We start from the raw sequence: 72,089 nt of genomic DNA, 5'->3' as shown, positions 1-72,089 counted from the left end.
GAGAGATTTGGCATATAATTTGTAATCAATGTTGACCAAAGAAATTGGTCTGTAATTCTTGCAATATTGGGTATCTTTCCCTTCCTTGGGTATAACACAAATGTGAGCGTCTGAAAATGTACCAGAGGAAGAACCACTTATTATGAAAGAGTCAATAAGGGAATGTAGCCTGGGTAATAGCAATGTAGAAAAGTGCAAATAAAATTCAACTGTGAATCCGTCTGGGCCAGGGGCTTTGTCCTTCTTGAGAGACTGAAGTGCGGTAAGTAATTCACAGCTAGAAATTGGTGATTCAAGGGCAGACAAATCAACAGGGAAATTGGAAGGTGGTTAAATGCTGGAAAAAAAAGTAGCAAGAGAATGAGCAGTGGGGTGCGTTTCAGAAGAGTAGAGTGTGGAATAGAACTGAGAGAATTGCTCTAAAATATCAACATCTGTATGCTTTAAAACAGAATTAACATCGTAAACAGACTCAATATTCAGTTTGTTTTGCTTGACTTTTAAGTAGTTGGCTAAAACCTTCCCCGCTTTATTCTTACCCCCATAAAATTTTGAACTGGATTTCAACAAATACAATGAAGCATCTTCGGTGGATTGTTTGTTGAATTGCATCTTGGCTTCAATGAGAGCAGTCAAACTTTCCTGCGAATGGGAAGTATAGAAAGAATGCTCTGATTTTTTAATCGTAAAAAGGAGGTCACTAGTGCGTTTACGAGCATTCTTACGTTTACTAGCCACAAAGCTGATGATGAAGCCCCTGGCAGCTGCCTTATAGGCGTCCCAGATAACATGTTTGGGTATGGTGGGTGAGTCATTAATGGTGAAAAATTCTGTGGTGAACTCAACAAAGGAGGCGGAAAATTTGGGATCAAGAAGTAAAGCATTGTTAAAGCGCCATCTTTTTGGCCCAGTGGACTTAGGTAGGATGTCTATGTTAATCAAAACGGGGGCATGATCAGAAAATAAGATGGGGCCGATGTCAGCATGGATGAGGGATTGGGACATATGATGGGAGAGAAAAATATAATCAATACGTGATTGCGAATGATGAGTCGGGGAATAGAAGGTGTACTCTTTAGAAGTGGGGTTACAGATACGCCAAGCTTCAATGAGTTTGTGTTGGGATATCGCTTGAGCAAAGAGCTTGTGAGACTTATTAGGGACAAAAGATGCTTTGGAGTGTCTGTCTAAAAATGGATCAAAGGGTAAGTTGCAATCACCTGCCAAGATAAAATTATCATCAATGTATTCAGTAATACGGGAGGCCATTGTGCGCCAAAAGACAGGGTCGCCACCAGTAGGAGCGTAAATATTAAGAAGGGAAATGGAGACACCCTTCAAGGAAAGTTTGACATACAACCATCTACCTTCAGGTCTGATTCAGAAACCAAGAGCAAATGAGCGAGAGACTTGCGAACTAGTACAGCCACACAGTTCCTCTTACCATCACCAGGAGACGAAAACACAGCACCTACCCATCCTCTTTTGAGCTTAGCAGCTTCAATATCAGACAGATGGGTTTCTTGTAAAAAGGCAATGTCTACATTTAATTTGGCTAAGTGAGAGAGAATTTTTTGTCTCTTGATAGGAGAATGCAGACCTTTAACATTCCAGGAAACAATTCGAACTGACATTAAGGGTTAATAGAAGAGTGAACCAGATGGAGAATAGGACAACAAGAAAGAGCCTCACACCAAGAAAGGACACAAGAAAAAGAGAGAATGAAGTAAGAATAAAGGTGATGGAGCATGAGCAGAAGAAAAAATGAAAGAAGAACCAGAGAAGCCATGTAAATAGAAAAAAGCCAAGAAAATATTAAGAATGATAAGAGGAAACAGCAGAGCTCAAAGATAATGGTAAGTAAGGGCCAAGGGGGAATAAGATATGTAAAGAGAGATAAGCACAAGCAAGAGAGCCAATATACGATGAGGAGAAGAAAGAATAAAGAAAGAGAAGAGGAGAAGAGCAGTGGAGAAGGTAATGACACCAATAAACCTGAGAGCATTGAGGGAAAAGGGAAAATAAGAAAATACAGAACAAAGAGAAACATGGTAAAAAAGGAATGAAGGGTACTTACGGGGGGTAGCATGGGAAAAATCCAATCAGGAACTAGGACAAGCGAAAACGTACGTAGAGACGAGGGGAGGGAGGTAGGGCCAACTGGGAGAAGCAGGGCATTCGGGGTGAGTGAGACGTCCAACCAGAGAAAACAAGACGGAACGCAAAACAATGATCTGTGGAGGGAGAAAAATAACAAGGTTAGGCAACCATAAACAACAGAGGCAAAAAACAAACATATGACCAACTGAGGAACCAGAACAGCAATAACGGAAGCTAAAATAGAAAAGATAAGCTTAACGAGAGACCATGCAATCTGAGGAACCTGTGAAAATGTAAAGCATCAAAGCATAACAAACTGGGGAATCAGAGTGCAACTACAGAAAAAAGTCATGGTGGGAGAGAAGAGGAAGGACCAGACAGCTCCATATCAGCTTGACCGCAGGAGTTCAGGAAGCTTCGAAGTCGCGCGGGATCCTCATATGTTGTAGTCTTGTTATTGTGAGTGACCTTAAATAGGCAGGGATGAAAAAGACCATATCTGGCACCAATGGAGCGAAGGTCAGGTCTCATGTCCAGGAAGGCCTTGCGACGATTTGCAGTGGTCCTGGCATAATCCTGTGCAAAGAACAAAGTGGAGCCGGACCATGTAAGACGAGGAGAGGCTCTGGCGGCTGAGAGAACTTTCAACAAGTCCGTGTATTCTAGAAAGTACATTATTACACCTCTAGGCTTCGTTGGCACGGAAAGAGAGGAGGGCGCTCGACCAAGCCTATGGGCACGCTGGATATTAAGTGAGGTATCATCAGGCAGGTGCAAAAGCTTAGGAAGAAAGGACTTGAAGAAATTGATGGGATCATTCCCCTCACAACCCTCCACCAGGCCGTAAAGACGAAGATTATTGCGTCTGTTGCGATTTTCAAGGTCCTCCACCTGCTTCTGGAGAGAAGAAATCTACGTATGCATAAGAGAAACCTTGGTTGCAGATTCCTGAAGAGAGGAGACATCACGTTCCACCGACGACACTCTCTCATCCATCAAAGCCCAATTGTCAGTGAGGATCTGTAGTTTAGCATTGGTCTCTTCCATGTAAGGGCGCAGGGCCCGGATCTCTTCAAGGAGTAATTCCATAGAAATGACCGAAGAGGACTTAGGAGGTGAAGGTGGGTCTTTTTTTAACCTCTTAGAATTCGCTTTTACCGAAGATTGTGAGGAGGCTTCCATATTCGACGTCATGTCAGTGGAAGGGAGAGATTGAGAAGCTTCTAAATGTGCCAATGCCGTGAATAACTTGGAATTTTTGATATAATTACGTCTCTGAGCTTTACTGGAGCAATCCGCCATCAGCACGCCTGTGGAGCATAAGGTGATTAATATCTCAGCGTCCGAGTAAAAAAGCTCCAGAGATCAGATTAACTTAGAGGTGTGCCAGATAAAAAACTGGAGACGCAAGTATCAGAAACTAAAGTCATAAAATGGCCGCCGTGTATGAGGAGAGCCAAAAATTCCAATCAAAACCATGAAGAAAAAAAAATCACCATTTCAGAGGAAAAATAAAGAAAAGTCACCTTAGAGTGTTGGTCCGCCACATTTGTGCCTCAGGGGGTGCTGGGGTCATTTGAGTACGAACGAGGCATCCAGGAATCCCATGCGCGTTAAGACGCGCTGCTGAAGCGTTCGCGGGCAAAAATAAACAAAATGGCGGTCGCGGCCGATGACAAGCCGCGACCGGAGGTAAAATGGGCTGTAAAACCCAAAATAGCTGTGCCTCAGGAACGGAAAAGAAGTGAAAGTGAGCCTGGCATTTCCCGATACGAAGGGCTTCCCTCCGTTGCTGGAAACAGGTACGCGAACCGCCGGTATCCTCCGGTTCGGACGGAGCTGCTACCCGGACGCCGCCATCTCCCACGGGCGCCTAGCCACGCCCCCCCTTGATTTATCATTTCTGTAGTGTAAACAATGCTAAATACAAGATTTAAGGTAGACGTATTACAGACAAGTGCAAGCAACACCATAAATAACACTGCATGTAGAATAAAAACAAACCCTATCAGCAAGTACCTAATGACAATCTATATACAAACTGTAGTTGGTAAAGCAAAAGAAAAGTGCAAATACTTTCAAAGTGCACAATAAAGCAATCACCAGTCCAGCAATATACAAAAATCAAGCATGTTTTGTAAAACAATCCAACTTTCTTCTTGCATCAAGGTGAAAATATGTTCAAAGTGCATGGTAAAAACAAGTCTAGCAATATGCAAAAATGAAGCCAGGTTAGTTAAACAATTCCCTGTTTGGTGTGTGCATAAAGGCACACATATTTCAAAGTGACTGATAACTACAGCACCATCCAATAATCAAACCAGTTTAACCCCTTGCATGCCCGCCCCTTTCCCCGCCCAGTGCCGCGCTTTGTATTAGCGGGCGGAGTTCATGACGAGCTGGACTCGTCATGGGCACAGCGCCACCGCAGCCCATGACGAGTCCAGCTCGTCATGGGCACTGAAGGGGTTAAACTAACAATTCCCTTTTTGAAGGCTCAAATATTTCAAAGTGACTAGCAAAACAGTAACAAGTACAGCAGATAGCAGCATACATAAATTAAACCTATTTAGTCAGACTAATTCCCCTTTGGTTTGTGCATGAGGGCATAAATATTTCAAAGTGCCTGGTAAAGTAATAGCAATTTAGCAATATAAATATCAAACCCGTCCAGTCAAACAATGCCCCTTTTATTTTTGCATAAAGGTGCAAATATTTCAACGTGAGTGATAAAAACAATAAGTTTAGGAGCATAAACATTAAACCAGTTTCGACAAAGTATGCCCCTTTAGTTTGTGCATAAAGGCGCAAATATTTAAGTGGCCCGCAAAACAATAACAAGCTCAGCAGCAAAATAAACAAAGCTGTTTTCTCAAATAATGCCCTTTTGTCTGTGCAAAAGAAAGTGTCAAGGGGGTGTATATTCGTAAGGTTAAACTGAATACATTTCTTCTTGCCTCTATAGACGTATGTTCAGAATATTGAGGTAGCCTATATATAAGCAAACAATATTTAAAGTATGATATACTGACAGAATACCATATTACTTACTGCTTCCTCATGGAACTCAAAGCAGATATATTTAGAAAATCAGACTTGAAGTAGGAACAGTACTTGCAGGAGCCTGATGAAATGTATTGCAGAGTTTGAAGGCTGGTACAGCAGAAAACAATACTTAAAGAGTGAACACAAGGCCGAAGACTGCTTACACCAGGAAGAGTGACTGGCAAATTAGACTGGTGGCTGAAGGCTACTACTGCTTGGTTCACTGAATTGGAGAGATGTACTTGACTGAAAGAATGTTTGCCTCTTTGCCTTTCTTCGTGCAAACTCTTCTGTTAAAGCTTTCACATTTATTTTTTTTGCTCGATCACTCTCAATGCTTAAGGTTGCAAGCCCCGACAGCCTTTCCTGCGTCATTGTGCTTCGGAGATAGTTTTTGATTAATTTTAACTTTGAAAAGGACCTTTCTGCACTGGCTACAGTAACTGGAATTGTTAGAAAAAGTTTCAGTGCTGTTGCAACATCCAAAACACTGGGCAGAATTGCATGGTTTCTCAAAAATAAAAGGTCAGCCAGATCCTTTATTTTGCCACCTGAGATAAGTAGGACAGCAGCATGGCACAGATTTGGTAGGGCAGCACGGCACAGATTTAGTAGGGCAGCACGGCACAGATTTGGTAGGACAGCAGCATGGCACATAATTGGTAGTTCTCAGTTTGTTAAGCCCTCTGAATGTCAGCTTCACCAGCTGAGTGTGTTGATGGAGTCTATTGTATCCGCATTTATCAGCATTAGAAGATGAAAACATTCTGAGACCTGCCAGCCAAGAAAAATCTAACTACCTCCACCACATTAAGGGTGGATACAATGTCTCAGGCTATCCTTGCTGACTCCTGGGTGGGCCCCATCCTGCTGACCCCTGGCATTGTGGCAACAGGACCTGCTATCTGCCTTCATCAGCCTTAGGATGCCAGCCAGGAAAAAACTAACTACCTTCACCACATTAAGGGTGGCTACAATGTCTGAGGCTATCCTTGCGGACTCCTGGGTGGGCCCCATCCTGCTGACCCCTGGCAATGTGGCGACAGGACCTGCTATCTGCCTTTATCAGCCTTAGGAGATGAAACCATGCTGAGCCCTGCCAGCCAGGAAAAAACAAACTACCTCCACCACATTAAGGGTGGCTAAAGTGTCTGAGGCTATCCTTGCTGACTACTGGGGGGTGGGGGTTCCTGCTGACCACCATATATTGTGGCGATAGGACCCTCAATCTGCCTTCATCAGCATTAGAAAATGCAAGTACACTCACGGAGCCCTAAGATCACCCCTTACCACACTAAGGCTACAAAATGGGCAACTGAAAATGGGCGACATTAACTCCCTCCGACCTTTGTTCATTCTTTCCAACCTTTCTTTTATTATTTCCGTTTTTATTCTCTTCTTTCCTACTTCCTTTCCTTCCCTTCTCACTCTCCACTCTTTCCATTTCTTCCCCCCTCTTCCTTCTCCCTCAACCCTTTCTGTAGCTCCATTCATCTTTTCTTTCTCTGTTCCATTCTTCTTCCTTTACCCCATCACTGTCCCCATCTCCTTGCAAGCTTCCTTCCTTCTCTCCTTTCTTCATTTCTGCCTTACCACATCTTTCTTCTAGCTTTTCTCCCATACTTACCTTCCACCCTCTTTTCTTCTCTCACCACTCCCTTTTCCTTTCTTCCTCCCTCCCTTCTACTCTCTTTCCTGTTGTCTCCCCACCTCTCCATCCTTCCATTCCGCTCTCTCTCCTTTCCCCTCTTTCTGTCTTTAAGCCCCCCCGGCCCCTCTTTTTTCGCTCCCACTCGTTACGTAGCTGTACGTCTGGCCAAGCTTCATCTGAAATGCAGCAGACACCAACTAAGAGTTTTTCATAAATCATTTAGCAATGTTTTGTTATGGTCTCAAATGTAATTAACAGCTCAATTAATATTTTAATATTAACTCGCTTTATAAACCCTAACAACTTTGTTAACTCATTTATTGATGCCACTTTTCAGACTGGCAATGGGGCTCACGTCAATTTAAGACAGTAAGTAAAGACAGGTGTAAGACACATCCCTGACACAAATCAACTGCAATTTAAAGAAATAGGACTCTAAACTGCTTGTTGCACAGCCAGGCAAAAAGGCAGCGCTACTTAATGAATGCATGATGTGAATGAGTTACAATAACATCCACACAAGTCTCCAAGGAGCATCATTTAATGATTAGAGTCTAATACCTCAGGTTTTAATTTAAATGATGTATTTTTCATCCACAAAGAATGAACGAGTTTTTCTGTGGATGGCACACTGTAGACTGAATTATCCCTAGACACGGGAACACTGAACCGGAATGGCTGGGGTGCGCAACCCAAACTTCAGACTTTCACACCTAGCGAAGTTTCTCGGTTTAAGCCCCGTGTGACATTATACCAATGCGAAATATGTTTTCCCGCACTTTAATATAGCCAATCCAATACTGTAAAATTATGCGGCATTTACAAATGTACCTTTTATAAAACAAAAAAAGTCACAACAGTCACGTAAATAAGAAACCACACATCTCTGCACCTTCGTGAACTTTAGCAAAGTTTGCGATACCATGTGAAAGAAAGTCTGTGGCAGGAACTGTACTTCAAGCACTCGGAAAGGGGAGTGGGTCAGGACACGGGGAATAAATTATAATTAACCTCCTAATGAGAGGAGCATTGCGCCACATTTGGTGCTTATCCCAATTACCACAAAGCAGGCCTGCTTCCTGCCTTCCTGGAAGGGTGCCCCCTCGCTGCCCCCACTGCCAGGGTGCAGCAGGCGCCGAGTGACCTCTCCGAAGAATGCCCACTTGGGCTATGAACAGCACGGTAAAAAGGCTCTTGGCAAACTTTTCCTTGAAGGGCTGCTTGCTGTTGGGACTGCATTATAAGCCAGCGGTTCCTGGGCCCTGACCCGGACGAGAAAGGTCATAACTTGTCTGGGCTAGGGTCTAAATCGGACTACATTAACTGTACATGCATTCTAAAAATCTAGCAGCAGGCCCAGCCCTTATGGTCCCGTCCTGCAACAGGGTAGACTGGACCTAATACAGCAGCTTCGTAATCCTTGGAACCATGTTACCTTACACTTAATTTATTTATTTAACATAGTTTTGCATCTTGACCAATTGCAGGATTTCGCGCACTTTTCGGTGCAAATCTGACATGAGATGAGGGGTCAGGGGTGAGTGTGTGTAAGTAAGACGTCTTTCCCAGGGGGTGTCCATAGACAAGCCTGTTAGCCAATGTAAAACGAAGCATTGGGCGGGCAGCTCTTCACCGACTAGTCTCTATGATTTAACATCTCATTAGCTCAGCCAAAGAGAATTCCCAGATCTGTGAGGGCGGCGCTATCAGCCATCTTGGCGCGTCACTTTCCCAGTAATTTTCAGCAGGTGATGAAAGGTGGAGAAGGTTAACTGCTTGCCCAATGCCAAGGACAACACAATGTGGTCAACTGTGTGAACGTTGGGATTTGAACCCTGGTTCTCCGTTCATGCTGCCTTCTTTTTCTATGTTAATGATGCCTTGCTGTTGTTTCACCCCTTCTAAGAGCCCCTGCAGCTCCACTCTGTCTATTGCTTAAAGATTCAGCCCCCCCCCCGAAATCAGCTCCACAGCCTCCACTCTGCCTATTGCTTAAAGATTCAGGCCCTCCCCCCCCCCCGAAACTTTAGCGCCCTCCCCCCCCCCCCCCCCCCGCCCGAAATTTGGCTCTAGTTGCTGACTCAAAGGCATCTGTCTACTCACTGGCAGCGCAGCGGCAGGCAGCTCATCGCGCGCAGCATTGCTTACAGTAAAATGCTGAGGTCATGTTTCCTTTGCATGGGTTCTGATGAGCAACAAGTGGTGTTAGGGCCCTGGCCTTCAGTAGAGTAGAAATAGCCTTAGGGTTTGACTTAGCATGTTTAACATTGTTATTATATACCTCTCTGTACGACAGGCCCGACTCCAGGAATTTTTATTTGGGTGCGCCAAGGGTGCATTCGGTTGGGTACTGCTGGCCCGATTAATCGCTTATATATCTAGCCAGGCCTGCTTCTGGGCCCTCCTTTATCTCTCCTTAGTCTTACAAGGTACAGTAAAACACACTCTTTTCCAAGTCTCTTTCTAAATGTTATCACTCTCAAAAAGTGTTTTTTTCCATGTAATGTCCCTTTGATGGGAAGAGGAGGTTTCTAAGGTGGGAGTATGGGGCAAGTGACACTACTCAGGTTCCCTCTGTGCGAGCCTTCAGGCAGAAACCCTCTTCATCTCCACCTGACCCCTGATTCTGCAGCGCGCTCCCTTACAGGCTTGATTATCCACTTTTCTACCACCCCTCTCCATTGCACCTTATCTCACAGCTGACCTTGGGCCCCAGCCCAATATCAGCCACCATCCAGTTCCACTTTCATTATTCCCAGTAGAAAACAATAGTAAAATCACCTTCAAACTTAAAAAATTGAATACAGCAGTGAATGTAATTAGCACGCACTTTAAAGTATGCTCCAAAGTTGTCCTAATCACCTGACTGTTCATTAAATAAACGAAAACAGAAAGGCCATGACAGGGCCGGCTTTAGTGCTCTTTTTTGGCACACCACCAATGACCTCTTTCTCTGTAGATAACTTAACTACCACCCTCCAACATTGCCCTTCATCTCTGTAGCCCCTCCCGCTCATGGCCTCCTCCTCGGCTTCCCTCACTGCCATTCTCCACCAGTGCCCCTCATCTCTCTGTAGTCCCCCCACGCCCCCCCCCAGATTCCCTCACTGCCACCTTCCACCAGCACCCCTCATCTCTCCATAGCTCCCCCCACCCACCCCATGACCTCCCTCTCGGATTCCCTCACTGCAACCCTCCTCTAGTGCCCTCATCTCTCTGTAGTTTCCCCATGCCCCATGACATCCTCCTCTGCTTCCCTCACTGTCACCCTCCACCAGTGCCCCTCATCTCTCCGTTGCCCCTCTCTCATATCCATTTAATTTGTTGTATAGCGCTACTCATATCAGTGTAGGGTGTCACAGTGCTTTACATAACAGCACACGTTATACAGAGACAATAAATCAGTCTACGCGGAATGTTTTATAAGCCAATGAGTATTACAGGGTGGAGGAATCGCATGTCATCCATACTGGTGGGCAATATATTTTACGAGGGTTTGGTCTGGAGAAGCACAAACACAAACTAAAGAGTACTCCAGTGGTTGGCGGTTGGCTTTACTGATAAAAATGTATAACTGCCCAAACAAACTCCTTTTAGTAACATTTGAATGATGAAAGACTGGAGAAGTTCTAACTATATCACAACACAAAAAAGCGAAGTTTGTATGCAGCTCTTTGATGACAGTTCATTGGTCACTGTCCTATGTTAGGATTGTAACTTCTGAACTGCAAGTAACACGAGGATCCCGAACTCTGTGACAAAGGCAGTAAGCCACTGAGCTATTCTCATAAAATTCAGTTTATCAGCATTTAAAAACTACCAACAGACACATGGTTGTTCTGCAGCAGGATCGTAAATCACAAGTTATCTGAATTTGTTTTATTGTTGTTGTGCATCGTTGGCAGATTCACTGCGAGGGGCAAGGCTCATGTTTGGGTGGGCGGCGGAGCCAGGCTCATTTTGGGTGAGCCTGGCCCACCCGGCCCACCCTCTAGAACCGGGCCTGCTGTACGACCTTCAATTAAGCATGATTGACAGATTGAGCATAGGAGGAAAGCGCAACCTGGCGCAAATGTATAACTAACAGAAAGCGAAACAGAATAAATCGGCAGTGGAGTGGCAGGCCCCATGCCCGGCCGGCGGCCGGATACCATTAACCACCACCCCAGTGACCCCACCACCCACCTCTCTGAGGCAGAGGCGCTCCACTTGACTCAATCCGACCTCAGCTGAGGCTGAGCGGCACCAGGGCAGTGGAAGCGTTACGGACGGGACCACTATATCCTGACCTGCCTCCTCGGACACGACATATTCAATTTCTCACCTCCTTAGGCCTGGCTGGCCTGCAGCTTCGGGGGAGGCGAGCGGGCAGCAGAAGACAGGGCGACTTGGCGAGAGACTAGCCACCAGGCAGGGGCTAGTAGTACTGTACTCTATTTCTTTCTATAAATTAATTCCTCCCGGCACGTCGGCGGCCGCACCCAAAGTCACGCGCACTTACACTTACAATGCGCATTACAATGGCACGATTTAGTCACAAGCCCCGCCCCCACCCTGAAGATCGCGGTACCGCGCAGACGGATTAACAACAACTTCTGCACGCCGCCACGCCCATGCATGCACCATTTTAATTAATATAAAGAGCCGGCCCCGCCCGGGCGTACGTACTGCTCACCAACTATTGTTTTAAATTAATATTAAAAGGCTTCTTCGGCAGGCTGGCGCTGGCAGCCGGCAGGGCGTGCGCACGCACATGGCACCATAATGATGAGGCTCTTAGTGGCCGTCACATTGGCATGTGCAACCAACGTTTAATTTATGGGGACTTGGGGGGGAGGCAGTCAGGCAGACCGTGCGTGCGGGCGGCGCGGGCGTGCGCGCAGTTTTGAGCACCATTTAATTTATTATTTTATTTCCGAACAACACTATTGAGGCTTGCCTTGCTCTGCCTCTGCCAGCCCAGAGTGAGGGGTCGGGGGCCCCTGGAGCGTGGGGGGCGGGGCCCCGAGGAGGCAGACCGTGCGTGCGGCATGCGCTCAGTTTTGCCCGTCTCCGAGAGTGAGGGGGGCCCCTGAATAGAGCGTGGTGGGGGCCCCGAGGAGGCAGACCGTGTGTGCGGCGTGTGCGCAGTTTTGAGCACCAAGCACCATAACCATTTATTTCCGATTCCCGACGACCCAGTGTGAGGGGGCCCCTGGAGCGTGGGGGCCCCCCCGCACCACGGGGGCTGTGGGGGCCTGTGTTATGCCCCTGCCACTTCCCTGAACGTGGGTGTTCAAAACTGAGAAATGGGCGACAAGGGATGTCTACAATCTTGGGACAACTGCTTCAGACAACTAGTAGTCCTTTGGTGTCTGGTACTCAAGATGTGATGCTGCAGAATAAGGGCTTTGGGATGTAAGAAGCACCAAGGAGAACAGTAACAACAATGTGAGATATATTAATGGCTACTTTTACCATGGACAAGGTAAAGGTAGACATCAATGACCCACGTGCCTCTTTTTGTAGTATACAACATAATGTAGCAGACAGAATCCAGGAAATTCCCCACCACATCTACAACCTCAATCAATCATAGCATTTATAAAGCGCACTACATACCCGTGAGAGTCTCAAGGCGCTAAGGGGGGGCGGGGGGGGGGAGGGTGCTACTGTTAGAAAAGCCAGGTCTTGAGGAGTCTCCTGAAGGTTAGGAGGTCTTCGGCCTGCCGCAGGCGGATGGGAAGGGTGTTCCATGTCTTGGCGGCGAGGTGGGAGAATGATCTGCTGCCGGCGGTCACTCTTTGGATGCGGGGGACGGTGGCGAGGGCGCTGTCGGCGGAGCGGAGCTGGCGGGTGGGGGTGTAGAGGCTAAGTCGGCTGTTGAGGTACACTGGTCCGCTGTTGTGGAGTGCCTTGTGTGCGTGGGTGAGGAGTTTGAAGGTTATCCTCTTGTTGATGGGGAGCCAGTGCAGGTCTCTCAGGTGGGGTGTGATGTGGCTGCGGCGAGGGATGTCGAGGATCAGGCATGCGGAGGCGTTCTGGATGCGTTGGAGCCATTTCAGGAGTTTGGCCGGGGCTCCTGCGTAGAGTGCGTTGCCGTAGTCCAGTCTACTGCTGACGAGGGCCTGGGTGACCGTCCTTCTGGTTTCAGTGGGGATCCACTTGAAGATCCCGCGGAGCATGCGGAGGGTGTTGAAGCAGGAGGAGGAGACGGCGTTGACCTACTTCGTCATGGTGAGGGTGGAGTTGAGGATGACCCCTAGGTTGCGTGCGTGGTCGGTGGGTGTAGGGGGTGCTCCTAGTGTGGTCAGCCACCAGGAGTCGTCCCAGGCCAAGGGGGTGGATCCGAGGATGAGGACCTCTGTCTTGTCTGAGTTCAGCTTCAGTCGACTGTTTCTCATCCAGTCGGCGACGGCCTTCATCTCTTCGTGAAGGTTGGGTTTGGCGGTGTGGGGGTCTTTGGTGAGGGAGAGGATCAGCTGGGTGTCATCGGCGTAGGAGATGATGTTGAGATTGTGCCACCGTGCGACGTGGGCGAACGGTGCCATGTAGACGTTGAACAACGTTGGGCTTAGGGATGAGCCTTGGGGTACGCCGCAGATGATCTCGGTGGCTTTGGAGTGGAAGGAGGGGAGGCGGACGCTCTGTGTTCTGCCGGAGAGGAAGGAGGTGGTGCAGTCCAGGGCCTTTTCCTGGATTCCAGTGTCGTGGAGGTGTGTTCGTAGTGTGTGGTGGCAAACCGTGTCGAAGGCAGCTGACAGGTCTAGGAGGATGAGGGCCGCGGTTTCTCCGTTGTCAAGCAGGGTCCTGATGTCGTTGGTGGCGGCGATGAGGGCAGTTTCAGTGCTGTGGTTGCTGCGGAATCCGGACTGGGACGGGTCCAGGATGTTGTTCTCCTCGAGGAAGCTGGTCAGTTGTTGTTGACCTGGGAACATTCCCCAATCAGCACAGCTCTGACCCACATCATCGATACCTCAATCACAACCGCCTCTTTCCTGGATGAATGGAAACTTGCAGATATTAACGTCCTCCTCAAGAAGCCCACAGCCGACCTGAATCAACTGAGCAACTTCCGACCAATCTCCCTGCTCCTCTATCCAGCTTAAGTGATTGAGAAGGCTATCAACAAGCAACACACAAACCACCTCGAACTTGACCATATTCTAGAAAAAACTCAATTAGGATTCAGGAAGAACCACAGCACCGAAACAGCACTCATCGCGGACACCAACGACATTCAAATCAACCTGGACCAAGGAGAAACAGCGGTCCTCATCCTACTCGACTTGTCCGCAGCCTTTGACACTGCCTCCCACAACATTCCCGTCATCAGAAAACTCCATGCAATTGGTATACAAGGATCCGCTTTCAAATGGATCTGTTCTTTCTTCACTGGAAGAACTCAAAGGGTCAGGTTGCCACCCTTCACATCAGAGACCATTAAACAGATATGCACAGTCCCACAGGGATTGTCTCTCAGCCCCAGCCTTTCCAACATGTAAATTACATAGTTCGCCAATGTCATCCGATCACAAGACATCACCTTCAGCTCTTACGCCAATGATACGACTAAGCATGGGCAAAGCACTATGCTACGCTCGCGTAGTTTGCGAAGTTCGCGCTACTTCGCACTACGCGAACTGCACGTAGCACAGTGCGAACACGCGTAGCATAGTGTTGCGTAGTGCTGCGGTCATTTTTTGCTTGCTCGCGGTCCTCAACGTCAAGTTGGAGACAGCGAGCAAGCAAAATGACATCCCGGCGAGACTTTTTCCTTGTTCGCGATCAGCAACTTCAAGTTGGCGATCGCGAGCATGGAAAATACACCTCCCGGCGAGATTCCCAACGCGAGGAGGTCAGGTTTCTCATTGCGAGTGGTCGCGTATGCTCGCGACCGCTCACGATGAGAAACTACCAGTTCGCGTTGAGAAAGCTGAAGCTCGAGTAAAAATCTACTCGAGCAGCAGAAAACTACAGCTCGCACTGTGCAAGATGCCATTTTCAATGATTGCACAGTGCCGGTTGCTTGTCCGCACTGTGCAATCATTGAAAACGACATCTGGCACAGTGCGAACAAGGTACTACGCAGTTCGCGAAGTGCTACGCGTAGCTCGCGTAGTGCGAACTTCACTTTGCGTAGCTTCGCGAAGTGCTACTTCGCGAACTACGCCCATCCCTAGATACGACAACCACAGCCAGAACCATCTTCACCAACTGCATGATCATGGTAGCAGACTGAATGCGAACGTACTGCCTGAAGCTCAACTCTGACAAGATGGAAGTTTGGTCTTTGGTAACAAGATCATCCCATGAGACTCCACCTGGTGGCCGTCAGAGCTAGGACCAACATCCACACATACAGACCACGCAAGAAATCTAGAAATCATCCTAGAGGACAAGCTCAACATGATGGCTCAAATAAACGCAGGGTGTGCACCTCTTGCTTTCCCATCCTACGCATGCTGCAAAAGATCTTCAAATGGTTGCCTCAGACCACCAGATGGACCGTCAAGCAAGTACTCATCACCAGCAGGCTGGACTACGGTAACACTCTCTACACCTGAATCTCCAAACAACTCCTACACAGATTCCAGACCATCCAGAACACCGCCGCAAGATTCATACTCAACCTCCCATACCGCGCCCTCATCACACGGCACCTTAGGAAGCTTCACTGGCTTCCCATTCACAAGTGCAGCCAATTCTCACACACACATACAAAGTCCTACACAGCACAGGACTGGAATACCTGAACAGCCGCATAAAGTTTCATGAACCCACCACACACCTACGCTCTGCTTCACTCGCACACACTCCCTGCATCTGCAAAAGTAAAAGTGGAGGTCGCTCATTCTCCAACATCCCACCCACGACATGGAACAACCTTCCTTAACACACCAGAGCCTCCTCCTTACTTCTTGAGTTCTGCAAGAAGCTGAAGACCTGTTTCGTCATATAAGCACATGGCGGACTACACACCTCCTCAAGCACCTGGATACCCTACAGTGTGATTTGAGAGCTATAAAAATTACATAACAGAACAATGTTGAGGGCACTAGACCACCTAGTTAAGTAAGAAGGCGCAAAAAATTCTGTCACTGGAGCACGATTTTGTGGTAGCAGCCAAGTAGACCCTTGTTAATTCGGTCAATGTAGCACCCTGTTATTGCAGGCAGACGTGCCAACCTCTGTTTGTCCAAGTGATCTAGTTGTTGAGTAATGAACTCTCCATGCTAGTCAAGTGCACCTACCTTTGAGGTTAGTTTTCCCCTGTAGCTGGGCGTGTCATTATGGACCAGATGGCGGAGAAGGGACAGGGATGCAAGACGAGGAACCCAGTGATAGAATGGGTTCAAGACATGCTGGGCTCTTGGAATAAGACCAGCTTTCTGGAGCAAGCTACCAGTGTGCTCTTCACTCAGAAGGTAAAGCCTAGAGGGGGCAGTGGGCCTGTGCATGGTTTAAATACAACAGTGTCCAGGATAGCTGCTGTACTCAAGCAAGATTTCAAACTCTTGCAAGACTTTGCTTGAACCCTTTCAAGAGTCAGAACTGATGTGAAATCTGCAGTCCCATAGTGTCCAGGGGCTTTGTGACTTACACAGGTTTTCCTGCCCTTGTGGAAGTCTTGTGAGCGGTGGAGCTCTTTTTTGAGTGCGTACAGCAATGCTGAACTCCAAAAATTCTTACTAGAGAGTACGTTTGAGTTTGTGGAAGGGCCTGATTTTTTGGGTAATTTAGCCCTGTAAATGTTTTTTTAGGTCGAGGACTATCCGGTCTGCCGAAGGCAGAACCGGAAGTCGGAGATTTAATGTTTCCTAGAGTGGCTATTTAGCCCGCCTCTCTTTTTGCTTCTCTTCCATTGGCTGGCTTCCTAAACGGAGGCCAGCCATTGGAGGAGAGAGCCGTCCCTCCAAATAGGCTCCGTCTTTTTCAGATTCGGGGGCGTGTTCCTTGCTGTTCTTTCCACTTTTTAGCTACGCCCTTTTAGACCAGCAGGAACACGCCCTCGAATCCGAAAAAGCTTGGAAGCTTCCCGTGTTTTCTTTTGTTTTGTTTGGCTTGACTTTCTAAAGCCATTTTTGGTCTGTTGCCTCGTCTCATTGTTTGGCTTGACTTTCTACGTTCTACGAGTGCATCATGAAACTATGTCCCAGGTAAGCGTGGATTTTTGGTCTATTGCCTCGTCTCGTCTGACCCTAATCGTCTTGTTTAAGTACTTGTGCCCTGTATATCTGGATGCAATGACAAACAGGAAAATACAAGTCGGGCAGCACACTATGCTCAGCACGGATTTTTAGCTCTCGAGTTTTTAAGCCACGCCCTTAATTACATTGGTCACGCCCCTTTGAGAGACCCCTCCGTTTTTTCATCCCACTTAAAGCCCTGTGTACAACAACAGCACGTGCAAACACAAACACGCTTTGGCGGACGAGCACTGCCCCTATAGGTTTTGTGGAGTGGTATACAAAAGCATGCCTGAAAACAGACCTATTAACATCCTTACTATATATACACTTGCCCGCAGCTTTGTGAATACCGCCGCGCCGCCGTACACACGCATTCATCCCTTCTTCCCCACGCAAGAACCCGTCTCTAATTTCCACCTCCCGCGCTGTGGCGTCCCTCGCTTATGCTTATCATCATATTATTGAAATAATAAGTATTGACAGAGATTCGAAAACAACTTCTCAATTTTCCTGAAAATTTAATTACAGTTCGTTTATTCTGCTGATCGATACAGTTAAAATCGGGAGGATTCCAGACGCCCTGCTCGCTGCCGTCCTTCCTATCAAACGGTGTCTATCAGCCTGATGTGATCATTGCCCCAATCAATTCTTTGAAAGCATTTAGCGGCTCTGATAAAGAACTTTTGTCAAAATAGCCTTACAGAGCAATAAATGAGAGCAGATTAATATTTCGTCGTAAAGCGGGGCGGGGTTTAACACTAAAAGTTGATGCATATTTTATGGAGATCTTTACTCATCCCTTCTGTCCGGAGAGAGGGTGGGCTGCGCCGCCGCGGTGGAGCCCAGCAGCCCCCGGAGAGCCTCGGGAGAGGCCGTAGATTCCCTGCTCCCCCTGGGGCTGTGCATGTGCGGTTTCTGTTTGTGTACGGGATGGTGGTGTTGGGAATCATATAGCGCCACATGTTACTCATGGGTCTGTGATGGTGCCAGGATTTTCAGGGCACCAGGAATAATGTTATTTTGCCTCTGGAGCGCTCTTATGAACAGAAGTGGGCCATTTGTGTTTTTAGATGTCCTCTATTGGCTACTGCCTTACTTCACTCTATGGAAGCGACAACTACGTCTCAGAAGCTTTATGATACTGCTAGAACCACTGTGGGCATGACCACAGGCCAGTGTACAAATATGCTAATAATACAAACCCTTATTCCTCAGGGCTTGAACATGCATTCCTCTCCCCTGTACCGAATTTATTTCATTCCGCCTATGTGCACGAACCAGATGTGTTCCATATTCGCTGTCAAGTGCTGCATAAGTGTCAATGCATAATAGGCACTTAAAACAACTTCCCAGACACACGTTTCAATACATTCATCTAGGACACTTGATTCTGCGTACGGCCAACTACTACCTTTTCTACCTTTCAGCATATTTATTTCTGAAGCTGCTATAAAAGGAGGCAATCTTTTTTTGCATGAAGGGTCTGCAGCAGCCCCCCGCCCCCTTCTTCTCTACTGTTACTAATCCAGATATTGAGTATGGATTTTGACTTATTGTTTTAGGTGTGGCATTGGCCTATAACTTTTGATTTTACTAAAATTACACACACACCTATGAATATACTTATATTACACCACTAAGGTTCAATCCACTACAGCCTGGAACAACGAGTCCGCCCACTTCAGCCATTGGTCATCTTCCCTGTTTTTGACAACATTCTTCTCCTTCTCACAGAAGTACTTTCCTTCAGTGCCAAGGAATGCTAAGCCTAACGGTCACCAATAACATATTTTTGCTTTGCTTTTTTTTGTTTATCTGTATTTGGGAGGGCCTGACTGCTCTGCCAAGAATAAACTTCACAAAAAATAACAAAACCGCATTTACAAAGCCAAAAGGCTGGCAGCCAACAAAAGTCCTATTGGCTTTCACAGTGCTTGCTAGTAGGGTGCATATGTTCTTCCGCTCAATGAAAAAGCCTGTGGACTGAGAACCATGTTGTCCTTCCCTACGGTGATTAGCGAATGACTTCAACATTCCCTTTAGCAAAGACGAGTGAACCAATACTTCTAGCCTATCTTGTTTGTTTCTGAAATTGAGGAATGGATGGACTCCCTTTAAAAGGTGACCGGAAAACAGCACACTGCACTGGCCCTTGCCTTCCAAGCCCAAAAGACACATATGTATGACTTCTGTAAACTTGCCAACGTGCTGGGGTGTTTTATGTAGTGGTTATTATTGGTAGTTGGGTTTACCATGGAAATCCTTCAGTGCATTCCCTCCAGTCTCGTTGTGGTAGATCATTTGGATGTGGTCATCAGTCGGGGTATGTATGTTAATGTGAGTTCATGCAATGGCTGGTGGGATGGTTGAATAGGCAAGGAGAGATCAGATGCTGTCATGCTGCAGGCCTATGGTTTCAAATAAGCAGATTGTGATCTACAGGGTGAGGCGGGGGCAGTTTTCAGGAATACAGCTATATAGAGTAAGCAGACAGACATGACGCTTAGGGTAGGCTACGCTCAGAGAGAATAAGGCATACAGTGAATGGAGGGAAAGAAGAGTCATTTGATAAAAAGGGGAAGCAGTGCTTAATTTGTAAAAAATAAATAAGTACCAGGGCCCTCGTCAAGAGGCAAGTGTAGCTCAATCACTACCTCAATCACTCTCTATCTCACTACCTCACTCTTTCTATCTCACTAACTCACTTTCACTCTCTTTCACTACCTCTCTCTCTATCTCACTACATCACAACATCACTATGCTTATATATCACTACCTCACAACATCCCTCTCCCTCACTACCTCACTCTTTCACTACCTCACTCTCTATCTACCTCACTCTCTATCTCACTACCTCACTCTCTATCTACCTCACTCTCTCACTACCTCACTCTCTATTTCAATACCTCACTCTCTCTCTCTATCTCACTACATCACTCTCTCTGCTAATGCAATAGGTATCACATATGCAAAAAAAGCTAATGCCAATAGAAATGACAATGCCATTTATTTAGGGATACAAAAATGATAAAACAATTATGAGCAATACCAATAGCTCTACCTATAATATTGCCGAGACCATTGCATTGTAAATGCTTGTTTAGAAATGCTTTTATTTATTTTCCAGTATCAGTATCCATACTAGATGAAAGTGTGGAATTCTCCAATAATAGTACCAACACACCTCTTGTGTTTGCCATATATTGGCAAACATCCTGTCTGCAAAAAGTAATACAAAGAGGAAAACAAAAGAGGTTTCTGTTAATGCTTATTCTAAAACAAATCATAATGCGCCATACCCGTCAAAATATACTTAATTCAAACAACAGACATGGGGAGGGAAAACATTATAAATGTATAGAATAATGTCAAATATGTATCAGTAAATAAAACGTTTTAGGTTACTGCACCGCGTTTACTTCAGTTGTGAGTCATCAAAAGGCTGTAATCTGTGAAGGTATTTAGATGGAACATGCAGGAACTGCCAGCTGATGGTTTATAATTCCAGGTATCTTGGTCCTTACTACAAGAAGAAAAGTAAGTGGTATGTAGGGCACTCTGTAGTCTTACAACGGATCCCCATATTGCCTTATGTATCTGAAGTTGATCACTTAATATATAGTGCGCGCCTAGGCCGCCATTAGCATCAAGTCATTAGACCAGTCCATGTGGGTGGGAGGAGTAGTCCATTTCCATTTACAAAATCTGCAGATTTTCGCCACCTTCTTGTGCTAGTTGGTGGTTCCTGGGACCTCCATGGCATCATGGAGTAGTGCCAGTGATGTAGGTGGTTTCAGTATTACTGTTGTCATAGTTTGTAAGGTGGTCCAAACGTTTTCCCAATATGTGGCTGGTTAACCATATCTCCAGCAGTGAGAGGTAGGGCTCAGGTCTACTTTTTTACAGATTATATATATAAGTCCAGTACCAGTCCTGCATTATTTTGAAAAAACAGAACTTGAGGTGCACTTCCCTCAGAAAGCTATCATACTCCCTGGATTCGTCCTTTCATCTTCTACACAATTCTTATTCGGAAGAAATATTCAATCAGAATACCACAGATTTCCAATGTCTCTCTAATATAATCATTCCATCCAAGACTCTGAGATTTGGTCATCTCTAGGAGTGTCTAGATGCCCAGCAACTAGAAAGCTACCTAGGCAATATCATAATTGCGGATAGCTTCAATATTGACCTGGAAGAATATTAAACTCCTCTAGCAATGTTTTGAAGGTGTTTAAGACACTATTGTCCAGTAGGTCTTTCATGGTCAGAATCTCTCTGGCCACCCAGTCCATCAAGTGAATTGAGTCACTGTCAATCATTACTCCTGTATTATTCCAGAATAATGCCTCAGCATGTTAGAAAAAAATTATCTTCAATAGTTTGCGAGTGTGATCCCAGACTTTGACTGTTTCTCTTAGGATGGGAATGCTCACAACATGTGGAAGGCATATCTTGCCATATAGGAAAATAGGTCCAGAAGAACTGCACATTGTGTGTTTTTCTAAGAGCACCCAGTCAAGCGTATCGAAGTTGTGGGTGGTGAGTAAGGAAGGTTGGTGCACTCTCTCATAAGAGGTGATATGCAGACGTTTAAGATCTCTAAAATCAGTGTTTCTATATCATTTGGACATTTTAAGTTTGGGTGGTGAAGTGCCTAATATAAAAGATTTTATTTTTTTAATCAATTTTGTATATTAGTTTTTGTGATATGCAGATGAAATTCCAAAAATGTAATCAAATCTAGGGCCCCCAACCATCTCTTTAGCTTGAATCCTTGACCCATAATGATAATTGTAGTTTTTTTCCATTTAAGAAAGTCTCTAATGGTTTGTTCTTGTAATGTCAAGACATCATCCAGTATCAGATATGGGAAAGTATGACTCAGTAGGATTCCCAAGTATTTCACTCCCCCGGGAAGACATTTGCACTGGTGCCCACCTCTCAAGACCTCGTTGGTGGTGGGCTTCAAAGGCATTGCCTCCGTCTTCGACTAGTTACGTTTATATCCAGAAAAACTTGAAACTAGGTTCAGAAATTTCTGTATGGAGGTTGCGGGATCAGAAATCGTAAACAGAATATCATCTGCATAGTGCAGCAGTTGCAATTCCTTTGGAGAGGAGACAACTCCCTTCACCTCTTGTGCTCATCTAATTGCAATCATAAAAGGTTTCATGGCCAACAAAAATAGCAGAAGCCATAATGAACAGCCCTCATGAGTGCCTCTACGTATCCAGAAAGGAGTGGATATAAAAGTATTACAATGTGTTGACATTTTATGCAATCATTGGACCTCCTGGTGGAAATAGGGCCAAGCACCACCTTTCCTAGTCAACTGAAGACATAGCCCGATTTTCCTTGATCAAATACATTTGATTCTCTCTCTTGTCGTACCTGCCACAGAAGGTAGAGAAGTGCTAAAGTGATAGCGCACGGCTTGGCCAGGAACAAAGCCTGATTGATTCCGGTGTGGCAGAAGAATTAAATTGAGGAGCCATCTTTCCTGTGGCCTTTTCCACTGTTCATAGAATTAATGGCTTTCATAATTTCCACCATTGCCATGTAATTTTGGGGGTTCATCCATCAACATGGTTAGTCTCAAGTTTGCAACGAAGACATTTTCCTATTCTAGTGATGCACCTTTTTTAGACGAGTATAGACCTGAAAAAAAAGGTGGTGAATATTTCCACTGGATGCCAGTCTGTTCGATCCGTTCTCAATCTGGTATTGTAGAGTTGCGTTTCAACTCCTTCAGTTGAAGAGCCAATAGACAACCATCTTTCTTGCCTTGTTCACAATACTTCATCTTTAGATTATGTAACACCAGTTCTGCCTTGGAAGGAAGGAGGATATTAAGGTTGTATTTGGCTTGCATCAGTGTTGTGAAGACTTTCAGGGTCAGGTGTTATGGTACTGTTGTGTGAGAGATTGAATTTTTCTCTCCAAATCGTCCATGCACCCGCTTAGTCTCTTAAACATATCTCCTATCTCAGTTTTGGCTGCTGCCCAAAGTACCCATAAGGAAAATACTACGTTTTCATTCAACTCTAAATACTTTAAAAATGTAACAGTTTTTGTTTTTCTTCTAGTGATCTATATATATATTTCAGGGTATTCTTACTCCATCTCTTCCTTATGGGGCACACAGAATTTAGACAAATTCTCGAGAAAAAACACAGTGCGATACAAAAATATAATGTCAAGAATATTAGGATTACAGAAATATAATCGACAGGAATATCAAAGGTAACAATATCGTTTTAGAGTTGTTTTTATTATCCTTGTGAAAACTATAGGTGTTGAACATGTCATTGTATGTAATATTGTTTGTAAGTGTCCATTTGTATGTGATTGATTGTAGTGTGTTCAATTGTATATGTTTGAGATTTTTTATTTGTGTTTTTAGTAAGATAAATTATTTGTTATGAAATTGTTGAAAATTGCTATTTTAGGTGGATTTATGTATATAAAAAGTGGTTTTAGGTAGTGGGATATTGAGTGTTTAGGGATGGGGTGGGGAGTTTTTGTCGATGGACATTGGAATAAACAGTGCGGCAGTCTGTCATCGTTCCTGTCTACCCACTGGGTTTTTTATTGGAACTATTACAAGGGGTAAAGCGGCACCCACTGGGGAAATTATCAAGCAGAACTACAAGTCCCAGTATGCAGGTAGCACACTCCCATGGGGCGGAACTTGGGGTCATTATCATGTGCTCTACATGACACCGACCGCTGCTCCTTTCCGTAAGCCCGTGACCAAGGACACAAGATGTTCGAAACCCGTTGGGCTTTGATGTGAGATTGGGAAGGTGAAGACTGCCACCCTGAAGTCCGCGATTAAAGGTTTTAAACTCCACATGAGTGGCGTCTTCACTTGAGGGCAACTTTCTGGTTTGAATATTTAGCGGCTTGCTCAGCCACGGAGACGCCCAGCTGTTGCCGATACAGATCCTGCGCTTGTAATCACTAAGCGCTGAAGGAATGTGGAGCCCGTGTCGATGGACATTGGATTAAACAGTGTGGCAGTCTGTCATCGTTGCTGTCTACCCACTGGGGATTTTATTGGAAATATCACAAGGGGCAAAGCGGCACCCACTGGGGAAATTATCATGCAGAACTACAAGTCCCAGTATGCAGGTAGCATACTCCCATGGGGCGGGACTTGGGGTCATTATCAGGTGATCTGCATGATACCGACCACTGCTTCTTTCCGTAAGCCCGTGACCAAGGACACAAGATGTTCAAAACGCATTGGGCTTTGATGTGAGATTGGGAAGGTGAAGATTGCCACCCTGAAGTCCGCGATTAATGGTTTTAAACTCCACATGAGTGGCATCTTCACTTGAGGGTAACTTTCTAGTTTGAATATTTAGCGGCTTGCTCAGCAGCGGAGATGCCCTGCTGTTGCCGATACAGATCCTGCGCTTGGAAACACCAAGCGCTGATGGAATGTGGAGCCCGTGTCGATGGACATTGGAATAAACAGTGCGGCAGTCTGTCATCGTTCCTGTCTACCCACTGGGGATTTTATTGGAAATATTACAAGGGGCAAAGCGGCACCCACTGGGGAAAGAATCATGCAGAACTACAAGTCCCAGTATGCAGGTAGCACACGCCCATGGGGCGGGACTTGGGGTCATTATCAGGTGCTCTGCATGATACCGACCGCTGCTCCTTTCCGTAAGCCCGTGACCAAAGACACAAGATGTTCGAAACGCGTTGGGCTTTGATGTGAGATTGGGAAGGTGAAGATTGCCACCTTGAATTCCTCGATTAAAGGTTTTAAACTCCACATGAGTGGCGTCTTCACTTGAGGGCACCTCGGAGACGCCCAGCTGTTGCCAATACAGATCCTGCGCTTGGAAACACCAAGCGCTGATGGAATGTGGAGCCTGTGTCGATGGACATTGGAATAAACAGTGCGGCAGTCTGTCATCGTTCCTGTCTACCCAATGGGAACTTTCTGGTTTAAAAAAATAAAAAATAAAATATATATATATATATATATACACACATATATACATATATATATGATATTTGGTGTAAGATATTTTAATTACAAATAAAAAATGATTAAAGAAATTTACAAAAGAAAATACAAAAACAATATTTTAATGAAATGAAAATACTAAAATTAATATTTTTTAGAAGGTTCCAAATGTATAAATTTTCTGGAATCTAATCTAATTTAACAACAATCAATCAATCAATCAATGAATCAATCAATCAGGGTACTTGTAAAGCGTGCTACTTACCCGTGAGGGTCTCAAGGCGCTGAGGGGTGGGGGGGGGGTGCTGCTACTGCTCGAAAAAACAGGTCTTGAGGAGTCTTCTGAAGGCGAGTAGGTCTTGGGTCTGTCGTAGGTGGGTTGGGAGGGTGTTCCAGGTTTTGGCGGTGAGGTAAGAGAAGGATCTGCCGCCGGCGGTCGTACGTTGGATGCGGGGGACATCTGCGAGGGTGAGGTTGGCGGAGCGGAGCTGGCGGGTGGGGGTGTAGAAGCTGAGTCTGCTGTTCAGGTAGGCTGGTCCGGCGTTGTGGAGTGCTTTGTGTGCGTGGGTGAGGAGCTTGAAGGTGATCCTCTTGTCGATGGGGAGCCAGTGCAGGTCTCTCAGGGCGGGGATGATGTGGCTGCAGCGGGGGGCGTTGACGATCAGTCGGGCAGAGGCGCTTTGGATGCGTTGTAGCCGCCATTGGTGTTTGGCTGGGATTCCTGCGTAGAGTGCGTTGCCGTAGTCCAGTCTGCTGCTGACGAGGGCCTGTGTCACTGTTTTTCTTGGTTCGGTCGGGATCCATTTGTAGATCCGGCGGAGCATGCGTAGGGTGTTGTAGCAGGAGGAGGAGACGGCGTTGACTTGCTTGGACATGGAGAGGGAGGAGTCGAGGATTAATCCTAGGTTGCGTGCGTGGTCGGTTGGTGTCGGTGCTGTCCCCAGAGTGGTCGGCCACCAGGAGTCGTCCCAGGCTGAGGGAGTGGTTCCGAGGATGAGGACCTCTGTCTTGTCCGAGTTCAGTTTCAGACGGCTCCTCCTCATCCAGTCGGCGATGGCCTTCATGCCCTCGTGAATGTTGGTTTTGGCGGTGTGAGGGTCCTTGGTGAGGGAGAGGATGAGCTGGGTGTCGTCGGCGTAGGAGATGATGTTGAGGTTGTGGTGGCGGGCCACTTGTGCGAGGGGGGCCATGTAGATGTTGAACAGCGTCGGGTTGAGGGATGAGCCCTGGGGGACACCGCAAATGATGTCGGTGGCTTCTGACCGGAAAGGTGGGAGACGGACGCTCTGGGTTCTGCCGGAGAGGAAGGACGTGGTCCAGTCAAGGGCCTTCTCTTGGATTCTGGCTTCTTGGAGGCGTGTCTTTAGGGTGCGGTGACGGACCGTGTCGAATGCGGCTGACAGGTCCAGGAGGATGAGGGCTGATGTTTTGCCGTTGTCCAGTTGGCGTCTGATGTCGTCTGTGGCGGCGATGAGGGCTGTCTCGGTGCTGTGGTTACGTCTGAATCCAGATTGGGATGGGTCCAGGATGTTGTTGTCTTCGAGGTGGCGGGTCAGTTGGATGTTGACGATTTTCTCGATGACCTTTGCCGGGAACGGGAGCAGGGAGATGGGTCGTAAGTTCTTGAGGTCCGTGGGGACCGCCTTGGGCTTTTTGAGGAGGGCGTTGATTTCAGCGTGCTTCCAGCTTTCCGGAAATGTCGCTTTTTCGAAGGAGATGTTATGACCTTCCATAGTTGGGGTGCGATGGCCGCGTCTGCTTTGTTGAATACGTGGTGTGGGCATGGGTCTGACGGAGATCCTGAGTGGATGGAGTTCATGATCTTGCGTGACTCGTCGTCGTTGGTGTTGGCCCAGGAGGTCAGGTGGTTGGCGCTGTTGGTGATCGCGGGGCGGGAGGAGTCGTGCATCGTTGGTGTGGTCGTGGAGTTGAAGCTGTCATGGATGTCAGCGATCTTGCGGTGGAAGAAGATGGCCAGTGAGTCGCACAGTTCTTGTGAGGGCGGGATGTCGTTGGCGCTGCCGTCAGGATTGGAGAGTTCTTTCACGATGCGGAAGAGCTCTTTGCTGTCGTGTGCGTTGTTATCCAGGCGGTCTTTGAAGGAGGATCTCTTGGCACGTCTGATGAGGTGGTGATGTCTGCGGGTGGCGTCCTTGTGGGCTGCGTGGTTTTCTGGCGTTCGTTTGTGGAGCCAATTCTTCTCCGGCTTCCGGCAGGTGCGTTTGGAGGTCAGGAGCTCGTCAGTGAACCAGGTGGCTCCCCTGCTGGCATGGCTGTAGGATGGTCTCTTGAGTGGGGCGAGGGTGTTGACGCAGTCGTCAATCCACTGTCTGAGGTTGCGGGCTGCGGCGTCAGGGCAGGTGGGGTTGATAGGTGGGTTCTGGGCGAGGGTGGTGGTCAGCTGGTCTTCGGTGACTTTGTTCCAGCAGCGGCGCAGCAGCTGTTGGGTGCGATGGTGCGTGGTTGGTTTTTTGAAGGTGAAGTGGATGCAGCGGTGGTCGGTCCCGTGGGGTTCGGAGGTGTGGTCGAAGGCGACGTGGGTGCTTGTGAAGAAGACGGTGTCCAGCGTGTGGCCTGCGGCGTGGGTTGGTGCGGTGACGAGTTTTCTGAGGCCGAGGTTGGCGAGGTTTTCGTTCGGAGTGGCGGAGTTGGCCTCATTGTTGTTCTCGAGATGGAAATTCAGGTCCCTGAGGAGGATGTAGTCCGTGGAGGCGAGTGTGTGGGTGCTGGCGAGGTCGGCGATGGAGTCGCTGAACTGTGCTCGTGGTCCGGGGGATCTGTAGATGAGGGTTCCTCTGAGGGTGGTGTTGGGGTCGGTGTGGATCAGGAAGTGCAGGTGTTCGGCGGTGTTGACGGTGTCGTCTGCGTGGGTAGTGACCTTGAGGGTGTACTTGTAGACGATGGCTATTCCTCCTCCGATGCCATTGGCGCGGTCCCTGCGGGTGATCTTGTAGCCGTCCGGGATGGCTATGGCGATGTCGGGTGCCGAGGAGTCGTTCCACCAGGTCTCGATGAGGAAGGCCACGTCTGGGGCGAAGGTGTCGAGCAGGTCCCAGAGCTCGACGGCATGTTTGCGTGCGGAGCGGGTGTTGAGTAGAATGCAGCGGAGGTAGTTGGGTCTAGTTCTAGGAGGTTTGGTGGGTCTGTCGCAGGTGAAGCTGCAGGTGCGGCAGGAGAAGGGTCCGTGGGTCCGTTTCGGGGCAGCCTGGAAGCAGGTGTTGTGTCTGCCGGCGTTGAGTGCGTGGAGGGAGTCGGCGTCGTATCGGAGTCTGGCGTCGTGGCGAGCGTGGGGTCCAGGGGTTCTGGCGTTGGACGGGCTTGCCTTTGGCGCGCCTACTGCGCATGGCCGCTGCGCGGCCTCCATAAGGGGGGCTGAGGGAGGGAGGGGCAGCTGGGAGCAGGATGGCGAATGGGATGCTCGGGGGGCGGGGCCGCAGGGGAGCAGCGGCGGGAAACCAGGCAACGGGGGGAGGGGGGCGGGAACCAAGGCAGTGAGGGGAAGGGGAGCGGGAAAAAAAACGGCGGGAATCGGCGATCCGGCGATCAGGGAATGGGAATCAGAATCAGGCAGCGGGCGAACCAGAGCGGCACTCAGGGGGGCAGCGCAGTGGCTAGGGAGCGACCTAGCAGGGCAAGGCAACATGTGCCCTCCTGCATGCAGCCGCATGCACAGAGGCCAAAGGGGGCCCTGCGGGTCCCCTTAATTTCCTCACCACCACCCTTTCATGGCGGTCTCACTGCCATGAAAAGGGTCACAGTGAGGAAACTCGTAACATGCTTGGCAGTTTCGCAGCCGCACCGCCAGCATATTACAGCCTCACACTGCTGTGCCACCCCCGCTGGATCAGGGATCCCTAGCGGTTGTGGCGGTCCTTTGGCTGCCCCACCACCATAGTTGTAATACAGCAGGTGGACCACCAGTTTGGCGCTCCAGAGACCGGCAACAGGGGTTCTGCTGTCCCATGGACCGCCAAACTCGTAGTTAGGCCCTTACTATTTACCTGGCAGAGGCCTATGGAGAAAACTGTGTCTCCAGTTCTTCTTGGATCTCTGGGACTGAGAGCCTGCTCCATGGCTAGTGAAGCTGACCTCCAGGACAGAGGGGCCAGGTCCGGCCATTATAGGCTTCTTATGCTCTGGATCTGCTCTACTGGGGCTAGAGAGTACTACAGGCCCTAGAAACAGAAAAAGTTGTGGCCATCTGGAAGAAAGCCAAAAGACCAGCTGCAAATGAAAAATCACCCCTGCGCCTGGAGATGGCAGAATGTTATATGGACAAAAGTTGTTGGTGCTGCTGCAGAGGAATCACAGGAACCAGTTGTAGCTGGGCCGTTTGCCATGGACCTCAACTCAAATTTAGGATGCTTAAAACCCGCAACCTGAACCCTTGGTTGGATGCCTAAAGAACTTTTTCTGAAATGAAAGGTAACATATGGTTAATTACACAAAAACGAAATAGAACTTTTTTCTATAAATTGGGACTTAGAAGAAATTACTCTCTGAAGACTGGGACATAGTGTCAAGTCTGCCTGAAAAGTCTGCCTGAAAAAGCCACGACCTCAGCAGCAAACATTTAATGGTTTGTTAAGTTTGAAGATTTTCACCCCACAATTTGGGCTTACAGTGTGGCTGTGGAAAAGGCATATCTATGGTCCAGAGAGTCTGTGGGTGTCTGTTGGCTAAGGATAGCTTTAGTGGTGCTCAAAGAAAATTGGTTTCTGTTATTGTTCCGATATCAAAACAATGCAGACCAGTTTCAAAGTTACTCTAGCTTCCAGGGGAGCCAGTAAAGTACCTTAAGGACAGGTGAAAATGTGGTAATATATTCTTGTTAGTCATAAGCCTTGTTGCTGCATGGAGAATGGAGATTCTCATAATGAAATGAATATGAATAGAGAATCAAGATTTCATGAAAGACACGGAGGCTAACATTATACATTACTTTCTTTTAATGCCACTCTGCAGTACCTTTAAAGAACACAACTAACAACAATCTAGATTTAGAACACTGCTGTCCATAAATAATCTCCTCTCTGAACTCTCTTCCTTTTTTAATACAACTAAACAACTCCTGTTAATTCATGTATATATATTTCCTCTTCTGCCTTTTGAAAAATAAACTGCTACACTGATCGAGCGGGCTCGTGTGGATTCTTTTCCGACTGGGATCGACATTGTGTGAAATATATATATATATATATATATATATATATATATATTTTTTTTTTTTTAATCAAACAAAGTGCCCAAGAGCTTTAGAGGAGCACTCGACGACTCGCCTCCCATCCGGGACTTTTGATCAACTTGCCTCAAAGTTCTGGTTCATTTCGTTAGCCTGACGCGTTTCGAGGTAAAAAACCTCTTTTTCAAAGGCTGCTTGCTGTAAACCTCGTTTTCAAAGGCTGATGGCTGTCATGAAAAGGCGTGGTGAGTGCTCTGTTTAGTTGGTATGCTTTTATTGGTTTGTTGGCCCCCTCGTGGGCCTCACTGAGTGTTGTTATTGTCATAAAGCATTATGGGACATGTGGTCCCTCGAGCCTGCAGTTAAATCCCTAAGTGGGTCCCAAGCGCCAGATTCAGTATTTTGCAGCTATCTACAAGTCCTTAAGTAGGTTTGATGCGAGTTGCTCCTATTTGGTTCACCGTGCTGGCAGATTGCGGAAAAGTTCCTCATCACAGCCTCTCTTTCATCACGAGATGGTGCTCCTCTCACGGCAGGGCTGCCGTGTGCTAATTTTATCAAACAAAGTGCCCAAGAGCTTTAGAGGAGCACTCGACGGCTCGCCTCCCATCCGGGACTTTTGATCAACTTGCCTCAAAGTTCTGGTTCATTTCGTTAGCCTGACGCGTTTCGAGGTAAAAAAACTCTTTTTCAAAGGCTGCTTGCTGTAAACCTCATTTTCAAAGGCTGATGGCTGTCATGAAAAGGCGCGGTGAGTGCTCTGTTTAGTTGGTATGCTTTTATTGGTTTGTTGGCCCCCTCGCGGGCCTCACTGAGTGTTGTTATTGTCATAAAGCATTATGGGACATGTGGTCCCTCGAGCCTGCAGTTAAATCCCTAAGTGGGTCCCAAGCGCCAGATTCAGTATTTTGCAGCTATTTACAAGTCCTTAAGTAGGTTTGATGCGAGTTGCTCCTATTTGGTTCACCGTGCTGGCAGATTGCGGAAAAGTTCCTCATCACAGCCTCTCTTTCATCACGAGATGGTGCTCCTCTCACGGCAGGGCTGCCGTGTGCTAATTTTATCAAACAAAGTGCCCAAGAGCTTTAGAGGAGCACTCGACGGCTCGCCTCCCATCCGGGACTTTTGATCAACTTGCCTCAAAGTTCTGGTTCATTTCGTTAGCCTGACGCATTTCGAGGTAAAAAAACTCTTTTTCAAAGGCTGCTTGCTGTAAACCTCGTTTTCAAAGGCTGATGGCTGTCATGAAAAGGCGCGGTGAGTGCTCTGTTTAGTTGGTATGCTTTTATTGGTTTGTTGGCCCCCTCGTGGGCCTCACTGAGTGTTGTTATTGTCATAAAGCATTATGGGACATGTGGTCCCTCGAGCCTGCAGTTAAATCCCTAAGTGGGTCCCAAGCGCCAGATTCAGTATTTTGCAGCTATTTACAAGTCCTTAAGTAGGTTTGATGCGAGTTGCTCCTATTTGGTTCACCGTGCTGGCAGATTGCGGAAAAGTTCCTCATCACAGCCTCTCTTTCATCACAAGATGGTGCTCCTCTCACGGCAGGGCTGCCGTGTGCTAATTTTATCAAACAAAGTGCCCATGAGCTTTAGAGGAGCACTCGATGGCTCGCCTCCCATCCGGGACTTTTGATCAACTTGCCTCAAAGTTCTGGTTCATTTCGTTAGCCTGACGCGTTTCGAGGTAAAAAAAACTCTTTTTTAAAGGCTGCTTGCTGTAAACCTCGTTTTCAAAGGCTGATGGCTGTCATGAAAAGGCGCGGTGAGTGCTCTGTTTAGTTGGTATGCTTTTATTGGTTTGTTGGCCCCCTCGTGGGCCTCACTGAGTGTTGTTATTGTCATAAAGCATTATGGGACATGTGGTCCCTCGAGCCTGCAGTTAAATCCCTAAGTGGGTCCCAAGCGCCAGATTCAGTATTTTGCAGCTATTTACAAGTCCTTAAGTAGGTTTGATGCGAGTTGCTCCTATTTGGTTCACCGTGCTGGCAGATTGCGGAAAAGTTCCTCATCACAGCCTCTCTTTCATCACAAGATGGTGCTCCTCTCACGGCAGGGCTGCCGTGTGCTAATTTTATCAAACAAAGTGCCCAAGAGCTTTAGAGGAGCACTCGACGGCTCGCCTCCCATCCGGGACTTTTGATCAACTTGCCTCAAAGTTCTGGTTCATTTCGTTAGCCTGACGCGTTTCGAGGTAAAAAACCTCTTTTTCAAAGGCTGCTTGCTGTAAACCTCGTTTTCAAAGGCTGATGGCTGTCATGAAAAGGCGCAGTGAGTGCTCTGTTTAGTTGGTATGCTTTTATTGGTTTGTTGGCCCCCTCGTGGGCCTCACTGAGTGTTGTTATTGTCATAAAGCATTATGGGACATGTGGTCCCTCGAGCCTGCAGTTAAATCCCTAAGTGGGTCCCAAGCGCCAGATTCAGTATTTTGCAGCTATTTACAAGTCCTTAAGTAGGTTTGATGCGAGTTGCTCCTATTTGGTTCACCGTGCTGGCAGATTGCGGAAAAGTTCCTCATCACAGCCTCTCTTTCATCACGAGATGGTGCTCCTCTCACGGCAGGGCTGCCGTGTGCTAATTTTATCAAACAAAGTGCCCAAGAGCTTTAGAGGAGCACTCGACGGCTCGCCTCCCATCCGGGACTTTTGATCAACTTGCCTCAAAGTTCTGGGTCATTTCGTTAGCCTGACGCATTTCGAGGTAAAAAACCTCTTTTTCAAAGGCTGCTTGCTGTAAACCTCGTTTTCAAAGGCTGATGGCTGTCATGAAAAGGCGCAGTGAGTGCTCTGTTTAGTTGGTATGCTTTTATTGGTTTGTTGGCCCCCTCGTGGGCCTCACTGAGTGTTGTTATTGTCATAAAGCATTATGGGACATGTGGTCCCTCGAGCCTGCAGTTAAATCCCTAAGTGGGTCCCAAGCGCCAGATTCAGTATTTTGCAGCTATTTACAAGTCCTTAAGTAGGTTTGATGCGAGTTGCTCCTATTTGGTTCACCGTGCTGGCAGATTGCGGAAAAGTTCCTCATCACAGCCTCTCTTTCATCACGAGATGGTGCTCCTCTCACGGCAGGGCTGCCGTGTGCTAATTTTATCAAACAAAGTGCCCAAGAGCTTTAGAGGAGCACTCGACGGCTCGCCTCCCATCCGGGACTTTTGATCAACTTGCCTCAAAGTTCTGGTTCATTTCGTTAGCCTGACGCGTTTCGAGGTAAAAAACCTCTTTTTCAAAGGCTGCTTGCTGTAAACCTCGTTTTCAAAGGCTGATGGCTGTCATGAAAAGGCGCGGTGAGTGCTCTGTTTAGTTGGTATGCTTTTATTGGTTTGTTGGCCCCCTCGTGGGCCTCACTGAGTGTTGTTATTGTCATAAAGCATTATGGGACATGTGGTCCCTCGAGCCTGCAGTTAAATCCCTAAGTGGGTCCCAAGCGCCAGATTCAGTATTTTGCAGCTATTTACAAGTCCTTAAGTAGGTTTGATGCGAGTTGCTCCTATTTGGTTCACCGTGCTGGCAGATTGCGGAAAAGTTCCTCATCACAGCCTCTCTTTCATCACGAGATGGTGCTCCTCTCACGGCAGGGCTGCCGTGTGCTAATTTTATCAAACAAAGTGCCCAAGAGCTTTAGAGGAGCACTCGACGGCTCGCCTCCCATCCGGGACTTTTGATCAACTTGCCTCAAAGTTCTGGTTCATTTCGTTAGCCTGACGCGTTTCGAGGTAAAAAACCTCTTTTTCAAAGGCTGCTTGCTGTAAACCTCGTTTTCAAAGGCTGATGGCTGTCATGAAAAGGCGCGGTGAGTGCTCTGTTTAGTTGGTATGCTTTTATTGGTTTGTTGGCCCCCTCGTTGGCCTCACTGAGTGTTGTTATTGTCATAAAGCATTATGGGACATGTGGTCCCTCGAGCCTGCAGTTAAATTCCTAAGTGAGTCCCAAGCGCCAGATTCAGTATTTTGCAGCTATTTACAAGTCCTTAAGTAGGTTTGATGCGAGTTGCTCCTATTTGGTTCACCGTGCTGGCAGATTGCGGAAAAGTTCCTCATCACAGCCTCTCTTTCATCACGAGATGGTGCTCCTCTCACGGCAGGGCTGCCGTGTGCTAATTTTATCAAACAAAGTGCCCAAGAGCTTTAGAGGAGCACTCGACGGCTCGCCTCCCATCCGGGACTTTTGATCAACTTGCCTCAAAGTTCTGGGTCATTTCGTTAGCCTGACGCATTTCGAGGTAAAAAACCTCTTTTTCAAAGGCTGCTTGCTGTAAACCTCGTTTTCAAAGGCTGATGGCTGTCATGAAAAGGCGCAGTGAGTGCTCTGTTTAGTTGGTATGCTTTTATTGGTTTGTTGGCCCCCTCGTGGGCCTCACTGAGTGTTGTTATTGTCATAAAGCATTATGGGACATGTGGTCCCTCGAGCCTGCAGTTAAATCCCTAAGTGGGTCCCAAGCGCCAGATTCAGTATTTTGCAGCTATTTACAAGTCCTTAAGTAGGTTTGATGCGAGTTGCTCCTATTTGGTTCACCGTGCTGGCAGATTGCGGAAAAGTTCCTCATCACAGCCTCTCTTTCATCACGAGATGGTGCTCCTCTCACGGCAGGGCTGCCGTGTGCTAATTTTATCAAACAAAGTGCCCAAGAGCTTTAGAGGAGCACTCGACGGCTCGCCTCCCATCCGGGACTTTTGATCAACTTGCCTCAAAGTTCTGGTTCATTTCGTTAGCCTGACGCGTTTCGAGGTAAAAAACCTCTTTTTCAAAGGCTGCTTGCTGTAAACCTCGTTTTCAAAGGCTGATGGCTGTCATGAAAAGGCGCGGTGAGTGCTCTGTTTAGTTGGTATGCTTTTATTGGTTTGTTGGCCCCCTCGTGGGCCTCACTGAGTGTTGTTATTGTCATAAAGCATTATGGGACATGTGGTCCCTCGAGCCTGCAGTTAAATCCCTAAGTGGGTCCCAAGCGCCAGATTCAGTATTTTGCAGCTATTTACAAGTCCTTAAGTAGGTTTGATGCGAGTTGCTCCTATTTGGTTCACCGTGCTGGCAGATTGCGGAAAAGTTCCTCATCACAGCCTCTCTTTCATCACGAGATGGTGCTCCTCTCACGGCAGGGCTGCCGTGTGCTAATTTTATCAAACAAAGTGCCCAAGAGCTTTAGAGGAGCACTCGACGGCTCGCCTCCCATCCGGGACTTTTGATCAACTTGCCTCAAAGTTCTGGTTCATTTCGTTAGCCTGACGCGTTTCGAGGTAAAAAACCTCTTTTTCAAAGGCTGCTTGCTGTAAACCTCGTTTTCAAAGGCTGATGGCTGTCATGAAAAGGCGCGGTGAGTGCTCTGTTTAGTTGGTATGCTTTTATTGGTTTGTTGGCCCCCTCGTTGGCCTCACTGAGTGTTGTTATTGTCATAAAGCATTATGGGACATGTGGTCCCTCGAGCCTGCAGTTAAATTCCTAAGTGAGTCCCAAGCGCCAGATTCAGTATTTTGCAGCTATTTACAAGTCCTTAAGTAGGTTTGATGCGAGTTGCTCCTATTTGGTTCACCGTGCTGGCAGATTGCGTCACTGAGGACGTCAAATAAAAATAAAACCTGCATGAAGTGAATGCGTGATGCCTGTTTTCTCAAAGCCCATGAAGAAGAGGCGTGTTAGCCTCGAAACGCGTCGGAAACATGAGGAGAACGAATGGCTGGTTTAAGGCAAGCTGCAGCGAGGCATGACAATACCTCTGGTATGGGGCGCTGTTGAGTGACCTTTTCAAAATGCTGGGGCAATTTGTTTGAATATATATATATATATATATATATATATATATATATTACCTACTGGCGGTCGCCAGTAGGTAGTTATAGTTAGGACCCCTTTTCCATAGGAAATCCGCAACATTCTATTTTGAATAACTTTGGCGCCGGTCGATGAATCCTCGCGAATTTCTCAGAATAGGTGGGGCGCTACGCTCCGCTCCTACCCCGAAAGTCTCGGGGGGATTCGTCAAGCGGGGGCTGAGATAAAAGGGGGGTCCCAAAACGCGTTTTTCCCATGCATTTTTCCATAGGACCTTTAGACAGAGCTACAGCCCGAACGGCTGAACAGAATTACTAGAAATTTGGCAGAGAGGTAGTCCCTAGGTCAAGGAAGTGCCTTTTGTAGGTTTGGTGTAAATCTGTTCAGTAGATTCTGAGAAAATAGCCTTTAAATCAATATATATATCTGAGCCCGCTTACGGTACGCTTACCGTACGCTTACCGTACGCGTACGGTGGCGTGCGCGAGCGCGATTCTGATTGGCTCTTAGATCTTAGTAAACATTCGAATCGGCCGAAACCAGGAAGCGGCGTCCGCCATTTTGTCTCTCGCACTGAGTGTTATTTATCAAACATGATGCCCAAAAACATGTTACGGGGCTGTTTTGACAACTCCCTCCCACACAGTCATGTTGAGGGAGTCCCCAAACATCCCCCAAGAGCAAAAACGTTTTTTTTTTTTTTTTTCGGCAATTTCGGCGAGTACGCTTACCGTACGCGTACGGTTAAAAAAAAAAAAAAAAAAAAAAACACTATCCACACTTACCCCACCCCCTGTGCTTTTGGTGGCCGCAGGCCACCAAATGTACACGGCTTATTAGACCTGTGAAAAAAAACTAAATTTTGGCAACATGAAATTATAAAATCGAAATAAAAAAAAACACTATCCACATTGACCCCACCCCCTGTGCTTTTGGTGTCCGAAGGCCACCAAATGTACAGGGCTTATTAAAGTTGCTAAAAACCGTGCACGGAACGAACTGCGTTAAGTGGGCGCGCACGCCTCGAATGGCGTAAAGTAACTTAGCATTTAAAAAACCGTACAAATTCACTGAAAAAACCATAGGTTTCACACACATTATAGTTAGGAATTAGCATTTAAAAAACCTTGCAAATTCACTGAAAAAACCATAGGTTTCACACATGTTATAGTTAGCGGAAATTTTACTGATAAAAAACCAATGAAATTGCCCCGTTATAGTTAGTGCTGGCAACTATAACTCACGCGACCGCAATCTTCTGCTGATGACATGTGTCTTTATAAAAAAAAATATTTGTAATATATGTATAGCTAAAAATGTATGGAAGAAGACATGGGCAAATAAGTGTCTAAATACAGTATTAGCATCAGCAGAAGATTGCGGTCGCGTGAGTTATAGTTGCCAGCACTAACTATAACGGGGCAATTTCATTGGTTTTTTATCAGTAAAATTTCCGCACTTTCTAATTGATGCTCCACGAAGAGATTTAAGCCGAGACAAACAAGGAACTGCAACACAGAGGAGTACATCTGAATCCGAGCTTGAAGTCTCCGAAGGGGAGCAACAAGCAAGTGATGTTGATACTAGTGAAAAAAGCCAACCAGCCACGGTTTTTCAGGAGTACGAACTTATGAGAGATTTGAGACAGAGACCGGCCCAACGAACACATCCACCAGAGACACGAGGAGGAAGAGGAGGAAGACGAGGAGGGGCAAAAAGAGCAGAAATGGAACGTTCTACCCCGATAGTAACACGCAGCAAACGAGGGGGACGATGGAATTGAAGGAACAGACAGTGATCAATCTGTCAGATAGGAATCTGACAGACACTGAATTGGATATTCTGAAACTAGGACTCACTTTTTGCCCCACACCGGCATTTGACTATACGCAAACACGTATAGATATTTATAAATTTATCAGAAAAGTCAAATTGATGAAATTACACCTCCTGCATCCCAAAGCAAGCCTGCCGATAATCACAGCAACGGAGGCTGATGACGATTTGACAGGAGCGGATCTTGCAACCCTTGTGTTACTTCATGAGTTAGAAGATGAACAACAAGATATCACCGTAACTCAAAGAGTGGAAGAAAGTGGCATCCCACAAAAAACATGCAAAAGTAATCTTAAACATAAATCCAAAACGATACCACGAACAGCATATGATGCGATTGATACTTTCCAGGAGATGGTCATTGAAGACTTGAAAAATCTTCAAAAAAGTAAATTTAATGCAACAAGAAGAAATCTAACAAAACAACAATGGGAAACAATTGAAGATCTTAAAAAAGATGAATCCATCATCATAAAGCCCTCAGATAAAGGGGGGAACGTAGTCATCCTCAGGAGAACACAATATGAAGATGAAGCATTATCTCAATTGAAGAAATTGGAGCATTATACTCCGATCAATAAACAGCAGTACACTAGGAGTATTACGGACTTCCATGCTTTGATCACAAAATGGAGGGACGAAGGAACTTTGGATCAGGAAGATTGGAACTTCTTAAAATGTGAACATCCTGAATTGGCAACTTTCTATCATTTGCCGAAAGTGCATAAAAGTAAAACATGGCCTCCGGGACGACCAATCGTTTCATCCAAGAACAGTCTTTTGGAGAATACCTCAGTTTACATAGACAGTTTTATTTCTCCTATAGTGAGGGATCTAACGTCGTATTTACGTGATACTAAGGATTTTCTTCGTATTATACAAGGTATCACATGGGAACCTGGTATGCTATTGATAACTTTAGACATTGTCAGTTTGTATACATCGATCCACCACACCAAGGGCTTGGAGGCTATAAGCTTCTTTCTGAAGAGAAGACCACTGAAATATCGAAAGCATAATGAGATGCTTATGGAACTAACGGAGTTTTGTTTAACAAATAACATTTTTATTTTCTCTGAACAATTGTATCTGCAGAGACAAGGTACGGCGATGGGAACGTGCTTCGCCCCCAGCTACGCGAACTTGTTCGTAGGCTGGTGGGAGGAGCACGTTGCCTGGACCGGTACCAATGCTAAATGGATGGATAACATCGCTCTGTGGACACGGTACATTGATGATCTGTTCATCCTGTGGCGTGGTCCACAGAGCGATGCAGAGGACTTCATCAAAGCTCTTAATGTTAATGATCAAAACTTACAATTTACCAGTTGCATCAGCAGTAAGGAGGTGGTATATCTTGACCTCAGAGTATACATTGAAGGGAGTACTATAGAAACAGCCCTCTATCGTAAACCCACAGCAGGAAACACAATCCTGCATGCAGGAAGTTGTCATCCGAGGAGTGTAGTTAACAATATACCACTTGGGGAGTTTCTGAGAATGAAACGAAACTGTTCCAAGACCTCGGAATTGAACAAAGCAATCAGTCAGGCCAAAGTGAGATTTCAACAAAGAGGGTATTGCAAGGGAGTTCTGGATAAAGCGGAGCTCCATTGCAACTCTATTCAAAGAAGCGTCTTACTAGTGGACAAGATTAAAAGTAAAGATGCAAAAATTAGGATAATTACCAATTTCACTGAAAAATCATCTGAGGTTTTTCAAATTCTCAAAAAAAATTGGAGAATATTAAAATCTGACACTGTAGTGGGTAAAATTCTTACTGACAATCCCCTGGTAACATACAGGAGAGGAAATTCTTTGAAGGATCATTTAGTCCAAAGTCACTATGTGGCTAAGAGGAAGAAACCTATACCTATCAAAGGTTTCTTTCCTTGCATGAAATGCAAAGCCTGCAAAAACAGCCACAAAGTAAAGGACTATGTAATACCAGGAAAAACCGGGAGAACCCCGATTTCAAAGCTTCTAAATTGCAACTCGGATCACACAGTGTATTGTTTGGTGTGTCCATGCGGGAAACAATATGTGGGAAGTACGATCCATCCCACAAAAAAAAGAATCTTAGAACATTTACGGGCAATTACAAATAAAGACCATAATTACCCAGTTGCCCGTCATTTCGAAATGGAACACCAAAGCAACAGTAACCTTCTCAGGTTCTTCTGCCTGGATCAGATTGTCAAATCTGAAAGGGGAGGAGACCAGGTGAAGAAATTACGTATTCTTGAATCCAAGTATATTATAAAGTTGCAAACAAAGGCCCCAAAAGGACTTAATAATGAAGAGGAAATGTGGGTCCACATCAGTTAGATTGAGGGTCTCCGCATCCCATAATGAGCTCATAACAGAAATAACTGTATTGTCCATTTGATGTAATTATGCAGACTCCGTTGTAGTATATGCCCATACAGGGCGGAATTAGAAAGTGCGGCTGAATGAATTGCAATCATTCATTACTTTGGAATGCATTTGGATGAACAATAATTAATTGTAAAGTAAATAAGTGACAGATATAAGCATATTCAAGCTATGAACCCATACATGAATACAATGTATTGACCGTTCAAAGATGTCCGCTATCTTAACATAACAAATGTCTGCAGCATTGGATCTTCTTCTATGTTTATTTAAAAACGTTATTTTCTATTTCCATGAATTGCATGAAAACTTTATTTAAACATTTTGATTGTAACAATCGAATAGACACTGACGAAGGCGGTTACGCTGAAACGCGTTTGTCTATTCTGCAAGCAGCTGAGACGAAAATAAATGTAAAAAGTGCTTACGAAACGCTGATGGCTCTGAGTGCGCTCTATTGAAAAAGGTTCCGGAGGAGTGGGTAACCTGTGTTTTGGAATTAATTTGCGCGTCCTCCAAGCGCTGAGCAGCACCCGTGACGCTGAGGTGCAACGGCTGGTGGACTCGTGTTGGTGATATATATATATATATATAGATATATATATATATATATATATCCCACTCCACTTTTTGAAAGTACAGACCAGCACTCACATTGGTTTCAATCCACGTTAAGATTTATTGTGCACTTGTGTACACAAATTCCAAACAGACGCGTTTCAGCAAAATGCCTTTGTCACTGTCGACGGGCGCCGTGTTACGCGAAATACATATACATGAGTCATTTCATTAAAATCAAAGTAGGACAAGTGTATTTCTGTCAATTCAAGCTCCATTTTTGAAGGTCAAAATATCGCAAGAGATGGTTTAAAACTCTACATTATTTCATCATGCAATTTCTGTTTATACCATCACATATTGTCAAATGTGGTAATCACATTTAACAATTCATTGTATATCGTTATATATCATGTATCACTGTTTAGTCTACGATCTTGCTACCGATATTTAAATACTATCAGTCTCATTATCTTGCCCTGTATGGGCATATGGTCACCCCCGATTCAGTTAAACCCTTATGTGAGTACCACTGTTGTTCCCGCTTCATATATCTAATTCCACATTAGTCCTACTTAACTACACAGAGCTGGGTCCATTTCCAGTGCTGACTATTTACAAATGTGTCATTATTTCTTCTCCACCATTAAGGCCCCCTGGTGACTTTGTTTGGACTCCTATCACTGAATGGTGTTTGGTTTGTGGTCTTATTAACCTCTTCTGTGCCCATGACGAGGTAGTCTCGTCATGGAGCACGGTCGCGCTGTGCCCATGACGAGACTATCTCGTCATGAAACCCGCCCACTAAGGAAACGCCCGGCACAGGAGGGGGAAAGAGCGTGGCACCGAAGGGGTTAATACCATGTCTACAGGCTTTGCAAGTTGCACATTTAAATAAAACTTTTCTTGCCGAGAGCCAGATTCCTGCTTCTATAACTGCTGGGCTATTCTTGACCAGGTTGTTACTCATAGACGCCATCTTTCTGTAAGTAATAGAGGGTGTTTTTGGTAAGAGGTGGCCTATGATGGGGTCATCCAGGACGACTGGCCAGTTATGTTTTACAATACACCTCAACTGTTTCTCTTGTTTAGTGTAAGTCAAAACTAGTCTGGTGGGTTCCATCCCTTGATTGGTATTGATGACATTATCTGGGTTCACAACTTCCCTTTTCCCAGCTAAAAGGTCAGACCTAGCATGCAATCTAGATTTGGCTATGGCTGCATCAATAGTTTTCATTTGATAACCCCTTGCCAAAAATCTCTTCTAGCTTTCATTTTGTTTCACAACTAGATCTGCCTCATCGCTACAAATTCTCCTTATCCTTAACATTTCGCCAAACGGAATACTCTGTATTAAATGTATGGGATGTGAACTGGTGGCATGTAACACAGAGTTCCCTGCCGTTTCTTTTCTGTGTAAGGTTGTTGCGATTTTTTTGTTCACAATGCAAACTTGAAACTCTAAAAAGGTAACCATCTCAGGACTAATAGTAGCTGTAAAATTCAAATTGATATTATTTTCATTGATTTGCGAAACAAACTCCAATGCGCTCTGTTCTGTCCCTTGCCAAATTATAAATAGATCGTCAATTAATCTGAGCCAGGTAATCACATGTTCATGAAATTGGTGGCCAAATTGCTTTTTGAGGACCAGCTCCTCCCAAAATCCCATGTGTAGGCAGGCATAGCTGGGAGAGAAGCTGGCCCCCCTTGCCACCCCTCGAACTTGTTAATAAGTCTGGTTCTGAAACATGAATAAATTGTTCTCCAGACAAAACGAAAGCATATTAATCAACATCTTGCTGTGCAAACCTCAGTGGTCTATTTTTGAGGAAATACTCCACTGCCCGGATACCATCACTGTGCCTAATGCTGGTATATAACGATATGACATCCAGAGTCATTAGGGTGTATCCATTGTGCCATTCAATCTCATGTATCCTGAACATAGGATTGAAGAGGTTTGACAGAGTCCTGCAGAAAATAGTCTATGTATTGAGACATATTTCAAAGGGACCTTCATACAGTGATATGATGGGTCTGCCTGGCAGTGTCTGCATGTTTTTATGAACTGTGGGAATAAAATACATAACTGGCATGATTGGATACTCTTTTAAAAAAAATTGTATTCCTCTAAGCTCAGCAGACCAGCACTTTTCCAGGCTAGAAGTTTGGCACAAATTTCATTGTGGGTATTCTTGACTGCTTGCATTGAGCTCTTTCTATAGCACTCAGGGTCATTTGTGGTCATTAAGTTGGAATTTGAGTGGCCAGAGGACAATGTTGCCACCTTTAACTGAGTTTCTGACCACTGCTTGCTTATCATTTCGGAGTTTCGCAATTAGTTGATGATATTTTCTCTCCTGGTCTGTGTACCTTGGTTTGTGTTTTTTTGAGCTTTGAATTCAGTTTCTTTATTTGGGCTACCACTTGTTCATTATAAATGTCCAAGGAGTTATAGGCTTGATTGGGTTAAACTTAGATTTTGTTTTGAATGGGGTATATGGTCTTGCAAATGTCCCTTTTATTAGTGCATTCAGGGCGCTTATTTGTGTATTGTTCAGTTGTTGTATATTCTCTACTTCATTGCTGATTTCACTGGCATTTTCGTTTTGCAAGTCTTGAAGATCTTGGAGCAGTGAGAGGTCTCCCATTGTTAAATTCATTGTGTTTGGTGATGTAGCACTCCCTACATTGATATATTCTTTTGTTTTTTAAGTAGATGATATTTCTTTAACTTCAATTTCCGTATAAATTTGTACACATCAGTTCTAGTTTGTGTGCAATTAAAGTTACTCTCAGGGCAATATGACAGTCCTAGGGCAAGAAGTTGTGATTTGGCTTTGTTTAAATCAACCTGTGTCAGATTGATTATCGTGTTGGTGCTTGGATTTGCACTTTGATGATGTTGATTTTCCATTAATTGCGTTTCCTCCGCTTTCGGCTTGCTTTTCTCCTTTCCCGTCTTCTCTTATTGTTACGTTCTTTCTTGGTTTGCTGTTCCTCTGGCTTAGGGTTTCTCCTCTGCTTAGCCGTAAAAAATCTAGTTCCTCAACTAAGGATAGTTTTACTTTGTTTTATGCTTTGTCTTACAGCGTTTGTCTCTGGGTCCGATTGGCTGTCCGACGCTGAGCTTAGGTCTGATGCTGATGTGATTGCATCAGGACCTGGATTGTGCCCAATTTGATATGCCTCTTCCGTGCGGCCGGTAGACTTGGATTCTTAGTGTCATATTATTTGTCTGTTTTCGTAATCCGCTTTATCGCGTTATATGATTTTCTTACCTTGATTTTGTCCTCCTCCTTTCATAATCTCGCCAACATCTCCTCATGTAATTTCATTAGTGGTTGTGTAGTCCCTAGTTTTGTTATTTCTTCAGTGAGGGCATCCATTTTATTTTGTAATTCCAATCTGTCGCTTTCAGCATATTTTACCAGTATTTGAACTAGTCTCCTTGACAATTCTAAATTACATTCTGCCCACTCCGCCATCATTTGAGGATTAGGAGTTTCATAGCTCGGGGCTATCATTATTCTCAGTCCTCTCTGGATTCTGCCCACGTCTAGGTATCTCTGGAGGAATTTATGCTCCCACCACTTTGACTGCTCTTGTTTCATCAGCTTCTCTAGCAGCCGTAATATTTCTTTATTAGTGCTAGGATTATCCCTTGTTACACTACTGGCCTGTTCTATTTCCTGTGTAGGAGAATTTTCGAACATCTCCTCTGCTGCTGCCTATAATATGTTTTCATTTTATTTTTATGTTATATGATTCTGGAAAGATAATGTTAGCCTCTGTGTCTTTCATGAAATCTTGATTCTCTATTCATTTCATTATGAGAATCGCCATTTCATATCAAGACCAGAGACTACTAATATGCATGTTGAAAGCTGTGCATTACCACATCTGACACATGCTTTATAGGTCTGAAATAATGCTTTGCAAAAATTCTAGCATTAGACCAATCTGCCGCCTTAAGTATTTCCCCCAAACGCCCCCCAGCTAAATATGACTTGCTTGCCATTGCACCCCTCAGATATTGTGGCTTAAACATATTTACATCAAACCCTCACAGCATCATAATGTTTCTCAGCCACCGTGCTATAGGTGAAGTACTCACTGCCCTATGTGGTTTGACCGAAGAAATCAATAACTGTTTCTCTCCATCATTCATATGTTCTAACATCCTCAACTCATACTCATGCAAACAATCCACAACACACACTTTTGAATTTTGCGCAAATCTTGGATAAAAAACAGACTCTGACATAGTCTTCGTCCTCTTCCATATCTCAAAATGTACTCCTTCTGGACTATAAACCTTGCTATCTATTTCCAATGCCTTAACATCAGGAGACCTTCCGCAAGAAACTAGACATAATAGAGTAACTAATTGCTGTGTTATCCTCTTTAAGTCTAGATACGTATTAACAGGCCACTCCTGAAACAAAAGTAAGATCAAATTTACATCCCACAAAACTGCATATCAAGCTCTAGAAGGTCTCCTTAATCTCATACTCTTCATAACTCTACAAACCATAATATTCCTTCAAACTGATCTACCATCAACCTCAGCATGGCCAGCAGAAATTGCTGACCTATAACAATTCATGGTTCTGTATTACAGACCTCTTTCAAACTGATCCACTAAACTAAAAAATTAATCACTTCCACAATAGAAGCCTCCACAGGATCCAAATTCCTTTCCAAGCACCAACTGTCCCAAATTCTCCAAACCCCTCTGTATCTTTTACTTGTTCCTGGTGCCCATAATTCCTCCAATATCTCTGCAGTCTGTCTCAAAAGGCCTTGCAAACATCCAGATCTCCTGATACCTTCCAAACAAGAAGGTTCAAAACTCCTTCCTGTACCAACAGATGCTCTTGCCCATCTCCATTAAACAAAAGACCTTCTCCTACAGGAATCAACAAAGGTATTGCTCAAGCCAACTCCATCAAAGTCGGGAACATACCTGAAATGTCCAAAACTGTATCACCAAACAATTTGACATCTCTCTTCTATCACCATCAACAATTCTTTCTGTATCATTGCAAACGGGGAAAAAGCAAAAGATCTCCTCCCCAACCAAAGTTGCAGGAACGCATCCACCAAACTTTCTTCTAGATCCGGCATCCAACTGTAATGAATCGGTAACTGGCAAGTTAACCTGCTTGCAAACAATTCCACTTCTAATGGCCCCCAAAGCTTGCTGATCTTCCCAAAACAACGAAGATTCAACTGCCAATCGCTGAAATCTCTCAAGTGATGTGAATGCCTATCGGCAGAAAGATTAATCATTTCATCTTTTTGAAATGTCTGTATACTAAAAATGTGTTCAGATCCCTGCGACTGATAACTGGTCTCCAACCTTTGTCCTTCATTTTTACCAAAGAAATTGTACTTACGAAGAATTTCTCTGACTCCTCTCAACATAAGATTGCTCCATTTTGTAGCTATGCCTCTATCTCCAAATCTATAATTGCTAGTAATTCTTTGACTGCTACTTCTCGTGGCTCTTTCATTTCAATTGGAAAACTCAAAAATTCTATCACAAAGCCTTTGACCATCTGCAATATCCAGGGATCTTGACATATTTTCTCCCATTGTTGTACAAAATCTTTCAGACATCCCCCAACTCTTCCTTGGAAAAAAGGAATAAAAGTTTCTGTACTCACCTTGGATTTCATTAGACTGTCCTTCCCGATCTTCCTCAATTCGCGAAGAACCTTGCGCGGTCTGAAATCCTCTCCCTCTGAATTGCGAGTAGTACTGGCACCTTTGCAAGCCCTTCTACTGGCCCGTCCAAAAATTCCACTTCCAAAAACTTTTCTCATCTTTGACTGAGCCTTATCCAATGCTGTAAAAGTGGCTACATACTCGCCCAGACTTCTAACTAGCCCTTCTCCAAAAAGTAACCCCTTAGCATCTTCAAGGGTTCTCTCTGTGCCATGTCTCCTAACTTAGCGCTTATCTTCATTAGAACTGACTTGTTTCTTTCTCTTAGCAAACCAGCATAAGCATTTCCCCTACAGCTCTCTGGCTCCAACCTATGAGCAGTTCTAGATCAATAGGCGTGTCATTGAAATGTGCCTCTTCATCCATATCCATTATACGGGCAATCGGCCCCATCATTTCCAAGATCTTGTCCGGGCAGATCTTTAATGAACGCTCCAGACCTTTTCTTGGATCCCTACCTAGTTTAAATGGAAAACTTATTATAGTTTGGGGTCTAATTTGGTGTACTGCAAACGTTCTCCTCAATTACCAACCTAGAACATTCTGCTCTCGTAACATGTCTCACCTCCTTGTCCAATGGTTTGTGGATCCACTCCTTAATGAACCTATCCACATGGTCCATTGGCCACCAATCACCACTCCTTGGATGTTTAATATTAGAGGTGAAAACATCTCCTCAACTAAAGGGTCTCTAAGTACTTCACCAAATTTACAATCCTCCAAATTGTCAAACTTTTCATAATCTCCCCCTGCAGATCTAAAACGTATTTATCCCAGTCCTTTTCATTTTCAGATATACTCCCTTTAGCCAAAAGGCTTTCATCTCTTTTTGTTTCCGATGGACACCTTTCCTTTGCGGGCCGCTAGGGACACCCAATTTATGCATGCTGCCAAGGGCACCTATCTTCCTGATGAGATTCAATCCATTCTTTCCTCTTTTAGTTATCACTAGGACCTCCACATGTTTCGTTTTTTGCTATCTTTTTCCCCCTATACCTACTGAGATTTCATCCTCCTCAGACAGTGAAAATATTAGTCACAGACTCCTGCACGTTATTCTTAATTTCCTGTTGAAAAATCCTTCTAACCATCTCCTCACCCAAGTGTGATGCCTTCGCACCCCAACTACTAGCTTGCTCTGCATCAATAATAACCTTCTATAACCTAACTTCCCATTTAACCTCTGTCGCTCCAAATATATATTTAAATATGCCACAAACGAACAAAATAGACCTAATTAACGTCAGTGCACTCTCCAAACCTGAAGTGGCACGAAGCAATAACTGTCCGTTTAAAAAAAAATATTTACTCGACTTTACGCACATCGCAGTAAAGTTTTCCTCTCTTAGTTCAATTCACTATGCCACAATGCAAGATGGTGCCGAAATCCCGCGGGATCTCCCGCATGACCAATCAAGTCAAGTCAGTGACTCTACGCGAGGAGATCTCCGGATACAGCTCAAAACAACGTCTCCTAAGTGTGTGCGGTCCCCAATGAAGCCCAGCAACCGCCCGTGAGCCCAATACGTTTCCACTGGAGCTAAATTACAAACGCAGTAAGGCTCAACGTGATATTAGTTTCAAAATAAACACAGCGCGAAGCTCGTCACTAATACATTTATTTATACATCTCCTTTTAGACTGAGTACTTATACGGCAACTGCAGCAAACACCAATTAACCACACCAATCCAAAAGTTATACACTAACAACCCTCTAATTATATTTACTACTAAAAATACATTTTGACATTTAGAGCTAAAGCGTAGCTTCTATAAATTAGAAGCAAATAACTATTTTCAACTCTCAACACTATAACAAAATTCCAAAATCTAGTCATTAACAAACTATTAAACAATTATAAATGAATAAAGAATAAAGGTACTTATCTCTCCAGAGAAGCATTAAAAAGAGGAAGAGAGTTCTGAGCTGAGAATATTTATGGACAGCAGTGTTCTAAATCTAGATTGTTATTAGTTGTGTTCTTTAAAGGTGCTGCAGAGTGGCATTAAAAGAAAGTAATGCATAATGGTAGCCTCTGGTCTTGATATGAAGTTGTTTTAATGAACAGTGTGGCGTACCCACCAGAATGCAAATCCCATGATAAATTCACAATAACAGAAAGGTTTGCAAAGCACAATATGGCAAAAATTCTTAACCTGAAGAAATGGCTTGATCTTTTTCATAGCAGGAAGCGTGGCTGTTTGGCTTTCAAGATTTGACTTTCTTGTAAAAGGAAGTGGTAATTCAGTAGTTATGAAGCTCTTCAACCATGTTTAGTTTCTACAATAGGTGGTCGTCGGTTAAGGATGAATTCCATTTTCTCTGTGTTAAGCTTGAGGAAACTGGTGGATACCCTTGTTTTGGAGATCGTAAGGTATTTTTCAGTGTCATAAAATCTTTAATTGAGAACATCTTTTTACCTAGATCTGAGTGTCCCCTGTATATTGATATAGGCCCAGACGTGCAACGCTCATAGGGCTGAAAGGGCTTCAGTCCCCCCATCGTGTGTCTCTGCTCTGGGCTCAGATGGGCAGTGTCTGGAGCCTTAATCTCCGGCACACCCGAGTTTTTCACTGGTCTTTAAAGATCATTTGCATATTTACATACCTTTGTAAACTGTTTAACAACGCCTAGTTTTTTTTCTGGTTTCCGTACCCCCTGGGTCCTCACTCTACCTATTCCTTACATTTGGATTTTCATTTTACTGCCCTAGTGTGAGAATGCATTTCATGAAAAGAAACATAAAGTAGGGTTGCAAAAAGAAAAATACCAGCTGTTTGTTGTTTAAAGAGCCTGCAAAGGCCTTGTCTTGACACTAAATAGGGTTATAAATAAAATCATATGTATTCATTTGTAATGTGACTTTTCTGTCTTTGTTCCCTTTAATTATCAGTCATGGATCATTCAGGCAGCCATAGAACACAATTCAAAATGCTTTCTATTTATATTTGCTGTTTCAAGTATGCACAGATAGGGGTTGAAAATAGGCTTTAGGTGACTGCTTATTTTTGTAATGTCTGGGACATCAATATGATGAGCTGGCAACCCTAATCACTGGACTGGAAGTTTGTTGCAGGATGAGCACAATATATATTTCCTCCACCCTCAATCCCTGAACAGGGCCGGACTGGGAACGCAAACCGACCTTGGCAATTGATTTGGAACGGCCCTGAGGGAGGGAGTGGGGCCGGGGAGGAGGGGTAGATGCGTGTGGAAAACACTGCAGCTGCGTTTGGTACAGGGGGCCGATATTGCACCACTGCTGCAAAACCGCCCCCCTGTCCCAAAAATCGCCCCGGTCCAAAAACAGCCGCCACCCTTTCCGCCCACTGAGAAAACGCCTGGTGCCCGCTATAGCCAGTCCGGCCATGTCCCTGAATAATGCCATAATAGCAATAGTTCAACAAATCTGAAACCATACGCCAGCCCTCAATAACATGTTGAATTAGTTCAAGTGTCTGGGAATGTACCCTGCATTAGGACAAGTCACTCTCATTCTCGCCCTTCACTTTCACACTCACCCTGCTCTCACAGTGATCACAATGCACTCACACTGATCACTATGCACTTACACTATTCACCCTGCACTCACAATGACCACACAGCACTTATGCCACCCACCATGAACTCACACTGTGTTATGTTTTAGATAGAGGCCCTAATATGGGCATGACTCTAGATGTCCTAATATAGGCATGATTCTAGATGCCCTTATATAGGCATGATCTTTCACATTAGTTCCCTACACTACACAATAAAGATCTCTGAGGATTGAACCTTATCTAGTTTCAGTTCTGGGTGCAAAAGGAGGGGTTTTCCCTAAACAAAGGCCTCCTATAACATCTCCGATGGGCTCATACATTATGTATGAGCATTCATGAGGGTTTTTGGAAACGAAGCAGAAACTACATCACCTGCATAATATCTATGTGTTAGGTTCATCCCATACGTCTTCCTCAGTACGACAATGACCCATACAAAACATACAAGGGACAAAGAAGCCCTAGATACTTTCTGGTATAAATACACCACTTCTTGCCAAGATAAGGGAGAGGTAACAGAGACTTCCAGGCTGACACACTGACCAGAGACGCTGAGGTTCCTGCATGCAGACGCTCTAGCTGACAGTGGTCTGAACATCCCTTACAGGGTGTCCAACTCGAGGCCAAGAAGTGCTCTTGCATTCTCACACTTCAGGTAATGGGGTTCGACTAAATCCTAGAGGGATTCTTGGCTTTACACCTACTCATATGCTAGGTACACTTAGGTACATCTAGATAGGCATCGTAGGAGTATGCGCACTTTTATCATGCATTTTATATTCATGTATTTATTCATGATTATTGCAAGATGGTAGAACTGTACTATCCTTTTATATTATTAACACTGCTAATCATATATCTCTGCTACTGTCGAATGGTTGTTGCAGCTCATATATTTTACACGAAAATAACAACTGTTCAATAAACCCTTATTGAAATGCCCAGACTGTTTATTCTGTGTATCTCTGAGATAAACTAAATGAGCACGAGTGACTGAGCGAAAAGTAGTACATTGTTTCCATGTTCTTGAGGGATCAGGGTTGTCATGTTCTAAGGTTACCAGAAACTATTCTTTCTCCTATAAGAGGAGATTTTAGTGGCACTGTGTGCAAGCTAATGCAAACAGGCTAACATACGCGGTGGGGGTGCTCAGAGTTAGTCTGCCACCAATCCTACAGTTTATGTTATCCAAACGCGCAGGTCCTGCAGGGGTACTATAGGAACTACACGAAATGGCGCCACCAACGTTGGTTTGGTACTTATTTAACAGTAGAATCTGAGTAGTTCAGTCGTGCTAATTCTCAGAGAATCCTATTCACAAACACCAGAGACGTCTGGAGTGGGTGGGCACAAACTCTGCCGCAGCTGAGTAGGCAAAATATCCTATTTATTGGCTGCTGTTTAATCAAGCTTGAAGAACATAGTATTCCTAAATTTTACATAAAACCTTATCTCAGTTCCCTCGGATAAACTTCTTCGGTTCAAAAATGACTGGGACTGAAAATAACGCAGTAGCGGATCTGCACCTCTCAGGAGAAGAAGAGGTGGATGGAGTTCTCATCCCACCTAAACTCAGACGTGCTATCACCCTGAAACTACTAGAACATGGTTTATCAGCAGGGGGTGGCTTAGTAGCCTTTGTGATTGAGGCACACAGATCAAACAAAACAGAGGTATTCGATTTGTGGGTTACATTCCAGAATCAGATGATAGAACACATACATTTCACTCTTACACAGAGGAAGATGCACCAGGGGGATATGGTCCTTTGCGAGGACATTGAGGTTCCACTCAGGTAGCAGGAAAATGAAAAAAAATTCTGGTTTAAAGGCGCCCTATCCCACTTAAGACACAGAATAAGATTAGGCCCGCTCGGAGAAGACGGGGCAACATGGCCAATATTAACGGCTTACACACCGCATCCTGACATTGAAACAATGCCACAGCCAGAATTACTCATACAACACAAAGCTTTAATTAAAATCTACAGAAAACTGATGAAATTCGTCATGCAGACTTTCACAGTCCAACCAACAACAGTTGCAACAAATGGAACTCAATCACAGGGTACAGCAACTAAAATAACTCCACAAACATTACACGCAGTAATGGGCAAAATGCCCACGAAACGTGAACAAATACCATTTTGGGCAGCTCAGAAAATAACTCAGCTTGTGGCTGTATTCCCAAATACTACCACATTTGAAAAACACTAAATGTTAACAATCTGCTTGCCCATGGGGATAACACTACAGTTAGAGGATTGTACCACTTGGGGTACAGTCTTTGCTGCTTTATATACTAAAACTCATTGTATCCCCTCATTAGCTGTAGTACCCGAAGTATTGAGATAAATACAGAATGAGTACGGAGCAGAGCCTGCTCTGACCTTAAGGATGAAGTTATTAAATAACTATGATCAGGTATCAGCCATAATACTAGCTAATATTAAAGGGGAAGCAGCTTCAGTGGCAATCCGCCAACGCCTAAGGGAGTTCAGTCCTTTAGATCAACCACACAAACTACTCAAAATAATTGAAACTGCATATGCAGAGTTAGGCAGAGACAGTTTGGGTGGGAAAGTTTTAAAACCACAACTGATGGGCAGTCCTGAAAAGGACACTTCTAAGCAGACACCGGCTTCTTCTAAAAAGAAGTGTGATAATAAAAAACTTTACAGAAAAAAGATCTCAAACCCAGGGTAGATCTCCTCCACAGGAGCACTCTGAAAAGAGGTATAATCTCAGGAATAGGGATAATATTAGGAAACCTGACAGGTATCAGGATACTGATACACATTCCTCTCGTTCCTTTCAGGGCTCAACGAAAACATCAGAGAGAGAAGGACGGTCAGAACACAAAAAAGCGCGTACAAATACCAGAGATAAGCAGCATGCTCAAGACTATACTTCTAAAAAAGAAGACAAGCCAAAAGCAAAACCTCAATTTAAGAAAAATTAAGATGCAGGCCTGAAGATCAGACATGCCCAGAATTCTGAAGACGCTGCTTCTGAACAGGATATGGGCTCTGACGATGCTAGACAGTGTGGCAGAAGTAACAGTAGCTCTCCAGAACCTGATGGAATTTCTGGTGACAGCGGACTTGAATGATTACATCACGGTGGAAACACCAGACACAAGGGTAAGCGTCCCACATAAGTTACACGAGATAACACTCCAGAAGAAGGGGGACAAGCCCAGGAAAGTAAAGGGTCTCTTTTCGGAAAATCTGTCATCCGGGTATGACATCCTATTAGCAGAACAAGATTGGCCGCCAGCATTCATTATGGAGTGTCCTAGGAGGGAAGACATTTTTCCAGCATTCTCCTACCTCGTTTCCATACATCTTAAACATGCACATGTACGGGAGCGGGCAGTAGTCCTAGCTCCAGCATTGTATAAAAATCACGCTGTATGGGAAGAGGACTCAACCCACCACGTGATCCCGTTACAAGTTTCACCAAATGCTCAAAGGCAATACCCTATAAAGCAAGAAGCTAAAAAACAGGTCAGTGAGATCCTAGATCAACTTGAATACCAGGGGGTTGTGGTAAATTAATTCAATATTACCTCATCTCAGAATTTCTATACTTAATAATCATAATTTCAGTCAAAGCAAAGAGAGGAGTCCGTGGTGTTCGAGTAAAAAAAGGGTCCAGTAACTCGAGTTAAGGGGAGAGCTCCAGCACCAAGCGGGTACAGGAGTGGTCTGCAGTTTTATTCACACATCAGGATATTTATACAGTTTTCAGTTTATAGGAAAAAGAAGAAAGGAGAAGTGACAAGAAAAAGGGAAGTGACAAGCAGTAATTTCCAACAGATGTGTCAAGGTAGGGGCGTGTCTTGTGTCTCGTGAGAGGGCATGTGATGTGTGGAAATGTGTTCTCTTTCAGTTGAAGGCCCTTACTTATTCGGGGGTTTATCTCTGGCTTAGAGTCAAGAACAGGAACCATCTTGTGTAAAACAGGAACTATCTTGCTGGTTCTGGGAATTGGCAGAACCACAGAAATCTGTGTTCACAGTGTACAGCCTTGTGCTTCCTCTATTAGTTGGTGTGGTTTCAGGGCCTAACCTCGTGCTTCCTCTTTCAGTTGGGGGTGGTCACAGGGCAGCTGGTGTGACAGGCTGAGTCACCAACAATGGACAGGATGTGGCTGAGTCTCTGGCACAACTGGGGGAAGGCACACAGGCAGGCTTCTTGGAATTAGCTCGACCACAAGGAGCAGGGGGTTGTGCAAGATTCAATGGGGATGTGAAGGACAGTTTTCAGACAAGTTGCTGAGAGCATGTGACACACAAAATGGGTGTTTGTCTGAGGCAAATGGCTACCAGGCAGAAACAGGGAAATGATGGGGCACAATTGTCAATTTTATTTCCACATTCCCTCCTTGCCCCAGAGTGTACCTATATTATATCTCAATTTGCATGAGATCATCTATACATTCTTGTAGCATAATTCTTTCCCTTTCTCTCTGCTGGACAAGTGGTTTAGGAATGCAGTTTGCAGCGCATAGACCGCACAGGGCAGGACCACATTGGATGCAAAGGCAGCATCCAGTTATTATCAGGAATATTATACCTGCTGCTGACAGCAGTTGCCATCCCCAGGACGATATTATCTTCCAGAACCAATCAGACCACGTCCAGGTGCCAGGTTCTTGATGTAAACTTACGGCTATCTTGTGTAATTTTGTTATGGCCGTGTATACAGATGGGGAATTATCAGGAATAAATATACAGCAGCTAGAGCCTATAATTTTACAGGCTCCGCCTCTGTCAGCCAGGATGATGTCAAGGACAAGGCGATTTTGGAGAGTAACCAATCGTATGGCGGACTGCTCCTGGGTTAAGCTCCCCAGGGCAGACGCCGTCTGGTTTACAATAGCCTCTAAGGTCCTTGTCAACCTGCGTATAAGCTTGCTGTTCTGTACAGGGCCAACAAAGAAGAAGAACCCTTTGTTAAAATCTGTATACTGTTCCCATGAGGTTTCTGTTTGGTCAACCAAGGAGGTATCGATCGTTCTTTTATGTCTGACATGGGGCACTAGGAGGTCTCGGTGGTAAGTGGATGGGGCCACAAAGACAGGGGGTAACAGGAATGCTATATAACAAGTTCCCCCCCAGTTCAAGGGCAGCTGCACATAGGCCTTTGGCCACAGACGAAATAAGTATGGCGAGATGCTTGAAATGAGGACTTTCCTCTGTCTTCAAAACTTATAGTGGTATGACAGTCACTGAGTCCTAATGGAACAGAGCCATTTTTCTGGATGCACAGGTGTCCTTTTACTGGTGAGACCGAGATGGAAGGGGGACCAGCATTCTTTTTAGGTTTGGTATTTAACATCTTGTAGGACATGGTCATGTTCCCTTGCTTGTATTCTTCACTTTCTAGGACTGTTCCTGTCGCCTGAGGACTTCCATCCTTATTTGGGTAACAGGCAGCATTAAGTACCTTGTTTAAGTTCCCCCAAGGCCACCCATTCTTCCATGAATTATTTCCGTCAGGGCAGGAGGTGGGGGTGGTATCGTCAGCTGTTATTAGGGCGAACCAGGCTTCACAAGTCCCATTATAGGAAAATGGAAAGGGGAAAAGAGGCATCCCTCCCTTTTTCTGATGAGGTGGGAGGCGGCCACATATCCAGCAATTTGTGCTATTGCTGGCCTGATGAGTGTAGTGTAACATCTGTTTAAAGGTATTGTTTTGCAAGGCTAGTCTATGGGCTTGTTCATGAGGGGGTAGGTCATGATATGTGTGTTCCTGAGTGCTGTTGGGTGCATGAAAGGTGTGTGGTGTTGGAGGAAAAACAGTGTGGAGGATCCAACCAAGACACGTCATAATGGTTATGAAGAAAAACAATATCATTAAACATATGATAGAACCACTACGCAATTTCTTAAAGTTCTTGTTTCTGCGTTTCATTCTATCTTTTTCCCACATAGTCAAGGTGTTTAAATCCATCCCCATGCTCCAACCGCTTCACCACTGGACCTGCGCCCAGTGGACTTAATTAGCCAGAGTCCGGATGGCATACCTCAACTTTGATTTATATTCTTGTTGTGGGGTCAGTTCCAAAGGCACAAAAGATTGTTCTGTTACAATGTCACTAGGGTTGGCAGCGTCGCCGGCAACAGTGTCTCTTTGTCCAAAATATTTCCAGCAGTGGCTCGCGTGTAGCCAGCCCTTCCTGCCTTCGACCTTCACCGCCGTCCGCGTGGTTAGGAGCGCGAGCTTCGGAGTCTTCCACCTGGGCTGAAGAGGACTGGTCCTGTCGAAGTTTCTTATCATCACCCAGTCGCCGGGTCGGATGGTGTGTTCTCCAGGGGCGGTTTTGTCAGGGAAGGCTGCAGCGACCTGTGAACGACAAGATTGGAGTGCAGACATCAAGGAAGCCAGGTAATCAGTCAATATTCTGCTGTCTACATCAGTAATTCTTTTAGGCATTGGTATACCCCACATATTTGGTGGTCTGCCAAAGACCACCTCATACGGAGATAGACCAGTTCTGGAATGTGCTACCATACGCATGCAGAAGAGGGCAACCGGTAAGGCTACCATCCAGTCCACGCCTTTGTCTGTACATATCTTGGCCAATTTTGTCTTCAAAGTCTGGTTGTGTCTCTCTACTAGACCTGCTGCTTGAGGATGTCTTACGCAGTGAAATTTCCAAGTGTACCCTAACAGAAGAGACACTTGCTTCATGAGTTCAGAGGAGAAGGGCTGGCCGTTGTCTGAGTAGATGACGCGGGGCAACCCATATCTCGGGAAATATTCTCTTAGTAGTTGCTTAGCAGTTGTCGTTGCAGTGTAATCTGGGACGGGATAGGCTTCTGTCCATCTGGTCAGAGCACATACTACAACTAGCACATACTTGTGACCTCTACATCTCTCCATCTGGATATAGTCCATTTGGAGAACTTCAAATGGATGGTCAGGGGGTTGGAATCCACCCTGCTCCACCTTTGTGCCTTTACCTGGGTTGAACTGATTACAAATCATGCACGGTTTAACTTTTTGTTTGGCTGCAGCTCTCAAATGTTTGTTGTGCCATATGTTCTGTATGCTGTCTAACATTGCTTTTTCTCCCAGATGCGCTGGTCCATGTATGGTGTTTATTATAACCTGTACCATAGCATCCGGCAGAAACCATACTGCTCTTTCAGGTGTCATCCAACCCTGATCTGTAAGGACCCCTCCTTTTTCCTTCCATTCTAGCAGTTCCTGTGGTGTGGTGTGACTTTGGACATCCTGGATGTCAGAAAAGGGGTCTCGTATTGCGTATTGGCGGTGTAGTATATTCAATTCTGTGTTTGCTGCTAATTTGGCTGCACTGTCTGCGGAATCATTTCCTTTTGATATTTCATCGGTTCCTTTTGTGTGCGCTTTACACTTTAATACTGCAACTTTCGCTGGTAACTGACTGGCCTCTAAGAGGGCAGTGATGAGTGTAGCATGCTGTATTTTAGACCCGTGTGATGTGAGGAATCCTCTCTCTTTCCACAATGTGCCGAAGTTGTGTACAACCCCGAAAGCGTACTGTGAATCAGTGTAAATGTTAACTGATTTTTCTTTTGCTAAGTGACATGCTCGTGTTAGTGCTATGAGTTCGGCTGCTTGTGCCGACAGTATCTCTATCTTGTGTGCTTCCAAGGTGTTTGTACCATTTGTGACGGCATAGGCTGCTGCTAGTTCTCCAGTGGGGAGTCTCATGCAAGAACCATCAACAAAAAGTGTCATTTCTGCCTTAGAAAGGGGAGTATCTTGTAAATCTGGTCTGGGTTTGGTCACTAAATCAATTATGTCAATACAATCGTGAAGTTGTTCAGTAGGAGAGGTCAGTGGCAACAGTGTTGCTGGGTTTAAAATGTTGCATCGTCTAATCTCAATATGTGGCTGAAAAAGCGTCATCTCATATCCGGTGAGTCTGGCTATTGTCAGATGCTGTGTTTGCGTTCTGTTTAGCAGAAGTTCTACAGCGTGTGGGACCTGGACTATCAGATGATGTCCCAATACAATAGCATCGCTTTGTCTAATAGCTTGTGCAGTAGCTGCTACTGATTTTAGACATGCAGGTAATGCTTGTGCTACTGGATCTAATGTACTTGAAAAATAACCACATGGTCTATGTCTGTCTGCTTGAAGTTGGGTCAGGACTGATAGTGCTGTACCTGAGTTTTCTGTTACAAACAAGGTAAAATCTTTGGTGTAATCAGGTGTTGCTAACACTGGGGCTTGACACATAGCCTTTTTAAGAGACTGAAAAGCTTGCGTGTGTTCATCTGTCCAGGGTAATTGTGGAGTAGCGCCAGCTTCGAGTGTTGTCAGCTGCACTAATGGTTTAGAAATGAGTGCAAATTGCAGGATCCACTGTCTACAATATGAGGTGAGACCAACAAAAGCTCGAACTTGTTTCTGTGTTGTTGGTTGTGGTATTGTTTGTATGAGCTGGATGCGTTCCTGTGTAAGCTGCCTACCCTCCTTTGACAGCTAGTGCCCTAAGTATGCCACTTGCTGTAAACAAAATTGGAGCTTACCAGGGGAAACTTTATGGCCATTTGCAGCTAGGAATTCTAGTACTAGTAGTGATGCTTCAGCACATGCTGCGTCAGATCTGGCCGTAATGAGGATATCATCAACATATTGTAGTATGTCTGTATCCGTGAGCATTTGAATAGTGTCCAATTGTCTTTTCAGCGCTTGGCTATATACACTTGGACTTTCGGTGAAACCTTGAGGAGCTTTTGTGAATTGGAAACTTCGTCCTTGTAAGGAGAAGCCGAAAAGGTATTGACTGTCTGGGTGAATGTGTATACTGAAGAATGCGTTTTTTAAGTCAATGGCAGAAAAATGCGTTGCTTCTGCATCTATGGCTGTGAGTAAAGTGGAGATGTCTGGGACCACAGGGTGTTGTGGAATGACACATTTATTGAACTCTCTCAAATCCACCACTAGTCTGTAGACAGCTGGTGTTCCTGGTTCCACTTTTTTATGAACTGGTAAAACAGGGGAATTGCAAATGTTCGAAGTTGTTTCTTTAATCACACCTGACTGTATTAGGTCCTGAATAATTAACATTAATGCTTGTTCAGCTTGAGGTGGAATTTTGTATTGTCTTATACGTGGTAGTTGGGCTCCCTCTTTCAGTGTAACCTTGTGAGGTGTTATTTCCATACATCCTACTGTTGAGGAAATAAAAATTGTGTCCCCTATGTGCCCCCCCCAACGCTTCATGTACACATGCATGTAACCCATGCATTTCCCCTCCATGGCCTGTCTATCATGATGCTTATGCTATAACGTGGCCTGCCATCATCCAGTCTCCCATGAGAGAAACGACAAATCTGCACTGAGGCCTACACGTTTTGCATCATGTTTTCCCGCATTTGCATGAAAATCCATGTTTATGGCTCAGCCAGAACCGAAAAGAGGTTTCAGGCCTCAGACGCTCTGAGAGCTGCAGCTGCGTATCCTTGGCCTTGCACACTTGGGCCTCAGCCAAAGGGGCCCTGTCCGAGGTGCCGAGACAGTATTGAGCACGGTTATCTGCTTACTCCTACTGAACCACATTCCTGCCGGGAGAAGGAGGAATAAACACGACCCGTCTGCAAAGTAGAGAGCCTAGCCTTTCTGTCTCTTTTTGTGTGATTGCAAAGCTCACGTCAATGAAAAGCCCATAGCCCCCATGTAAGGCCTACGCAGTAAATGAAGAAATAGATGCCACATTGGCTCTTGGTGATGGGCAACCTATGTCACAAATCAGTCCCTGCTCCAGACTTTAGATATCAGATAATACAAGATGTGCTGGTCGTCCTGACACTGAAGGCCTCACTTCCAGACTCCCCGATTGCACAGCAGCCCTTCCCCACGTCAGTTACACGTCATGCTCGAGTTGAGCACAAGTAAGGCAAAGTTCCAGTAAAGTTCCAGCTGATCACGCAACCCCTTCTAGGCATCCACCCACCTATGACATTCACCTATGATCATCAAGTGGACGCCCACCTTCACGCCTACTTACACACCCACATGCTCTTATCTCATTCTCTCTTGCTCTGCCTGAAGCACTCCTGCTTACGTATATTATTGAATGTATATATACTGTACTCTGCGAATAAAGTTTGAGAATATATTGAGAATATTCTGAGCAGAAGACCCTTCCTGATCCCTTGTGGTGATGGAACTATTCTCCCTATAACTCGAGTTATTTGAATAAAGCCCTTTTGAACCTGATACCACAGACTCAGCCTCTTGCTTTATGCATGATCATATTGATACATATAGAAATTCCGAGTGCGTAATAGTTTATTTACGACATTTAATGGCGCCCGAATAGGGACAAATCTCTTTCCCCACGCGCCGGAGATGAAGGTCCAGTTTTGCCCCCTTCTACAGCCGTGACGGACTTCAAGTGTACACGTCGCGGGTTTTTCCCGCCAACTCCCTCAGGCCAACGAAGGAGACGGACTGCGACCAGGCATCCATACGAGGCGGTGAGGATTGCGGATCGTCCCGACCCAGAGCCCACCCTGCGAGAGAGCTGTGTCCGAGGTTTCTAGAGATCCAGCAAAGATACGCCATTCCCTGCGCAGAGTCAAGTGTCCGAGGCCTTCAAGTTCTGCTTCCCGGTGAGTTTTTCATGGGGGTTGCATAAAGACGGGTTCATTTACTGAACACGGTAAAGACGTGTCTCACTTGTGAGACCGGTATGTTTTCAAGTTTTCAAGTATTCAAGAGCATGCATCAAGTATTAAAGAATTAAAGTAATCCAAGTATTCAGGTGCACCGATATAACTGTATGAATGTTATTGTCTTAGTCAGGATCAGTTAGGTTTGAATGTGTCAGGTTTTTATGTAAGTTTGTTTCATTGTGATTTTTGTTTTTTGAGTCATTGTGATTTTTGTTTCCGGTTACATTCCAACATGCCATTGTTTTCGAAACTGCGTAAGATATGTACCAGAAAAGGTGTACTAGAGGAACCAGTTAACATTCCGTCCAGAGACACACCTGGACATTTCATGTACTGTAAGCATGGTTTAGATGCCGTATTGTTTTTAGAACTATGGGTGGATTACACGAAGGATTTAGAGACAAAGTATAGATGGCCTATCACGGGAACGTGGGATGCGGAATGCATCATGAAGGTAGAGGAAGAGCTGTGGAAGAGAAAATGTAGACCTGCTCAGAAGGATGCCATTGAGTTTTGGCGCAAGGAGTCACATAGAAGAACAGAGAAAGAGTTCCACAAAGCAGAGAGAAGTAAACTGGAGTCTGAAAAAGCCAAAGAAAAGAAATTACAGGAGGAAGGGGAACGGGTAAAAAGAGAACAGACTGAAAGAGAAAGAAATACTGTCGTTGCTGGTATTTATCCCGTCCTTTCAGAGGAACTAGCAAGAGTGGCCCCAGTAGAAAGACCCATCAGTGTGCTACCGCAAGTACCCCGAAAAATAAAACCAACAGCATCCGAAACGTTTATTAACACCTACCTAGAGGAATCCCCACCAGCATACGTGGACGGATCTTTCCCTGCACCCCCAACGCAATCCCAGCTCCAGGAGCTCGAGGACGGCGGGGAGGGAGGATCCGGGACAACATCAGGAGGGGGGCCGACAGTAAAAGTCGACATCTCTGAATGTATATATGATCCAGATCCAGGAAAGGGCAGAATGCTTGTGTTTTCACTAAGGCTTAGACGAGCAGTCGCAGATTTGGAAAAATTACCAGATATGGATAAACATCTAAAGAAAATGTACACATTCATAAGAACAGGGGAAGGTCCTGAGTGCATAGCAGAAGCCATACAAAATAGAAAAGTAATTATTAAGAACTATATCCTTCGCTTCCTGATTAACTGTCTGATCAGGGAAAAAGACGAAGGTGACGGGGACGTAGACCGTTGTTATATTGGTTGGAGTGATCACATAGATGCCGGTCAGCATGATAAATCAGGACAGACAGACAACATGTTGACCAAAATCCGAAAGGCAATAATAGCCTCACACAAAGCAGGACCGAACGAACAGGCCGAGTCACCCTCTGATGATGAAGCAGGGGACAAAGACAGAGTACTATATGTGGGCCATGCCCGGCGGTTCGAGAGGCCCAAGGGCCTCAATCACCGTAAACAGGGAACGGCTATAAAAGAAAGATATTCCCTTGAAAGTTTGTTCCAAATCACCGAAAAAGCGGTGAATAAATGGTTAGGTAACGATCAGCCCCTCACCCCGACCGAAAATGAATTAGCACGGTCAGCCACCCTGTGGGTATCCCAATACGATACATATAATAATGATATCGTAGCACAGACGTTCTTGAGCCTCCCACCAAACGAACAGCGCATAGCTGGTGTTTACATGGTCCAACATTTGATTACGTTGTATGAGAGTCAATATTCTGGTCCTGGTCTATTGTATAAGTTGCTGGACGACATAATACTAGACAGATGGATGAACATGGGTACTGAATTGATTAATGTCATCCTGGATCAGCGACACAAATATATAGTATACGTTACTAGGTCCCTACTTCCCGCTCCACCACAGGATAAGGGACAGTTATACGACAAGCTGAACCCCCTACGAGAGGTTCATCCTGTAAAGGATGCAAACAATGAGCTACAACGGGTGTATGTCTACACCCCCTTGTCAAAATTAGAGATACTGGAAATGAAAAAAATGTTGCCCTCCCATGATAAAGACCCGGGGGGTTTTCACCGAGAACTAAAAGACATTCTCCGCTTAGGAGAATATACATATGCTGACATTCTAAAGTTATTAAAAGTACTATTGCCTGCTGGTATTTACGAGAAGCTTAAAGGAAAGGACTGGGAGGTGGGAGAGAAAAAGATTAGCTGGGATCTGTTGGAAACAGAGGAAGAAGAAAGAGGCCCGGGGGTTGGTCTGGGTCCCCGAGCTAAGGACTTACCTGAACTCCTTGTACAAGTTTTGCCTAGATTATTAGTTACTAAGAAGGAAGACTGGGATGCTATTTCAGCCTGTAAACAGAAACCAGACGAGGACACCAGCGATTTTTACTCTAGGTTTGAGAAATGTTTTACTATCAATAGTGGCCTTAAGCCCGGTAGCGATTCATATCCCCATCTTTTCGTGAGCAAACTAGTAGAAAATTCCCTACCAGAGGTAAAGTATAGGGTACTGAAGGTTGAGAGCACTTGGCAAGCAAACAGCCCTTCCCAAATGTTACAGATGTTACAATATCACCAGAACAGAATTAGAGAAGAACAGAACCAGGAAAAGAGACGCATGAAAGAGACAAAGATGAAGATGCTGGTGGCCCAATCGACACCGGCAAACACAAACAACACAAACACGAACAAGAATAGCACAAAACAAACTAGTGGGACCTGTAATTATTGCAAGAAGCCAGGCCACTTCGTAAATGAATGTGCAGTCCTGAAACACAATATAGCTATAGGTAAAACAAAGCCACGTCCTTATTCTCCCAAGGAAAATAACACACGTCAGACATCAGATACGTTTCCACCGCCGCCACCGCCTGTCCATGCACCTGCACCAGCCCACGCCACAACACAAATGTATGAACACGCTCAAACTAACTATCCAGAATACCAAGCATATTCATGAAACAGCCCAGAGAGGGAATTCGACTTGCCCCTTATTCCAGTTCCTGTGGACCAAGAGGGTCCCTATGTACATGCACGTTTACTAGGACAAGATAAAAAGTTTTTGATTGACACTGGGGCGAGTAGAACTACCATCAGTCATTCCGAGGTTCCAGGGGCACCCCTCTCGGGCTCAAAGAACATATCCCTGGGTTTTTCAGGAAAGCCTATTATTAATGAGGTTTCAGAACCAGTCTCTTTAGGAGTTGGTCCACTAATACATACAACAGACTTACTGCTTACTAAATCATGTCCAGAAAACTTACTTGGTATAAAGACATTAAAGGAACTGGGAGCAATTATCTGTTGCTCGCCAGAAGGAGTGCGACTGTATTTACGTGATTTCAAAGGACATTTTGTAATGAAAGACATTGACATCAGGCTCCGAAATGTACCACAGCACCTATGGGCACAAGGCCCGACTGACGTAGGTTTCATGAACATTACACCACACCAGGTCACCCTCAAGGAAGGAGTAGTGCTGCCACGGATTGGACAATACAAAATCCCACCTGAGGCTGAAGTAGGGTTACTGAGAATAATCGATGAACTCATTGCACAAGGGGTGGTGGTAGAGACAGATTCAAACATATGCAACTCACCTGTTCTTCCTATTCTTAAACGATCTGATCCCAATACATCACCTGTCTATAGATTAGTTGTGGACCTGCGAGAATTAAACAAATGTGTGGTGCCACAGTACCCTGTGGTCCCGGACATTTCTTCATTATTGACTGCTATTGATGCGAAGGCTACGTTCTTTACAGTTATCGAACTGAAGAACGCATTTTTCAGTATCCCAATACATCCAGCCAGCCAATATCTTTTTGGTTTCAGTTTAAAAGGCCGCAGCTTCAGATTCACAAGAGCACCACAGGGCTTCACGGAAAGTCCTAGCATCTACAGTCAGGCACTCAAACGACAACTAGACAGTATTCATATGCCTACCACTACAGCACTGATACAGTATGTAGATGAAATTCTCATCACTGCAAGATCGGAAACTGACTGTGAAGATGCATCACTCACGGTTTTACACTTCCTGGCTGACAAGGGGCACAAAGTGTCCCCTTCGAAGCTACAATTCTGTGAACAGCAAGTGGCGTACCTTGGGCACTTGCTATCCAAGGAGGGTAGGCGACTGACACCAGAACGTATTCAATTGATTTCAGGCCTTTCACAGCCCAAGACACAAAAGGAGGTACGTGCATTCATTGGCCTCACTTCATATTGTAGGCAGTGGATCCCCCAGTATGCTTACATAGCCAAGCCCCTAATACAGTTGACGACACAGGAGGCAGCTTCTACTAATGTCCTCCCTTGGACACAAGAACACACTGTGGCATTTGAAGAATTAAAAAGAGCTTTATGTCAAGCACCAGTTTTAGCAATCCCTGATTACAACAAATCTTTTATGCTTTTTGTGACAGAGCGAGATGGAACAGCACTATCTGTCCTAACACAAGATCATGCAGGAAAACACAAGCCCTGTGCTTATTTTTCTAGCACATTGGACCCAGTAGCACAGGCTTTGCCTGCGTGCCTAAAATCTGTTGCAGCAATGGCCTTAGCCATAAGACAAAGTGACTCGATAGTGCTGGGCCACCCCTTGACAGTACAAGTACCGCACGCAGTGGAGGTTCTCTTGAACCGAACACAAACCCAACACCTGACTGTAGCGAGACTGACAGGTTATGAGCTGACGTTATTTCAACCACACATAGAGATCAGACGATGCAACATACTGAATCCTGCTACTCTTTTGCCCTCTAGTACAGAAAACATTCCACCACATGACTGTGTTGAAGTGATACATACCGTGACTAAATCAAGACAAGACTTGACAGATGTTGCACTCCCAGACCCTGACCTAACACTCTATGTTGACGGCTCGTGCATGAGGACGGGGGCGGGAGAATTAGTGGCAGCATATGCAGTGACCACTGCTACTGAAATCATAGAGACTAAAAGAATAGACATACTGTCAGCACAAGCAGCAGAGCTCATCGCCCTGACACAAGCGTGCATAAGAGCTAAGCACTTGAGAGTAAACATTTACACCGATTCACAATACGCATTCGGGGTAGTTCATGATTTCGGAGTACTGTGGAGAGAAAGAGGTTTCTTGACCTCTCACGGGGCCAAGATACAGCATGGCCCCCTTATACAAGCCCTTCTGGAAGCGATACATTTACCAACAGCCATAGCTATCCTGAAATGCAAAGCACATACTAAAGCCACAGATACCATTTCTCAAGGCAATGATCTGGCAGACCGAACTGCTAAACAGACAGCTCAGACCCCACTAGACATGACGAACTCACAGATACCATCAATGACCAAAGCCATGACAGTCAGGGATCCTTCCAGGGATGTACAAGACATACAGACACATGCTTCTCTAGACGAATTAAAGAAATGGTCGGAACAAGGAGGGGTACTGACTGATCAGGGTTGGATGACTAAGGGCAAAACAACATGGTTTCTTCCTGATTCGATGGTACAAGTGATCATAAATACCGCACATAGTCCTGCACACTTAGGAGAGAAAGCAATGCTAGACAGCTTACAGAATATATGGTTCAACAAGCACCTGCGTGCAGCAGCGAAACAAAAGGTCAGAACATGTATGATCTGTTGCCAATTCAATCCAGGTAAAGGCATTCCGATGGAACAAGGTGGATTCCATCCACCTGACCACCCTTTTGAAGTCCTCCAGATGGATTATATCCAAATGGACAGATGTAGAGGTTACAAATATGTCCTGGTAGTAGTATGTTCACTGACAAGGTGGACAGAAGCTTATCCAGTCCCTGATTATACTGCTGTAACTACCGCCAGACAATTGGTGCGAGAGTTTTTCCCACGTTATGGATTACCGCGTGTCGTATATTCCGACAACGGTCAGCCTTTCTCCTCTGAACTCATGAAACAGGTGTCCCTTCTGTTAGGGTATACCTGGAAGTTCCATTGTGTACGACATCCTGAGGCAGCAGGCCTTGTAGAAAGACACAATCAGACCTTAAAGATAAAACTAGCAAAGATTTGCGCAGACAAAGGTGTAGATTGGATGGTAGCCCTGCCGGTTGCCCTCTTTTACATGCGAATGGTAGCCCATTCTAGAACAGGCTTATCTCCCTATGAAGTGGTCTTTGGTAGACCACCGAATATGTGGGGCACTCCAATGCCTAAAAAAATTACTGATGTTGATAGTAACATGCTGACAGATTACCTGGCTTCCTTGATGTCTGCACTACTCTCTTGTCGTTCGCAGGTTGCTGCCGCCTTCCCTGACAACACCCAGGTCAAGGAACACTCCATCGCTCCTGGGGATTATGTCTTAATAAGGAACTTTGATAGATCGAGCCCTCTTGAGCCGAGGTGGAAGGCGCCGAAGTTAGTGTTATTAACCACGAGGACAGCCGTTAAAGTCGAAGGACGGAAAGGATGGGTGCATCTTCATCATTGTAAACGCTACTTCGGGAATAACGATTCTTTTAAAAAGGACACGAACTTTTCAGACTTTGAGCCCCCTTTACTAGAGGAGACTCCCCAGCAGGAGTACAAAGCTAAACTTAGATCTAAAAAGTCAGAACCCGTTTGATCAATTAAGTCCACTAGGTGGTGAAGCGGTTGAACATGTATTCTGGCTTGCATAAGATCTCGGACAATAATAATGATAAAAAGAGCAAGATGAAAAACAAATACTGTAAAATATTACGTGGTAGATGTATAGTGACTTTGATTTTTCTATTTCTTCTGTGTATCACGATAATATGTATCAGCTTAATACTACATGCTATTTTTCCTCCTATTGCCTCACTCTTACACTCCTCCACTAATGATACCATAAAGCACACATTTAGTGATCTGCCATCCCATGAGCTATCATATCGACTTGCCTTACGCAACAATACCTTTATTCAGATGCTGCACCATTCACATCAGACTAGCAATGCTACAGACTGCTGGGTCTGTGGCCGACTTCCCCCGTATCAGAAGGTGAAGGGAGTGTTGCCTCTTTTCCCTTTTCCATTCTCCCATAATGGTTCTTGCGGAGCATGGTTTGCCTTAATGACATCCATCAACGGTGATGCCAAAGAATGTCAAGACATGGAGTGTAGGGGCGACTGGGTATGGGGTAACTTGAATAAAGTCATGAATGAAGCATGTTTCCCAGATGAAGAAGGTCTTCCCCAAAGGAAAGGTACAGATCTAGAAAATGAAGAGTATCTGCAAGGAAATGCGACCCTCGACTTTATAGTGTTGAATGTCAAGCCCATACACAATTTAGGTCCATCCTCAATTACAGTCCTGCCAGTAAAAGGGAACTTGTGTGTCAGAAAAGAAGGCTCAGTACATTTGGGGCACAGCGAGTGTAATACTATAATTTGTGTTTAAAGACAAAGGAAAGTCCTATTTCAGAGCATCACGACACACCTACTTTATTTGTGGCCAGACAGCCTATGTGCAACTGCCCTTAGACTGGGGTGGGACGTGCTACATATCATTTCTTTTACCACCCGTTTTCTTGGCCCCATCGAACTATCATCAAGATCTCCAACTAGCACTTATCAGACACAGACGAGGGCTCGATGCCTCCGGCATTGACCAGACTGAGACAGCTTGGGAGCAATATGCAGATTTCAACAAAGGATTCTTTTTCTTCATAGGTCCCGTCCAGAATAGTAAACTTATCCGCAGGCTAACAAGGATTCTAGAAACAGTTGCAAATGAGACTGCATCAGCCCTGGGGAGCTTGACCCAGGAACAGTCTGCTATGAGAATAGTCGTTCTTCAGAATCGTCTTGTTCTTGACGTCATCCTGGCGGATAGGGGCGGGGCTTGTAGGGTCATCGGCTCCAGCTGTTGCGTTTTCATCCCTAATAACACACCGTCTGTATACAAAGCAATAACAAGGCTCCACAAGATTGCCCAAAGCATACATCAAGACCCAGGCACGTGGACTTGGTCCAGTTGGCTCTGGGGAGTAATATCGGCATGGGGATGGAAAGTGTTGACCGTCTGTGGGTTAATACTACTAATGGTATTCAGTTGTTGCCTATGTCTGCAGTGTGGCCCGGCCATTTGCGGCCTGTGTGCTACTGCATGTGTTCCACATCCCCATTTACAAAGCATTGAAAATGGAAAAATAATGCTGCAAGAACAGATCGACTGTCTCATGAGAATAGATGTGACATGAAGGGCCCACTAGGGGACAAGGAGGGAATGAGGAAATAAAAATTGTGTCCCCTGTGTGCCCCCCCAACGCTTCATGTACACATGCATGTAACCCATGCATTTCCCCTCCATGGCCTGTCTATCATGATGCTTATGCTATAACGTGGCCTGCCATCATCCAGTCTCCCATGAGAGAAACGACAAATCTGCACTGAGGCCTACACGTTTTGCATCATGTTTTCCCGCATTTGCATGAAAATCCATGTTTATGGCTCAGCCAGAACCGAAAAGAGGTTTCAGGCCTCAGACGCTCTGAGAGCTGCAGCTGCGTATCCTTGGCCTTGCACACTTGGGCCTCAGCCAAAGGGGCCCTGTCCGAGGTGCCGAGACAGTATTGAGCACGGTTATCTGCTTACTCCTACTGAACCACATTCCTGCCTGGAGAAGGAGGAATAAACACGACCCGTCTGCAAAGGAGAGAGCCTAGCCTTTCTGTCTCTTTTCGTGTGATTGCAAAACTCACGTCAATGAAAAGCCCATAGCCCCCATGTAAGGCCTACGCAGTAAATGAAGAAATAGACGCCACATTGGCTCTTGGTGATGGGCAACCTATGTCACAAATCAGTCCCTGCTCCAGACTTTAGATATCAGATAATACAAGATGTGCTGGTCGTCCTGACACTGAAGGCCTCACTTCCAGACTCCCCGATTGCACAGCAGCCCTTCCCCACGTCAGTTACACGTCATGCTCGAGTTGAGCACAAGTAAGGCAAAGTTCCAGTAAAGTTCCAGCTGATCACGCAACCCCTTCTAGGCATCCACCCACCTATGACATTCACCTATGATCATCAAGTGGACGCCCACCTTCACGCCTACTTACACACCCACATGCTCTTATCTCATTCTCCCTTGCTCTGCCTGAAGCACTCCTGCTTACGTATATTATTGAATGTATATATACTGTACTCTGCGAATAAAGTTTGAGAATATATTGAGAATATTCTGAGCAGAAGACCCTTCCTGATCCCTTGTGGTGATGGAACTATTCTCCCTATAACTCGAGTTATTTGAATAAAGCCCTTTTGAACCTGATACCACGGACTCAGCCTCTTGCTTTATGCATGATCATATTGATACATATAGAAATTCCGAGTGCGTAATACTTTATTTACGACACTGTGGTGGAATCAGTGGCCCAAAGGGTGTGTGGCAAATCTTTCAAACGCTCGTCTAATTCTCTACTTGGGTAGTGGCCCTTAAAATCTCGTAGAAATAATCTGACATCTTTAGGTGAGCAAACAATAACAGCTCCTAATTCTTTCAATGTTTTTATACCAAGCAAATTTTCTGGACATGATTTTGTCAATATAAGATCTGTAGTTGTCGTGAGGGGACCAACCTGCAAGGGCAGTGGTTTTGACGTGGCGTTTGTCACAGGTTGTCCGGAGAAACCCAGAGAAATACTTTTTGAACCCGAGAGAGGAGCCTCTGGGACCTCTTGATGGCTTATTGTTGTTTTACTGGCCCCAGTGTCTAGTAGAAACTTTCTATCCTCCCCAAGAAGTCGGACCTCTATAAATGGGCCTTTCTGATCTACTGGGATGGGGATTAGGGGCAGTTTGTCATCTTCTCTCCCTGGGCAACATCATGAAAAATCTGGATAGTATTCAGTGTAGTCGCTTTCTATAATGTTCATTTGGGCCATTTGTGTTGTCGGTGGAACTGAAGGTGTTGAACTGTCTTGGGAAACATTCTGTTTTGGCTGATATGGACGAGGCTGTGTCTTACCAGTAGCCAAATTGTGCTTTAAGACAGGGCAGTCTTTAACGAAGTGTCCCGTCTTTTTGCAATAATTACAAGTGCTCTTCACGTTTGTCTGGCTACCTGGTGTCTGTTGGCGCTGGGGTGCAGTTTGGGCTACTAACGCTTTCATCTTGGTGTCTTTCATGCGTTTCTTATCATTTTCTTCTTCATCCCTAATGCGATTTTGGTGGTATTGTAGCATTTGTAACACCTGTGGTGGTGTATGTGCTTGCCAGGTACTTTCTACTTTTAGTACTCTTTCCTTAATAGCCGGCAAGGCGTTGTCTACTAATTTGGAAACAAACAGATGCGGGTAAGCTTCGCTTGTCGGCGTAAGGCCGCTATTTACCGCAAAACATTTTTCAAGTCTGGTGTAATAATCTCCTATGTCTTCACCATGTTTCTGTTTGCAGGAGGAAATGGTATCCCAGTCCTCCTTTTTCACTGTCAGTAACTGTGGTAGCACCTTTAAAATAGTGCCAGGAAGTGCTTTTAGTCTGTCTCCTATACCTTGACCTGCTACTCTAGTATTTTCGTCATTGTGAAGTTCGGTCCATCTAATGTGTTCACCTGCTACTTCCCAATCTTTCTCTCTTAGTTTGTCATATATACCCGATGGCAACAATAATTTCAGAATTGCTGTGATATCAGAAAGAGTATATGTTCCCATCATTAATACATCTCCTAATTCTTTAAAGAATCCAGCAGGATCCTTTGAGTGGGAGGGAACCATCTCTTTTATCCTTAGTAACTCAAGTTTTGTCAAGGGTACATAAATAAAAACGCGTTGTAGCACGCCATTCGTGTCAGCTCTGGGGTGGACCTCTCTCATGGGGAACTGGCATGTTTGAGGAAGTCTATTAATTGGTCCACAAGTATTATTGAAAGATTTATATTTAGTCGTTTTATGGTATTTCTGTCTAAAATCTATAAGTGTGTTGAGAAAAACTGAACTATTGTGGAGGAACATGTTATCAGCGCAGTCAGACAGAAAATCTTCGAGTCTTGGATCATGTTTAAAATGAGTGTCATTGAGTGTGATGAGATGTTGTACCATGTAGAGACTTGCTAATCTTTGATGTGAGCATGGTAATGCTAGAAAAAGTTGGGCTATGAGATCATTGTCATATATCTTATATTGAGAGACCCATAGGGTCGCAGTTCTGGCTATTTCCTCCTCCTCCGGTGTAAGCGGAGGTTCCTGGTCTAACCAGTAGTCTAATGCATTGGATGTTTTTCCAAATAACTCATCTGGAGATGACCGTTCAGAGTGACCTTGGAGGAATGTAGGCGGGGGTGTTCGTGAATTAGGGGCGGAAGAACGAACGGGTAGGACTTTTTCAGTAGGTTCAGTAATTTCCTCCTCAAGTTTCTTATTCTCTTCATTTGTTTGCAAGTTTTGCAGAATACGGGTCACATTACGGGTGAACCTGTCTAGTGCATCATTTATAAGTTCTAGACTAGTGTGGTCGGATGCGGAATCTAATAAGTCAAAAAGTGAAACTGGTACATTTCT

Source organism: Triturus cristatus, chromosome 7, assembly GCF_964204655.1.
Source record: "Triturus cristatus chromosome 7, aTriCri1.1, whole genome shotgun sequence".
Taxonomy (NCBI): Eukaryota; Metazoa; Chordata; class Amphibia; order Caudata; family Salamandridae; genus Triturus; species Triturus cristatus.
This window is presented reverse-complemented; position numbering follows the sequence as displayed.